At 40.6% G+C, this 60,021-nt stretch overlaps 1 protein-coding gene across 2 annotated transcripts; it reads right to left on the bottom strand.

Moving 5' to 3' along the window:
• Positions 1 to 23,941: 23,941 nt before the first annotated feature.
• Positions 23,942 to 58,818, bottom strand: pwp1 (PWP1 homolog, endonuclein). Of its 2 annotated transcripts, none has more exons than XM_077006499.1 (15): positions 58,731 to 58,818; positions 57,669 to 57,727; positions 56,676 to 56,827; positions 56,427 to 56,512; positions 55,680 to 55,776; positions 55,481 to 55,591; positions 45,247 to 45,368; positions 36,343 to 36,407; positions 36,159 to 36,255; positions 29,354 to 29,415; positions 28,538 to 28,649; positions 26,770 to 26,860; positions 26,133 to 26,254; positions 24,256 to 24,361; positions 23,942 to 24,130 (listed from the first exon to the last, which is right to left on the bottom strand). In XM_077006499.1, the coding sequence occupies exons 3-15, from the start codon at positions 56,800 to 56,802 to the stop codon at positions 24,039 to 24,041; spliced, it is 1,290 nt and encodes a 429-aa protein (XP_076862614.1). In that variant the 5' UTR covers positions 56,803 to 56,827; positions 57,669 to 57,727; positions 58,731 to 58,818; the 3' UTR covers positions 23,942 to 24,038. The 2 variants fall into 2 exon arrangements, with proteins under 2 accessions (XP_076862614.1, XP_076862613.1); XM_077006498.1 differs by lacking the exon at positions 58,731 to 58,818 and adding an exon at positions 57,838 to 58,200.
• Between the last annotated feature and the right edge of the window lie 1,203 nt (positions 58,819 to 60,021).

Below are 60,021 nucleotides of genomic sequence, written 5' to 3'. Positions count from 1 at the left end.
TACATACATATTTAGAGAGGACAGCTTTCATATTACCCACAGTTAACTACAGATTGCATATGGAGCAGACCTGGGCAAACAACGGGCCGCGGGCCACATCCGGCCCGTTGTGCGTCCCTGTCCGGCCCGCGAGAGGCCAATCATAAATGAAACAAATATCTATGCCGTGCGTTAGAGGTCTGCACTCCCGCGGGTCCCGCGGGACCCGACAGAATATCTTGCGGTGCGGGACAGAATTTAATTGTTATTGGCGGGAGTGGGAGTTGAATTAGTCCAGGCGATGCGGGAGTGGGACCACATACACATGTAGAAAAATCCCGCAAATTAATAGTCTAGAAAATTATAATAATAACAACGCAATGATTTCCATGCATAAGGAACAGGACGAAAACAACTAATCATTCAGTAAGTAAGCAATAAACTAATTCAAAATATTGGCTAAGCAACTGATCACGTGAACATGAAGTGTGCGTCATTTTGTCATTTTGATACAGAAATGGCAGAGACTGTAGACCAGGGGTCGGCAACCTTTGAGACATGGAGTGCCAACTTTAACATGTCCAGTCAATGAGTGTGCCACTATGGCGGCGAGTTTAAATTGTTGGCCGAGGAGGGAGGGAGTGTAAATCGACACAAAGTATTATATCGCGATCGATCGCCAAGTTTAAACGCCTCCGCCGTTCGCGCGAGGTGTGCGTGCGGAGTCGCGCGCTATGGTCACTCGCGAAAGTATAATCCATTAATATAATAATTTATATTAAAATATATATTTTTGCTGATGCTGGTCCAGCGTGTCGCGTGCCAGTGACTATGCCTCGGTGTGCCAACGGTGGCACGCGTGCCATAGGTTGCCGACCCCTGCTGTAGACGGTCAACCAGTTTCAGCTGTGGAAAATTCTATTAAAACAGGCGAATACACCACAATTAAGCCAACTACAGGAAAGTCTGATGTATGGAAGTCATATTCCATTGTAATTAATGGAGATGGAAATCGGCTTGTTGTGATACATGTCAGAAAGTGTTGGTGTACATCACCTAAAGGGATGTGTTTGGACTGTGATAAGAAATGGGACAGCGCGATCAATCGCTATATTGCTGTTTTAATAAATACATAAGAAAATTTCAAGTACTAAATCTAATTAATTCAATTCATATTAGGATTGCGGGCGGGGGCGACAGAAATGTGTATGTGGTGGGCGGGTGCGGGATTAAAACAAGCGAATTTTTGGCGGGAGCGGGTCTAAAACGGGCGGGAGCGGGATTAAAAAAGCAGTCCCGCGCAGACCTCTACCGTGCGTGCAATACAACTGTGACGCTTTTATTTTGAAAGCGCTACGTTTGTGTTAATTCCGTGTGGACGTACCTGCATGTGTGTGTGAGCTGTGCGAGAAACACTGTAGGTGATCAGCGACAAGTTAAGGCTGAATTTATACTTTTGGGAGTGAACGTTGCACATCGCACGAACCTCCGCAAACGGCGGAAAATTTACGTGACGAATTTTAATTGTGCATTGTGTTCCAGGTTTGAAAAGTGCTGGAATTTAGGCTGAAGTACTTGAAAATGCTTGAAATTGTAACTGTATTTTGATTCACAACAAATAGCTGACTGAACAGGGGGGTATTCCAGAAAGCGGGTAAGTAAACTCAGAGTTAACGAAAGCTCAGGTTTTCCGTTCCAGAAACCGAGCTTAGAGAGAACCTGAGTCAGCTGGGAAATATTGAAATGGACCTTGAAAGTGCCGTAGAAGTGCTTTAAAGCTAGGTTTAAGCCAGGTTTATAATTGACGCGGCCCGAGGGTCCGAGCGGCGAAAATTATGTAATCGCGGTGGCGGAGGGCCTCACGGGCTGTTGATTCGTAAGGTCGTGCACCTCTCGAATTTTGTAACTTCGCGCGCACGCAGTGCTTCAGCGCAATGAACTAATGGCGCATTTCCACTAGGGCCTGCTTGGCGCGGTACGGTTCGATACGGGTCGCTTCGCAACGGAACGGTACGGTCGCGTTGTGTTTCCATTACAATGGTGAACCACCCCAATGTGGGTGGAGTCGCTGTTGGCGCGCGGGTTGTAGTGTCGTGACATCATTTGTATGCGACCACAACACCGGCACAACACCCCTTAACAAATAGCATAATTGTATCTTATTTATCTTTATCTTCATTATTGTATGTGGTTGCTCTAATTATTGATAATAATTTGGTATTACTCAAACAGGCTGAACACACCCTGCATAAAAAGCATCAGTCATACAATCAAATGAAATCAAACTTTATTATGAAATATAGATATTTAAAGTACAACATATGTAAATAATATAGTTATAGTTTTAAAAAGTGCAAAAAGCAAATATATACGTATAGCTTTATATGAAATAAATATTTATAGTACTACAAGCAACATTTTGTGTGCTTTTACTGGCGTCTGTCTCGTATGGTGTTCACAAGTTCGCCAAGCACCCCGAGGAAAGCCCGGTTGAAGGAAACATTTTCCGCCAAAACTGCGCTCGCCTCGTCAGTGGAAGGGGAATCTTGAACGTAAAAAATAACAAATATTAAACACAAGCATTCCCGTGAAAGCAACAACAATATAGCGTAACTGCACAAAATGTGTAGCACGTCATCGCTGCTATGGCTACAGCTAACTAGCAACTAGCAAGGCTAAGAGCTAGCTATTGTACAGTAGTGACTGTGGTGGTAACATTAACTACAAACACAGCTCTAAATTCCTGCGTTTACAATAGATGCGTTCATATTACGTTCATATTACATCTTTTACGAGCCTAGTAGTAAAACTGTGAAATCACAATACACTCACCATTCTCCGTGGCCTCCAGCACCGACATCGCCGTGTCCAGCACGTTTTCTCTTCTGTTACTGGCTGGCCGGTGACCGTATATGACATCCATTTGCTGGAACCATTTCCAGTCTTTGCGGTTTTGCTCCGCTGCGTCCGTTATGGTCCTTCACCGCCCGGTAATCGCGTTAAGCTTTTTTAGCTTGGACCGACCGGCACTGCTGAACGGACCGCTGGTAGCCATGAGTGGCCATTAGCGCGGAAACCTCGCTAAAAACCTTTACATTTCTAGTGGCCCCGTCCAGTTCGCCCTGGATTTTTTGATCGCTGATTATTAACAGAAAGGTTTGTACCTCGGCATTTGACCAGGGAACAGACTTCGCTCCTTGGGTTTTAAAAATGGCTGAGGAGTCCATAGCATAGCGGAGGAGTCGCTCTCCTGACGCAACCTGTGACGACACTCCCTGGCCAATCAGTGTCATGCTGTTCCTCCACGTCACAGAACTGTACTGCTTCGGAACGGTTAGAACCTCAAGCGAGTCGGTACGAAAAAAGTACCCAAAGGGGCCGGCTAAACGGGTCCTGGTACTAATGGAAACACTCACAAACCGTCGCGAATCGAACCGTACCGTGCCAAGCAGGCCCTAGTGGAAATGCGCCAAAAGTCATGTTTGCAGGGTTCATATACCTTCACAAGGTGGAATTAAAGCATTTATACGTCACTTTCAAGGTCCATTTCAATATTTCCCAGCACGTTAAACTTAATTAAGTTAAATATTTATACATATTCGAAATGATCCAAAATAATTCGCTTTTTTATCACATTAGTTAATTGTTGTTTATTTTCAAAACGCCCAATCTTAACGTCTTCACATTCTCTCATGTTTCATCCTGGAATAACGTAATACAAGAAAACTGTTCATTCAGATGGCTATTTGTTGTGAAACAAAGTAGTTACAATCTCAAACATTATCAAGTATTTAGCCTAAATTCCAGCACTTTTCAAATCTGAAACAAAAAGCAACATTAAAATTGGTCAGGTAAATGTTCCTTCCCCTGTTTTTGAAGGGTGTTTCTTTATACCAACACGCATCGTTTCGGAGAACACTGCACTGAATATGACGCGGCAAGTATAAACGCCTCCGCCGTTCGCGGAAGTTTGCGTGAGGTGGGCGGAGCCACTGTGATGACGTCATTATTGTTTGTGTGGCCCTCTGACACAATTCAGGTTTCTCATGTGGCCCCTTGTAAAAATTAATTGCCCACCCCTGATATGGAGAGTGTATTGATAAATATATTTTTGTTTTTTATATTAGTATGCTATCTAGTACATTGTAATATAAAATTGTAATATCTAGTACATGGTTAGAGTGCATCCATTCAGTTAAAGCTGTCTGATATACTGTATATTTCAATGTTATTTTAGTGTCACATCACTCCATTAGCCAAATATTGCTCACCAGGCTAGGGAATAGAAACTTGTGATACATGGATGTGTTGTTAATTTTATATATGTAGTTTAAAGTCTCCCATATGAGAGCAGCAGTGCGCTCAGTAGGTCTTTGGAAATTTTAAGTAATAATTTACTTTATTTAATTTATATGTTTGTTGCATTTTAAATAACACCAGCAAAAACACCTTGCTGTTAGTGATGGACAATCAGGGGACTGTACAAAAAAAACATGTATTTTTATCTGTATAAAAATTACAGATATCCATGGTATTGATTGTCAATAAAGGTTAGTTGCCAATGCACTGAATACTCTTCTTATGTATGTTAACTACCTGTGGATGCAGCCATTCTGAAGGATATCTCAAATGTAGGATTTGTCCTGTTGAGCACGATGTGGCATTCCACAGTTAGTAGGCAAAAGCAAAATACCATCCATCCATCCATTGTCATCCACTTTATCAGGGGGTTCGGGTCGCGGGGGCAGTAACCCAAGCAGAGAGGCCCAGGTTTCCCTCTCCCCAGCCACATCTTCTAGCTCCTCTGGGAGGATTACGATGTAATCTCTCCAGCGTGTCCTGGGTCTTCCCTGGGGTCTCCTCCCAGTTGGACATGCCTGGAGAACCTCCCTAGGGAGGGCCTCAAGTGGCATCTGGACCAGATGCCCGAACAACCTCAAATGGTTCCTCTCTACGTGGAGGAGCAGCAACTCTACTCCAAGCCTCTCCCGGATGACCGTGCTCTGTACCTTATCTCTAAGGGAGAGCCCAGACACCCTGCAGAGAAACTAATTTCGGCCGCTTGTATTCGCGATCTCATTCTTTCGGTCACTACACAGAGCTGGTGACCATAGGTAAGTCGGAACATAGATTGACCAGTATATCGAAAGCTTTGCCTTTTGGCTCAGCTCTCTCTTCACAACGGTCCGGTACAGTGTCCGCAATACTGCAGCCGCAGCACCGATCCGCCTGTCAATCTCTCGTTCCATCCTCCTCTGACTCATTAACAAAAACTCAAGATGCTTGAACTCCTCCACTTGAGGCAAGGACTCATTCCCGACCCAGATTAAAAAATTGCAAATAATACATTCACACATGTAGTGGCCATAAAATAATGTTAGGATAACACAGGTACTTTATTACATGAGAATGATGAGCAATGGAGATTGATTAGTATCAGTATTAATTGGTATTTGCATACTTCCCAAAATCCTGCAGCCACGTGCCCTTATTCTGATAAAATAGCAAATGGTCAAGACTGAGAAGGGCTAGATAAGCAGCAAGTGTCCATTTTAGGCTATCAGCATTTTTAGATATTTAGGTTAAAGGTGTGTTGAAAAGCTGCATAGAAGTTTGAATTTGTAGCCTCTATGCTGTGGTTCAACATGTTTTAAAAAGCACTCAAACTCAAAGTAAAATTACAGATCTTAAAACTTATAAATGATAAATAAAAACTTTGCAATTTAAGCATGACTACAGTAAGTGTAAAAAAATCTAAAAGTAATATTAGCAAAAGCAGTAGCGAACCGTGACCATTAAAAGTGGGCCTGCTCCCACCCCCCCCCCCCCTTCCTAATTAACTGCAATAAATTAAAAAACTCAGACAACAGTACAGCTTTAGAAAGGCAATAAACAATAATATATGTACTAGATAACTTCTTAAGCAAAATAAGGTTCACAGCTCCGTGTTCCCCGGGAGCGGAATATGTAAACAACGCGCACGAGGGCAACAAAGGACTGAATCGAAACTAGCTAGCGGTGGTATGCTAATGTCAGCTAGCGTCACCACAGCGGGCGGAAATTATCATACAGTTAAGCCCGCCCACTAAGAGGGAAGATATGATTGGTCAATTTTAACTGGTATTGCACTGAATTATCACTGTCAGGCCCTCTGTAAACGAACAGCGGGCATCACAGTGCTGATAGGGGGAGACAAAGGCTCACAGGCTTCCATTTAACCTCTCACCTTCAAACACAGATTGAATAATGACACGGTTGAATAATTTATTTGCTTATATTTCTGTAATTGTTTAGATGTCGATTGTCAAATTGTAAGTAGATTTTAAAAATTGGATAAATTATATACATTTATATTTTAAGAATATTTTAGGCCCTCTGAGAGGGCGTATACCTACATTGAATAAGAGTAAAACGGTGTCAGACATGTTTGTGTTGTATGAATTCATAAAGCAGCTTTGTAGCCAGATACAAATAACCACAATTTGCAACAAATATGTAACTGATTTAACCTTTTCAACTATTTTTGGAAGGCAGATTGGCATTTACTTTTGGTTTTTAAATCCCTGCATGGTTTGGCTCCTTGTTACCTTTCTGGCTTACTCTCTACATACACACCATCACGCTCACTTCGGTCTGCAGATGCTCACCTTCTATCCGTACGCACTGCAAAACTCAACACGTATGGTAGAAGAGCATTTAGTGTTGTTGGTCCTAAGTTATGGAACTCTGTCCCCCTCTATCTCCGCACATGTACATCCCTAACTACTTTTAAGAAGCTCTTAAAAACTTACCTTTTTAGTATTGCCTTCTTGAATATGTAGGTTCACATGTGTCCGTGTTTATGTATATGTGTGTCCCTTTTCTCATCTGCTGCTTCTTTCTAATGTTTTTAGTTATTTAATGATTTATTTTAAATTGTTGTGACTTATTCTAATCCTTCTTAGTTTATTTAATCTCTTGTTGCCTATTCCCTTGTAAAGTGTCCTTGTGTGTCTTGAAAGGCGCTTATAAATAAAATTCTATTATTATTATTATTATTATTTAGGAAGACCAAGTGCCTCAGCTTGTAGGGGTTGATCCGGTTTCTTCCGCTCTACATTTTCACTCTCTTGTTTGCTAGCACTGTGCACGCCCCATCCATCCCCCTCCCCTCCTTGCTTGGTGGTATAACCCTTTGATGATTGGTTCCTCTGCTTGTTGTTGTTCTCTGATTTGTTGAATGACAAGCCTTAGAAAAAAATGGCTCGGTCTTAGAGGGGAACCAGCTCTCGTCGTTCACTTAAAAGAGCCGGCTCTTTGAACCGGTTCATTCGTGATCGACACATCACTAGCACTTGCAAACAGTATCTGAAAACAGGAGGACACACCACAACACAACACAGAATATATGTCCTACTTACCTAACATCCGTTCTGAAGAGTGTAGTAGTTCTCCAAGAGTCACCAGAACACTGGTAGTAGCTGTGTTATCTTATCTTTCATATAAGTTTAATGATTCAATACTAAATAACAAATACTTATTATTTTAATTGTTAAAAACAATACAGAAAAAAATATTCTATTTCATAATACATACGTAATACATTCTATATTAATATACAAAAATACATGAAATACACAAGTTCTACATATTCTTAACAACTATGCACAGAAATATATATATTATATACACATTTAAATATCCTGTTCGTTTGTGTATGGAAATGTGCAGATGTAGTTCTCATTGGTAAGGCTAATGTATATGCATTTACATACTATTTCACTAGGAGCAACTGCAACGCAAGCAATTATTAATGAAGGAGCATACAGAAATGTGTGGCAGAATAAATCTTGAGCTCCCATTCTGCAAAAGGGGTACATCAACAGGACAGATGTCTTAACATTACAATGCATCTCTCTATGGCACCATCAGAAAAGGTTAAAATCTTAGTAACAACTCCAAATGTTTTATCGCTCAGAAGTACAACAGTGTCATTGGACCTCACTGGTCTTATATAATCTGTTGAGTGAATGACCTGACAATTCACAATAAGCCGACTATAAATGCTACATGTCATACCAACAGGCACATTGTGAATCATTTTCCTCAAGGCATCTTCTTCCCCAAGACTGAGTTGAGACAGAACAGCAGTACCAAGTAAACAAACATTACTAATTATGCATGAACTTTTTAGTTTGGCCGGTTCTGTCATGCTTCTACAAAAATCAAGTGTGTTTTCACTAATTGTATCAAGGCTGGCAAACACTGGAAGAGCTTTTAACATAATAAACTTAACTATTTGTAGTGGTGCTCCCTTTGCATTTTTTACAAACTTCACAAGTTTTCCATTGCCGTTTTCAAAGTTAAATGCTGAGTGTGCCCAAAGTGGCCCCCAGTTCTTAACACTCATTGACAAATGATTTAGCAAGTGCACATTAAATGTCATAGTCTTTTCCCCATACAACATCTGGAAACGAAAAACAAATTCAAGAAGTAGTAGGTCTGCTGCATTTACCTCAGCTTTTGAAATGGTGACACCCAGAAATAAATATATAGCTTGTACAAGTAAGGCAAAATTGCAAAGATATTTTGAGGGAAGAATACCTTTCAAACAAGATACTGAATAAAAAAGCAACCAAGCTCGCCATTCAGAAGCCTTCCAGTACTTCCTCTCATTAAGATTCCTGGGGAGCCTAGTGATATATTGAGGAGGCTTTATTTTAGACATTCGTGCATTTATTACATGTAAATTACCTGGAGAACCAATATAAAAATCATAACCAAATTCTTCAAACCACATTTTTGACAACTGTTTCGTCACACCAAGTAAAACACAATGCATATAATCTGGTACAAATCCATAAACAACATCAAAATATGGTAAATTGATAAATGGTGATAAGCCCTTAACTCCTCTAACAGATCTTCAACTTTTCAATGCCTCTTCCATGTCATGGCTCATTTCTGATGCAGTTCTGTCAGCATGTTGGACTTGACTTACAGGGTATCTTATTGCTCCACATATATATGCTCCTGGATGGTAGCAAAATCCACATCCATAATAACCATTAAACTGGGTGGTGTTCTGCATTAAGGGCCTAGCAACAGAGTCCACACAACAGCATAAGCCTACCACTTTACTTTTCATCAGTATATTGTTATTTAGCCATGTAATCCCATCTGTTGCCAATTTTTTTGCTTGCCCTTGCTTGCCCTACAAATGAAATATATTCGTGGCTCCCCTTTGCCATGCCAAAGACCCGCAAGTATCGTGTTTTTTTTACGCTCAGTAGGAGGAATTTCATTTATAGCTAGCTGTATTGGCCAAATTGATGTACTTGAGGCTTTATATAAAGGGCTTCCATCTGAATTGAAAACATATGAAAGGTTATATTTACTATGTAGAATTCCACCTGGCTGTGAGAGCTCTTTGTACATTTCACCATCATAAATGTCACAAAATTCTTTTTCTTGCATTTTTCTTGAAAATCTGTAATTAAGTGCATCTCTGAATTTTGGATTTTCAAGAAGTGATCGAATTTGTAAATCAACAGGAAGAGTTACAAAGCTCTGAGTTTTCAACTCTTGGGTACTTTTTGATTTTGGACACACACTATTTCCTTTGTGTTGTTTATGACACCCTAAATAAGAGTGACAGAATGTACAAAGAAAGTGAAGTTCTGTTCTTTGGTTGAAGTGTGTGAACACCCTATTTAGCATGTGTTTAGTTGGTGGCAATACAGTGGTACAAAAAAATGAAATGAATCAGGAACAAGCAATTTGTATGCTCAATATTGTGTATTTTGTCAAACAACACTCTGTTGAATCATAAAAAGCAGAGCATGACAGATTTTACATCACCACATACTTTAAATCCCCAAAATCAAAACCGTTTTTTGGTTTTTTTTTTTTACTTTTTTCTATATTAGAGGCTCTCATGGAGCCAACTTTATGGAAGTATAAGCCTGGACATGAATCAATATGTTGACCCAACTGTCTACTTCAGTTTGAATCCTGAATTATCATTTTGCTATATTTACACCTTGAGATAACTAGTGTTAAGCAGTGCCATGGTTCATTGTAATTCCCATTGTCACACGAACCAACCAAGGTGTTTCTATAGACAACCACAGGTCACTAATGGGCAAACCCGTTATGGAAATGATGTCTCATGCGGACACCGAAACCGATACCAAAATAGAAATGACAACGTAAAATCTTGTTGAGCACTTTCTGGTTTACCAATGCAGCTTTACGGTGCTTACTCTAGTGGTCACACATCCAAAGACCAACAGACCAATTGCATGCGAGTTTGGCTATACCATGTGATACCCACAAGCCGGTTCCAACCAGCCGGTAAACTTTGAAACAAAGTGAGACCAGATGGAAGTTTGCGATGTTATCCATCGCCATCGCTATAGCTGGATGTCTACGAAGCATTCTTGCTAACAACACGCTATTCATCTCAACGCTGCCGGGTAAAACTATGTAACTATGAGTTACTCTGCCGACCAGTTGATGAATCTCAACCATCTCTCTACACCATCATGCATAAACGTGATTAAACAGTTTGGTTTTCTCCGTCGCCCTCGCTATATCCACAGACAGGGTTGCAACTACATACTTTCTGAGGTGTATGCAAACATACCACCCCCACCCCCCACCAACTCGGCAAGAAAGTTTTTCTACTCCGGGACGAATTCCACTATACCAGCTCTATGGTCAGCTACACGAGCTGTCGCCTCTTGCTCACGTCATCAGAGCAACGTTTCCCACGGGACTAGTAGTTTGGGCGTCTCCATGGAAACACCTCTCCGGGGTCTGGGTGGAAAACGCGGAGTGAATTTAAGCCTGATTCGGCCACTGAAAATAGATTTTCCTTCTCTCAGCAGCAAAATTGAACTTTTAAATGTTCAATCACTTACAAATAAATCCTGCCTCATTCATGATCACATGTTGGATAAATGTCTGGATTATATGTGCATCACAGAGACCTGGCACCAACCAGACACTTTTTCCTCTCTGAATGAGAGCTGTCCTCCAGGATATAGGTACCTCCAGAAAGCCCGCAGTACAGGCCGTGGCGGCGGTCTGGCAGTCATCTACCGCTGTGAACTGGAGTTATCTCTGCAGCCACTACCTGAAATATCTTCATTTGAATGCCTTGCCTTCAAGTCTAAACACCTGTCATCTGTGCTATTCCTCCTCATCTACAGACCACCAAAATCAAACTCAGCTTTTATCCCTGAAATATCAAACCTTCTTACAACTTTCTGCTCATCCTCCACAGATGTTATCATTCTAGGAGACATGAATATTTATGTTGACAACCCCTCCTGCCATTCTGCTACTGAGTGTTATCATTCTAGGAGACTCATCTCCAGAACCATCTAACACACAACAACCTCTATGAAAAATTTCAGTCTGGTTTCCGCCCTGCTCACAGCACAGAGACTGCCCTTGTAAGAGTCACAAATGACCTCCTGATGTCCTCAGACTCTGGTTCCCCCTCCCTCCTCATTCTCCTGGACCTATCTGCTGCATTTGACACTGTCGACCATGACATCTTATTAAACCGGCTCCACTTCACCACTGGACTCACTGACACCGCCCTCAGTTGGTTCCGATCTTATCTCACAAACCGGACAGAATACATTTCCCTGGATTACTCCACATCAAACCCACACCCAGTCACTTGTGGTGTTCCCCAGGGGTCAGTTCTTGGCCCCATTCTCTTTATCCTTTACCTCCCTCCCCTTGGTCAACTCATCAGCCGTCATGGTCTATCATTCCACTGTTATGCCGATGACACGCAGCTCTACATCAACACCAGAGCTGCAGCCCCTCCCTCTCCATTGCCATCACCTCCGTCGCAACTTACCACTTGTCTGGAGGAGATAAAGGCTTGGATGGGGCACAACTTCCTACAACTCAACAACTCTAAGACCGAAGTTATTCTAGTCAGCACTCCTCATCAGATCAAATCATCATCAATAACCAGCATCACCTTCTCTGGCTCCAATATTACTCTTTCTTCAGTAGTCACAAACCTTGGCATAAAAATGGATCCCCAACTCACTTACGAATCCCACATCAACCATCTCTGTAAGACATCTTTCTATCACCTGCGAAACATCTCCAAACTTCGCCCCACTCTCTCTCTCTCAGATGCTGAAAAGCTTGTCCATGCGTTTATCTCCTCCAGACTGGACTACTGCAATTCACTTCTCATAGGGATCACTAGCAAGAGCCTGCAGAGGCTCCAATACATCCAGAACTCTGCAGCTAGGATCCTGATGAGAGTATGCAAACAGGAACACATCACCCCCATCCTCCACTCACTCCACTGGCTTCCTGTCTCCACCAGGACTGAATACAAGGTTTCCCTCCTCACCTTTTCAATGCGTACGTGGACATGCTCCCCCTTATCTCAAAGAACTTCTCATCCCACAAAAGTCAACCCACTCCTCCCGCTCCACTCATCTATACCTCCTCCATCTACCCAGAACCAGACTGAAGACCATGGGAGATAGGGCTTTCTCTGCTGTTGCCCCACGCTTATGGAATGCCCTCCCCGACCCCCTGAGGGCACCACAATCCATTGACTCTTTTAAAAGGGGCCTAAAGACGTTTATTTTTAGCAGAACAGATGGTTCACCCCTTTTTTAAAATATATACATTTAAAACTACTTATTTTTATTACTAATGACATATTTGTTTCTCCCTTTTTTAAGGGAGCCCTTTGAGCCCTGTGATGTAAAGGGCAATATAAATAAAATGTATTATTATTATTAATAACAAATAAGAGGTATTTAGACAAAGTAGACAGAGCTGTTTGTCAATGGTTGTATTGTACTGAAAAGTCACAAATATCTTACCTTTAATTATATAACATAATATTTAAAACAAATAAATAAAAACAGTCGAATACTGGGGAGATCTCTTTTAATGTGATAAAAAGTGAATTATTTTGACCATATGTGTATTTGTATAAATATGTACCTTAATTAAGCTGAAGGTGCTGAAAAATATTGAAATGGACCTTGAAAGTTCTGTACAAGTGCTTGAATTCTACCTTGTAAAGGTGTATGAACCCTGCAAACATAACTTAGCGCAAAACATAGCATGGAGAGTGGAACGCCCAAAGGAACACGACACGACGGCGTACAGGATCACTGCGATTGCATCATTTTTGCCGCGTGGGCCCTAACTTTATGGGTGGTGTAGCAGATTGCTCTTGTTACCACCAGCTGCAACAACTTTTGCTTGACAGCATTTGCAGTAAGTGACTGTTTGGTCCACGTCCGACCTTTAAAACCCTATGTGCTTCCTTACAACAGACACGGCTCCTTTCTTTGGCAAATGTTCCTTTGGGGCATCATCTTTTACTTCAATGTTTGGTAAAATTTCTGGTTCAGAACATCCCTCGTTTTCAGCAAGCTAGATTTGCGCTCTGTTGCATGTATGCTTAGCAGCACAGCAGTGTTAATTTTGACAGCAATTTTTGATTTTTGATCTTAGTGAACTTATTGAACAATATAACCCAGCACATTCATTTCGCTCGCAGGACGCAGGGTTATTAACTGTTCCTAGGATCAAAAAGATCACAGCAGGTGGAAGAGCCTTTTCTTTTAAAGCTCCACAATTGTGGAATAATCTTCCTGCCTCTATTTGGGACTCAGACACAGTCTCAATGTTTAAAACTTGATTAAAGACTCATCTGTTTAGTTTGGCCTTTGATTAATCTGTTACATATTTACTACATCTCGTATCTTTTCTCGGAGGTTCACCTGGAGAGTAACATTGCAGTCGGAGCCTACAATACCAGCATCGCTGCTCCGACACGGAATGAAAGCCTGGCGTTCATCAACAGACATTTACAGTGACAATATCATAACCCAGAACTTTCATTTTTACCTTTACTTAGTCTGATTGTGTGATTTGTGTGTGACTTGTGTATTTGTCTGTATTTTGTGTAATTTGTGTGTTAACAGGCCGCCCAATGGAGGATGGGCGGACGCTGCTTCCTGCCGACGCTGCTTCCTGCCGACGCTGCTTCCTGCCGACGCTGCTTCCTGCCGACGCTGCTTCCTGCCGACGCTGCTTCCTGCCGACGCTGCTTCCTGCCGACGCTGTTGCGGAGCGAATTTTGATTGTTTCTCTAAAGTGTGATAATCTGTTTACGTACTAATCTTTACTTTTTGCCTCCCTAGACAACTATTACAGGTAGTGCTTCCACTATCAAGACAGTTGACTACTCTCTTCAACTGGAAACATCTTCGACATTTCGACATCTTAACCGAAGCTAAGTATTTCATCATGTCTGAGTTGCTTGTTGCTTGTGTTGAGTGTGGCATGTATAGCTACTCTTCTTCCGTCAGTAGTGATAATAATAATTATATTTGTGTGAAGTGTAGGTTAGTTATTAGTATGACGGAGAAGATTTCGCTTTTAGAGGAGCGCATCCGGGCTTTAGAAAGTCCTAGAGAGTTTGTAGCGGCTAGCGCAGCTAGCGTAGCGGCTAGCGCAGCTAGCGTAGCAGGCCCGGGTTGCACAGCTGTAGCTAGCGAGCCCTCAGCTCCGGCATTAGAGCCCTCGCAGCGGGGCGAATGGGTGACGTCTCGGCGGCATAACCGTAGGGCTGAGCACCGTCCTTCTCAGGTTCCCGTGTCAAACAGGTTTGCCCCACTCAGTAATACACCGACTGAGCGACCTGTTAAAAGAGCTCTGGTGATAGGAGATTCACAGCTCAGACACGTGAACGTAGCGACTAGTTTAGAGACACCAGCGGCCATAGTCAAGTGTATCCCGGGGGCTAGAGCGCCTGACATCAGGGCTAATCTTAAGGTGCTGGCTAAACGTAAATATTCTAAGATAGTTATACACGTCGGCACCAATGATGTGGGATTGAGACAGTCTGAGATCACCAAGGATAATGTTAAAGAGGTGTGCGAGTTAGCGGGGACGATGTCAGATGCCGTAATATGCTCTGGTCCCATTCCAGTTCGGCGTGGCGCTGAAACCTACAGCAGGTTATGGGCGTTGCACCGCTGGATGTCTAAATGGTGCTCAGATAACAAAGTGGGTTATATAGATAATTGGACACGTTTTGAGGGCAGGCCTGGCCTTTTGAAGCGAGACGGCATTCACCCCTCTTGGGAGGGTGCTGCTCTCATTTCTCGTAGCATATCTGCTAGGCTTATTAGTGGTAGTGTAGGTGTAGTTAATGGGGATTGACAAACCAGAGCCGAGGCCAGGCAGCAGACAAACAGGCTAAACCGACTGTCTGCGAGCTGCAAAGAGACGTCACCTAGGTCACACCAGATTGAAACTGTGTCTGTTCCTCGAGTACCAAAAAATAATTCTCGTAAAGTTAGTAGACAAAATTTAATCAATGTTAAACTATGCTCCCTCAGAGAGCAGTTTAAATCTGAAACTAGGACTACTAAATATTAGATCCCTGTCATCTAAAGCATTGCTTGTTAATGAAATGATTACCGATCATGATCTATGCATGCTTTGCTTGACGGAAACCTGAACCCGACCAGACGACTATATGGCCCTAAATGAAGCTTCTCCCTCTGGCTATAGATATGTCCATAACCCCCGTCCAAATGGTCGAGGAGGTGGGGTCGCCACAATATATGACTCTGATATAGGCATTTCTCAAAAATTTGGCTTCAAGTTTAATTCTTTTGAACACCTCATCCTCACTGTATCAAATGTTTCAAATTTAACAAGCAACAAAGTGTCACAGTCGTTTATGTTAATTACTATTTACCGCCCCCCTGGTTCATACTCTGAGTTCTTGCAGGAGTTTTCAGACTTCCTGTCTCATGTAGTGCTATCAGCCGATAAGGTGATTATAGTGGGTGATTTTAATATCCATTTTGAAAATCTGTGTGACTCTTTTAGCATTCATTTTCAAGCAATTCTTGATTCAATGGGTATCACTCAGAATGTGGTGGGTCCTACGCATAACTGTAGTCATACTTTAGACTTGGTCTTGTCATTTGGTATTGACATATCCAGTTTAGCAATTCTTCCTCAGAGTGAGGCTGTTTCTGATCACAGCCTCATAATGTATGAGTTGTGTTTAACTGACTGTGTTCATCGGCCACCCCGCTATCAAATTAAACAAGCTATAACACCCAGCACCATAGCCGCGCTCACTGATATTTTACCGGGTCTGACAAACACTGATCCACTTGTAGCTCCGGAAGGACTAGAGCGTTTCACCGAGCACGTCGAGACTTCCCTTCGTACAGCTTTAGACAAAGTTGCACCACTACGATATAAGAGAGCCACGGAGAGAAGAATAGCGCCATGGTACAATGAGCACACGCGTAGCCTCAAACGAGCCGCGCGGATCCTGGAACGTAAATGGCGAAATATGAAGTTAGAAGTGTATAGACTATCATGGAAAAGCAGCCTTATTGAATATAAGCATGCCCTCCATACGGCAAAGTCCTTATACTTATCGGCCTTAATAGAAAAACATAAAAACAATTCAGGACTCCTTTTTAAAACTGTTTCCAGCCTTACGAGGAGTCATGAACAAAACAATTCTCTTATTCCACTAGAGTGTAGCAGTAACAATTTTATGAAATTCTTTAATGATAAGATTGATAAAATTAGGGAAAACAGTAGTGCTATCTCAGAGCCTGTCAACATGCCAATGCACCTTGACAGCTGTCTGGTCAGCTCTGATGCCCTGTTAGAGTCCTTCTCCCCAATTGGTCGTGAGGAGCTTATTTCACTGGTGAAATCTGCTAAACCCTCCACATGCATACTAGATGCTGTACCAACATATCTACTTAAAGAATTACTGCACAGCAATGTAGAACCGTTGCTTACTATAATAAATTATTCTCTGAGCCTGGGCTACGTTCCCAGTTCATTTAAACTTGCAGTCATCAAGCCGCTAATTAAAAAACCTGGTCTTAACCCCCAAGAACTGTCCAACTATAGGCCAATTTCTAATCTATCATTCATATCCAAAATTTTACTTCCTTTTTTTATACTTCCTATAATTCATATCCAAAACTCTCTTCCTTCTTACAGACAGAACATGTCAGAGTTATTTCAGTCTGGATTTAGAGCTCATCACAGCACTGAAACAGCACTAACTAAAGTACTGAATGATCTCTTAATATCCTCTGATAAAGGACACATTTCGTTTCTCATACTGCTAGACCTCAGTGCTGCTTTTGACACCATTGATCATAATATTCTACTTAATAGACTGGAGACACTCATTGGCATAAGAGGTCAAGCACTCTCCTGGTTCAGGTCCTACCTGACAGATCGTTACCAATTTGTGCTAGTAAATAACGAATGCTCTGAGCATTCTAAAGTAAAGTATGGTGTCCCACAAGGATCTGTACTGGGCCCCATATTATTCTCATTATATATGCTACCACTGGGCACTATCATTCGTAGGCATGGTATTAGCTTCCATTGCTACGCAGATGATACTCAGTTGTATATATCTTCTAATCCAGATGATACCACCACAACTCTCAAGATTGAGAACTGCATCCAGGATATTAAAAACTGGATGGCGTCTAATTTTCTTAAACTAAATTCTGACAAGACTGAGGTACTGATTCTTGGGCCTAAAGCTGTTAGAAGCAATTGGGCTGATATTCCCCTTACCCTAGATGGTTTTTCAGTAACACCAAAATCTACTGCAAAAAGTTTAGGTGTCACTATTGATTCTGATCTTTCATTTGACACACATGTATGCAATGTCACTAAGGCTGCCTTTTTCCATTTACGTAATATTGCCAAGCTGAGACACTTACTTTCATTAGCTGATGCAGAGAAGCTAGTTCATGCTTTTGTCTCGTCGAGATTGGACTACTGTAATAGTCTTCTAATTGGATGCTCTAAACAGTCCATAAAGAAGCTACAACTTGTACAAAATGCCGCAGCTAGAGTCCTAACCAAGGCTAGGAAATTCGATCATATTAGTCCCACTCTCGCCGCACTACACTGGCTGCCGATTAAATATCGCATTGAATTTAAAGTTCTCCTGTTAACCTATAAGGCGTTAAATGGTCTTGCCCCACAATATCTGAGTGAACTCATTGATTACTACAACCCATCTCGCCCTTTGCGCTCCCAAAATGCTGGATTTCTCCTAGTTCCAAAAATTAGTAAAACTACAGCCAGGCAGAGCTTTCTCTTTAAAAGCCCCTCAATTATGGAATAGCCTTCCAGCTCCAATCCGAGATTCTGACACAGTTCCAATCTTTAAATCTAGACTTAAGACTCACCTGTTTAGTCAAGCCTTCAGCTAATATTCCCCTTGTAAGGTGTAGGGGCTTGGGGGCCCCCAGACATTGAGATTTCTGGTAATCTGAGATGTTGATGCGGTCATCCAGCTCTAGTTGTGACAATGACTTGACTGGAAAGCAGTGTCTCAGTGAGCCCTCATGCCTGTGGTCACCTCTGAACCCCTCCCTTTAGTTATGCTGCTATAGATTAGCCTGCTGGAGCCACATGCTCATTACTGGCACGTGAGCTATGTACATTTAAATCAATGGTGGTTTAAACTGATGTCCACTCAGTCTGTATTGTCTATCTTTTTGTATGCCTCTTCCCAAGACGATTGGATACAGGCACCTGCAGGCACCTGGGGGATGGTCTTGCTTGCCGGTGGATGTGCTGATGCCGGGGTTGGATGAGCCATTGCCACGAGGGGTTGTGCTGATGCTGGCCCGCCTGAGGCCCACCGCCTGCACCGAGGGTACTGTGGCTGCTTTGTCAGGGAACAGGAGCCTTGACTGTTGCTGTGGAACTTTGGAACCACCCTGCGACCACGGACTTGTACTAACGGGTCGCCCAATGGAGGATGGGTTCCCTTTTAAGTCTTGGTCCTCCTGAGGTTTCTTCCTAATCCCCACCCTATAGGGAGTTTTTTCTCGCCAGTCGCCTTTGGCTTGCTCATTAGGGATCAGGACCAATACGATTGTTAAACTTGTAAATCCTATAAAGCTGTTTCATAGTACATATTCATTGTTAATCAGTGAGGTTTCTGCACATTTCAATGTATTGGTTTAATCTTAACAAATTCAGGTCAGTGTAAAATGGAATACAGTGTATAATCGCAGTTATGGTCAACAAACATACATTAGCATACACTCTATCACAAAAAATAAAATTCTTTGTACCTGAGTATTAATAAGCTTTGCGCTTCTTTGCCAGTGGCGCATTTCTGTACAGCGTTGGGGATGCAGAACATCTCAGTAAGGCGATGGTCTGCCGCGAAATTCCAAAGGTTTGCCTTGTGCTTAAGCGCTTCCTTAATATATTCATCAAATTCCACAATGATGGGGCGTCTGCTGTTTTGCTCTAAAGCAAGGTCTTCTGCAGGAGTGAGGGCTGCTACAGGAGACCCACCACCAGTAGCAGCAGTAGCGGTTTTTTTTCTGGTTGCTAAAATATTTTATACAGTTATTTAATATAGTGTTTTACCTTTTCCTGCACATTAGACTAATCAACTGTACTTACCATTCTGGAGTATAATTTAATATTTCACCTTGACCTGCTGCCACATTTTCTTCACCCCGCTCATGTTACTTTTAAATCAGGAAATTATTAATTCACATTATAAATTTACTTTAATTTACACTTTTAAAATGCCAATGAATGGATTAAATTATATGCTCACGCATTTAATCTGTCTGCAATATTCTGTCAGACAGCTTATCTGGCTTTATAAATACAGGACGTGTTGCCTTTCTTCGTAATAATGTACACTGCTCAAAAAAATAAAGGGAACACCCAAATAACACATCCTAGATCTGAATGAACGAAATATTCTCATTGAATACTTTGTTCTGTACAAAGTTGAATGTGCTGACAATAAAATCACACAAAAATCATCAATGGAAATCAAATGTATTAACCAATGGAGGCCTGGATTTGGAGCCACACACAAAATTAAATTGGAAAAACACACTACAGGCTGATCCAGATCCCAGACCCAGATCACCTTAATGGAAAATTATGTGGGATTGAAAACAGACTGAATGGACCACAAGGAACACATTTCTGAATTTGTTTTTGAGATTTTACCTTTTAGTATCAAATATCTGTAATGTTACAAATATGTCACATCGGGTGTTTGTGGTATATTTATTCCTAGTCTGAAAATACATCAAGTTGATAGTTTTTTCTTAGTAAATCAGATTTTCCCTTTTATTTGCATTTATAACAACACTGCTGGTTAAAAATAACAGTATTCTTTTTCAAATGTATTTGTTAACATATAAAAACTGTGCAAACCATATAAAATTACGTCATATTGTGTGTGTGTGTATGTGTGAGTGACTGTGTGTGTGTGTGACTGTGTGTGTGTGTGACTGTGTGTTTCAGCGTCTGTGTGTGTCAGCGTCTGTGTGTGTGACTGTGTGTGTGTGTCAGCATCTGTGTGTGTCAGCATCTGTGTGTGTGTGACTGTGTGTCTGACTGTGTGTGTGTGTGACTATCATGTTGAAAGAAAATTAGGCATGCTATATACTTCTCTGTCCACCTTAAGAACTATATGACCCTATATTAACCAATGAAAATGCTAAAAATTGGTCACATGCTCTACAGGTGACCATTTTCCTTCCTTTTTCAGCACATACACACAAGTCACATGGCACCATTTCTTTCTCTCAGAAAAGTGTGTTTTTCAGCTATTTTCATCCAATTTTACATCTTTAAAAAATCTAAACATTATTTATTGGTAAGTGAAGATGTATTTTCAAGCATTTTACATTAGATGTAATCAAATATATCTCATAAAAATACAAAAAAGTGCATGTTGCCCTGAGGCAACACTGTACTATAATGAAATCACGTGTGCACAAATTCTAACTCAAAACAGCTGCAACATTTAGTGCAGGAGTGCATGCAATATTTTTACATTATCTATATAAATGTAATGCATTTTCCAGGAAATTGTTTATCTATTACATTTAGAAGGATTTGTAATTCACATAGTATATATTTGTATGGAGGAGATGAATCCACAAATTTTCTATGGCAAGTCTAAAAGATGTAGGCTACAGTACAGGTGGCAATGCCAGTTGACAGTGAGGATGAGGTGTCATATAGTGATGAGGAAGATGAGGTGATAGGTGCAACCCAGCAGTGGGAGAGTGAGAGTAAGGTTGATGATGAGGATGAAAATTACCAACTGAAATTATGCCAAAAGCATCTGCAGCATGGCCAGCAGTGCCAGTGTGTTTTGATCAGACAGGACACTGGCCTGTTTGGGTGGAACACAAAGAGAGATGAAAATACCCAGTTTGCTCAGGAATTATAAAGGTTTACTGCTCAACATGTGCTACCTACCTGTGTGGAGAAGAATTGCTTCCTCAAGTTTTACAAACAGTGAGGTGTCAAACAGAGGATGGTGATGTTTATGTGGGTACTTGTATGTTTATGCGGTAATGTAGCATTGAATCTACATTCTTTTACTATAACCCCCGGCGCAGAGGTAAAGAACTTGGGCGTCACAATAGACCCAGATGTTCTGGTAAATCGATAAACAAACTCCAGCTGGTCCAGAACGCAGCAGCACGAGTTCTAACGAAAACTAAAAGATTTGATCACATTAGTCCCGTACTATCATCATTACACTGGCTGCCAATTAGATTCCGTATTGACTATAAAATAGTTTTATTAACATATAAAACACTGCATGGCCTAGCTCCAGAGTTTCTTAGTGAACTTATTGATCATTACAGCACGTTCACTTCGTTTGCAGGACGCAGGGTTATTAACTGTTCCTAGGATCAAAAAGATCACAGCAGGTGGAAGAGCCTTTTCTTTTAAAGCTCCACAACTGTGGAATAATCTTCCTGCCTCTATTCGGGACTCAGACACAGTCTCAATGTTTAAATCTCGACTAAAGACTTATGTTTACTTTGTCCTTTGAATAATCTGTTACATATTTACCACATCACATATCTTTCTTCTCCGAGGTTCAGCTGGTGAGTAACACTGCAGTCGGAGCCTACAATATCAGTATCATCGCCCCGACATGGAATGAAAACCTGGCGTTCAACACAAGACATTTACATTAACAATATCAATACCCAGAACTTTCATTCTAGTTACCTTATACTTAGTCCGATTGTGTGATTTGTGTGTGACTTGTGTATTCTCCTGTATAGTTTCGTTTTGTGTAATTTGTGTTAACGGGCCACCCAGTGGGGGATGGGTTCCCTTTTGAGTCTTGGTCCTCCCAAGGTTTCTTCCTAATCCCCACCATCATAGGGAGTTTTTCCTTGCCACTGTCACCTCTGGCTTGCTCATTAGGGATTTGGACCCATAGTATTGTTAACCTTGTAAATCCTGTAAAGCTGCTTTGAGACAACATGTGTTGTGAAAAGCGCTATACAAATAAATTTGATTTGATTTGTAAGCATCTTTGGGTTTCAGAAAAGAGCTATAAAAAAATAAAGTTTTATTATTATTACTACACTGGCTTCTGATTAAATATTGAATTGAATAAAAAATTCTTTTGTTGACCTATATGCATGCATTTCTACGTTCAATCCACACAATGGTTGAGGGTCCATGACAACTTTAATAATCTGTATGCCTATACTTTTTCATTATACACTTATGAGTGAAATTTTGGAATTGATATGACCATATGAAATATAGCTTTGATGTATGGACTTATATAATAATACATCTCCATATATTAAAAATAGCTGAATCATTGATGTGACATACTTACAGATTGATCTGCATTATTTTAATCAAATATGTTTTTCCTGGATTTACATGAATGCAGTGAGGCATCCACATAACATATCTGAGTAGTCTGCAATATCAGTTTCTTTGCACACTGCAGCTTTTGGCAAAGGTATTTACAGATTATCTGTATAGCATGGGTCAGTAATGCATCCCATTTAACAAATGATGGTATGCTTTCCACTAGGCTTGTTTCGATCCGATATTTGGATCAGATCGGCCGCCGATATTTGCAAAAAATGCTTATAGGTATCGGATCGGCAGGCACAAGAAAATGCCGATCCAGACTCCCGATCCAAGTCCGATCCATGTTTTCCAGCGCACCCACTTAGATAATCCATTCCAGTTTTTGCTGTGTTTTCGCCAATGAGAGTAAAATCCTGTCTGCATTTTCCAGTACACGAGCATAGCATCTCCCCAATTTAGCTCAGTGGCATCTCCTAACCATTAAGCCGGCCATGTAAATTTGAAGTTATCGCTAAAAATGTCAGTTGTGTGGGATTATTTTACTTTAAAGGACGACAAAGATTAAGAGGTAGAGTGCAACATATGCCACAGTAAAGTCAAGTGTGGTGGTAAAGCTGTAAGAACTTTTTAATACAACCAATCTAATCAAGCATTTAGCGAAATACCATTATAAACAACATTACAGTACTGATGCTGTTAATAGACAATTTTCTACTCAGGTTGTGTGTTTTGCTTTTTTAATACAATTTACAATATTATTTGCACTTATGGCTTTTTAAGCCTTGGTTTACTGATGCCATTTCTGTTTGTTATTTATTATTTTGTCTACTTTGAGATTATTAATTGATAAATAAACAGGTCAGTTTCTCCTTACCAACCATTGTGTATTATTCAAATACACCTAATTCAGCTGGTTACTTGTTATCAAGAGTAAAACGCTTCTGAACATGAGTTTGATAAAGTAAGTTGGATAAATAACTTTAAACTTGAATACATGCCCGGATAGGCCGGTATCGGCCGATATCGGTATCGGATCAGAAGTGCAAATAAATATCGGTATCGGATCGGAAGTTCAAAAAGCTGAATCGGGACATCCCTACTTTCCACCATGCAGCCCTAGTATGTAAAAATTATGTGCAAATGTTTTGGGATTCTGAAATTCGGGACACTCATGAAGCAAAATGTTAATGTTCAACAGTATGGAATTATAACAATCTTCTGGTCAAAAATTCCATTGCTTAAATTTAATACCTCTTGGACACAAATGTTCTTCTTTAATTGTCCTTTATCACTTTGTAAATACACAGATTGGTCATTCCTAACAGTGCTTAAGAAGATCCTGTAATAAGCTAAGAGACTTCCATGCCAGCTACACCTCTGGAGGACATCCCAGGCACTGTGTCAGCAACCAGGCGTTCACGGGTGCCAAAAACCTGTGACACTGGTTATTAAAAATCAAACAAACAAATCATTAATGATCAAAATCAACTGATATATAAAATATAAACTAAGGCTACATGTACTTATGCACCCAGGATCACTAAGAACATCTGAAATTGGTCATACCAGCAGCTACATCATTGATGTCCCAAACACGCAATCCATCCTTTTGTCCTCCAAATGCATATACGAATGGCAGGTCAGGACAGCAGGCTGCACAGAACATCACACCCTAGTGCACAGAAGGATACAGTTTACTGTAAAAGCTACACCCTCAAATGTATGACTTTTTTCCTTCGGGGTTAAGGTTAATTTAAAAAATATACATCACAATGCCATGAAAATATCTTTCAACCACCGGCACCGGTGGTGATGGTACAAATGAGACAAAAGGAACAGTTTGACTAAAATGTTAATGTGGTTAACAATTAGCAACAATCCATTCACTCACCTGAATCTCACACTCACACACCCCTTTAAATTTAGCAGCTATATATTCTACCAGATCACAAATTCTGTGTGTTGCAGCAGACATTCATAGCAGATACCTTTTTCTGCCTTTAGAGATACAGTATTCGTGTGGCTGTGTGCACTGAAGCCTCAGATTCTTGTTTTTGGCTGTCAAGAAACTTCATATGGTTTTGTTGCTCAAGTCCAGTGCTGCTCAAGTACTACATTATCTATCTACAAGAACTATTATCTACGTTCCCAGACGTCTTGCTCCTCACCATAGAGAGGTAATTAAAATTTCTATGGCCTTTCCATTAACTTTAACCAGTCTTGAATGAACGAATGTTCAATTTATATTGCGTCTTTCAAGGAACCCACAACTATTCATCACGCACTGGCAAGAAGCAGCATACAAGTGTGTTTTCTTCACTCATCCAATCTTGCAATTCCCCTCAAAATCCTTGCATCAGGATGTTTCTTCCCATAGAACTGAAACTCGATGAGTTTATAAGTAAACTGTATAGTGGATATTACTAGTTTGTGAAATAACTAAAGCATCCCATCTAGGACTAACAGCTACACTGGAGTTGTAATCATTCAAGTCACAGTTTATTCTGATACTTGAATATTAACTGAAACTCTGAATGGTTTTACTCATTGTGATAATGCCACATTATTGGTGGATTGGATAATTACAGGAATGTGTAATCTAGTGTTTCTAGTTCCTGTCTGACCCTTCCAGTGGGTGGTCATATTTTCTCCTCACACTCAGGTTTTCTACCAGGGGCCTGTGATTTGAAGGTTATTCAACAGCATTTGTAGGTCTGTTCCTAGTATTCTGGACTTGTTTCTGGTATCTGCTGGAGCTCCTCCAGCCTAGGGCTCAAAGCCTCAAGAAATCATTTTCACAGGGACAACCTTAGTGTTAAACATTCACATTCATTCTATTCCCTGGCATTCTTATAACTTCTAGACTCTGGAGACTCCCTGGTATTTCTCCAGCTTTTCATATTCCTTACTATGCTATTTTTCTTCACGTGGGTTTGTCACACCTATTACTACAGCTGTCTGCCTCTTGTCTTCTTCTATCTCCACGTCTTTGCTAAAATTAACTAGTTTGGATCTGGTAGTCCCACAGGAGTATAACTTCATTGCTCCACCTCTCTCTGGATCCTCCCATTTGAATTTACAGTATGAGTGTCAGGCTTAGATGCCTTGCATCTTCTGCTGACAGAATGGTGTTCTTGAACACCATTCTTCCCACTTGGTTGGTCTCAGTGTATGCTTTCCCACCAGCATTTTTACACACTGCTACTAGGGGCAGGATTGTCCAAGGGCTAAATTGCACCCTGGGTTTCAAGCAGTGTTACACACCCTTCCTTCAAATGACTTAGTGTAGTATATAGAGTATTCATTCTTTTTCTCTAGATGTCATGTGTACTACTCTACAATTATTACTACATTTACATGCTACTACAGTACACGCAGTACATTATTAATAACAGTGACATTGATCTGATATGACTAAAATAGAAGTAGCCGTCCTGACGTACCATTTTCATATCTCTGGTGTGAACTAGTTGGGGTTTGTTGCCCAAAATGTCCCAGATCTTCACATGTCTGTCAGCAGAGGATGTAACTAGACAGCCATTCACTTGTTTACTTAGGTCCATTCCTACAAGATGAGATAGGAGACATAACTTTGAAAATGTGACCGGCTCACCATAGGACAAAACAGATTAAAGAAACCAAAACTCAGCTGTAGCATACAGCTGGCAACAGATAACTAGAGCCAAAACTAGAGTCAAATGTATGTATGAAAGGTGCTATACAAATAAAGATTATTATTATTATAAATGAAATAATAAAGTATCTATCTTAAGCCTAGGCCACACAAAATGTCTTAAAGTTAAGCTTGTTACGTTCACTGCCCAAATGATCTTAAGTCATTTTAAACACTGCCCAGCCAGGCTGCGTAAAAGTAAATCACAATTTTGTGCTGTACTGAAACTGCTCTTTGAGGAAACAGCAATATAAGTTCTTATGGATAAAAGTAAACATGCTGCAGGAAGTAGGTCTGTTGGTACCTTTGCAGAATATACCAAACTGGTAGCTTTACCATACCAGTGACTATTCCTTTATGTTTAGGCTTTAACAAAATTAAGCTCCTCTCTTCCTACAGTATCCTACCTGATACCTCTCCATCATGTGCCTTTAGTGTGAACACCAACTTGTCTGACCGGGCATCCAAACAGTAAATGAAGCCATCCTCTGTACTTGCCTGAAAGGTACAAACTGGATTCAGTGGTATATACTAGAGGTCTGCACTCCCGCGGTAATCCCGCGGGTCCCACGGGACCCGACAGAATATCTTGTGGCGCGGGACAGAATTTAATTGTTATTGGCGGGAGCGGGAGTTGAATTAGTCCAGGCGATGCGGGAGCGGGACCACATATACATGTAGAAAAATCCCGCAAATTAATAGTCTAGAAAATTATAATAATAACAACGCAATGATTTCCATGCATAAGGAACAGGACGAAAACAACTAATCATTCAGTAAGTAAGCAATAAACTAATTCAAAATATTGGCTAAGCAACTGATCACGTGAACATGAAGTGTGCGTCATTTTGTCATTTTGATACAGAAATGGCAGAGACTGTAGACCAGGGGTCGGCAATCTTTGAGACATGGAGTGCCAACTTTAACATGTCCAGTCAATGAGTGTGCCACTATGGCGGCGAGTTTAAATTGTTGACCGAGGAGGGGGGGAGGTGTAAATCGACACAAAAAGTATTATATCGCGATCGATCGCCAAGTTTAAACGCCTCCGCCGTTCGTGCGAGGTGTGCGTGTGGAGTCGCGCGCTACGGTCACTCGTGAAAGTATAATCCATTAATATAATAATTTATATTAAAATATATATTTTTGCTGATGCTGGTCCAGCGTGTCGCGTGCCATTGACTATGCCTCAGTGTGCCAATGGTGGCACGCGTGCCATAGGTTGCCGACCCCTGCTGTAGACGGTCAACCAGTTTCAGCTGTGGAAAATTCTATTAAAACAGGCGAATACACCACAATTAAGCCAACTACAGGAAAGTCTGATGTATGGAAGTCATATTCCATTGTAATTAATGGAGATGGAAATCGGCTTGTTGTGATACATGTCAGAAAGTGTTGGTGTACGTCACCTAACGGGATGTGTTTGGACTGTGGTAAGAAATGGGACAGCGCGATCAATCGCTATATTGCTGTTTTAATAAATACATAAGAAAATTTAAAGTACTAAATCTAATTAATTCAATTCATATTAGGATTGCGAGTGGGGGCGACAGAAATGTGTATGTGGTGGGCGGGTGCGGGATTAAAACAAGCGATTTTTTGGCCGGTGCGGGCGGGAGCGGGATTAAAACAAGCAGGTGCGGGCGGGAGCGGGATTAAAACAAGCGATTTTTTGGCGGGAGCGGGTCTAAAACAAGCGGGAGCGGGATTAAAAAAGCAGTCCCGCGCAGACCTCTAGTATATCATACTTTAGTATAACAATCATTCGTTTCACCGGACACAAATATTGTTGACATATTTTTCCCCACCAAACAGTTCAGAGTATGTTCTGTAAACATTCTAAACGGATTTCTACATAAGCATGAAACAAAAGGAGAAAAAATAAAATTAATTATTAATAGGAATTAGGGTACTATCGAGAGTGACAATATACTCAGATATGGTCAGTGGATATGGATTAAATATGAATTTTATAAATGGACCCATTGTAACAATTGCACACATGTAATAGAGACCAAGTCTTTTATGGACTATATGCCTCTGAAGTTGTTCACCATTAATCTTCTTGTTAACTGAAAAACCGGTTGTTATCTACAGACTGTAATTATGTATGGAATAAGATTTAGCACTACGGCTAGCCATAATGTATTGGAAATATCTGCTAAAAAGCCTTACAAGGAAGTTGCACGGGGAGAAGTGATTCCACACTACCCGCTCCACCTGACCACTGAATCGCCAGACACGATGGCTAGATTCTGGACTCCGGCAGTCATACAGAATAGCAGATCTAATAAGGACAGACAGCAAGTGGGATTACTAAATTCACAGGAAAAATTGGTTATTTCCAATTTCTCAAATTACATATTTTTGAAGACAAAGCATTTACTAAATACCATTTACTACATTAGCTAGAATACTTAGCTAGGTAACTTAGCCTCACCAGGCTAGCCTGCCATGCTATGTTTATTGGTCTACTATGGCTGGGTGGTAAGCAGTGAACATCAGGAGACAGCGTTAAGCTTCATTTTCTCTCATGGAGAGAAATACATATCCATGTTTGACTGGGCTAACATTAGTTTAGTAAGATACTGGAACCTCAAACAACTTCTAAAATCTAACAATTTAATTCCAACAAAAGGTTGCATCAAAACCAGGAATTTCAGTGTTTATATTTAAATACACATTATGAAAAGAGATGAAAAAAACTTGGCAGGTCAAAAATGCATGTTACATCAGTTTCCCACATTACCCAGGTGCAATGCTGTCATTTGACTAAATTTCATAACAACAGAACAAAGCTGTTCAGGTAAGATATATATCCAATAAACGCTTCTTTTTTTCCCCCCTCATTTAATTAAAAATCTGAAAAAGTTTCATTCCTACAAGACATTCTGTCCATGACATTCTTAGCTGTCAATTTAGTAGGGCCCTACTAATAGGACAAACAGAATGAAAAGAAGAGAGTTTTTAGAAAATCTTTGGTTTGCATACTTGTCATAAGAGCCAGTGATGAGTGTCTGTGCTTCAAATGGATGGAACTTCAGGGTCTGGACCTAAAAAAAAACAGATTATTTGTATTACTGTAAATTCTGATGCAGAATGGCTTACCATATTGAACCATCAAAATATTCTCATGGTTTGGTGGTTTAGTGCCAGTGCAACATTAAAAGCGAACACAGATACTGACTTGCAGCCGATAAATAGACTAGCATATATGACAACGCATCACACTTAATTGTTCAGTCATTGTAGAGCTTTAACCAAGATGATATTTACAAGATATATCGGTGCACAAATACTGTACAGTCTATAATATAAAGAGAAATATATATTTATGATTATATTTTCATTGGTTATGTCACTTTTTTATTTACCCACTGAAATGGTCACCTTGGATGTTATCACAACAATTGCCCCCCCTGAGATATTTGTCAGAGACCGCCCCTGTAGATAACAAAAACGCTCCTGCAAACCACAGCAATCTCTGACTGCTATGGTCTTATTCGAGGTATATATTAACCTGAATACTCAGCGTCATACTCGACTCTGACCAATCATTTGATAAATACATAGATAATACCACTAGGATAGCGTTTCTACATCTCCGGAACATTGCCAAGCTAAGAGATGCATTATCACAGCATTGCCAAGCTAAGAGATGCATTATCACAGCATTATCACAGCCATTATCACAATATTCCTATTTAGAGAAGAAGCAGGCAGCTGGTGTTTTATCGCAGTCACCAGATCTCAACCCCATTGAGCTGTTGTGGGAGCAGCTTGACCGTATGGTACGAAAAAAGTGCCCATCAACCCAATCAAACTTGTGGGAGCGGCTTCTGGAAGCATGGGGTGAAATTTCTCCAGATTACCTCATCAAATTAACAGCTAGAATGCCAAAGGTCTGCAATGCTGTAATTGCTGCTAAGGGAGCATTCTTTGACGAAAGCAAAGTTTAAAGTAGAAAATTATATATTAAAAAAAAAAAAAAACATTATTTCTACCTCGTCAATGTCTGGACTATATTTCTATTCATTTTGCAACTCATTTGATAAATAAAAGTATGAGATTTCAGGGAAAACACAAAATTGTCTAGGTCAGTGGTTCCCAAAGTGGGGGGCGCGCCCCCTAGGTGGGGCGCGGAGCTATTGCAGGGGAGGCGCGGAGCTTGTAAGTGTCACCCTTGGCTTGCTCACTGGGGGCTAGGACTCAGCACTTGTAAAGCTGCTTTGTGACAACAACTGTTGTAAAAAGCGCTATATAAATAAAAATTGATTGATTGATTGATTGAAGTAAAACGTGCACATGTGTCAATATTAAGAGGAGAGGTGAATCACTGACTCGTACTTGCGCTGGTGCTATTCCACTTAGTCCGTTTATTTGCTGGTTGACCAAAATTAACCTGGGCTCCAGCACTACTTGACTGTTCATACATGAACTGGTGAGTTGTCCAAAGCTCATTGAATGCGTTACTTACAGAAATAAAATAAAGATAAAATAAAGAGCAGTGGTCTCAGTTGGTCTACGGCAGAAAGCTAAAAAAACAACAATATTCCATACGCGTGCTCAACTCGCTCCCTTAAAGAGACAGTACACATATTTCTGGCCGTTACATGCTTTGTGCTCTGCGTGATGTCTGCGCTAGCAAACTAGCCGCATATGTATTGCTGTTTCTCTTATTTCATCTCCTTATTTATTTTTAATTATATTTAGAATTCTTGAACCATTTAAAAGGTTTCTTGCAGTTTATTTTTTTCATGTTTGACCAAAGTTGTGAACCTATTGTTTTTGTAAGTTTCAGGTTCTTTGGTATTATTTATTTTACATTCAATGTTATATTCATAATTGCACTGACTGAACAAATGCAAGTTGTGTTGTTTTTACATATTTATATGTGTGTTTAAGTGTGCTATACTGGTGCAGAGTTTTCAATAAACTTGTAATTCAGTATGTCTGTGTTTAAAAAAAAATGTTTTAAGTCGATTCAGCACAGTTTAACTCTATCAGATCGGTATCGGCTGATACTAAGCCTCAGATATCTGAATCGGTATCGCAAGTGAAAAACGTGAATCGGTGCATCCCTAGTCAATATGGGGGGGGGGGGGGGGGGGGGGCGCAAAAATATTCTCATCTACTAAAGGGGGGCACGGTAGAAAAAGTTTGGGAACCACTGGTCTAGGTGACCCCAAATTTTTGAACGGTAGTGTATATTAAAAGGTTACAGGGTGGATGGTGGGGTGGGTGGTGGTGCATGATTTAATGTGGAAAGCAGTGATTGCAGATGGAGTCTCTAGCCGGGTTTCTATACAAACCTTTCGAAAAAATAATGCGCAATTTCCAAGTTTCGGCAGAAAAAAATGCAAATTAAGCCTTGTTTCCATTCATTACAGTTATGCGAATAAACTTTAGATCACGTGAGAGGACGCCAAACAATAGTGATTTTACGTCCATCTGGAAGTTACGCATTTTTGCACTTTGAGGTTTTGAAACATTTTTTTCTTTTCTATACATGGAGAAGTTAAATTCAATTTTTGCTCTCTCCAGAACTGTTATTGTATGTATTTGCCATCTTTACATCGCGATCATGTTTGCTCTTCGGCATGATACATCATCGTTTATGCGAAAAACCCTTTTCCATCCAGTTTTTCCTAATCTTTTTGCGATATTTGGGGCTTTTTTCAAATTTTGGACTTTTTCCATCCAGCTTTTTTCATGCGCATTTTTAAAATGCGCAAAAACTCGGTGGATGGAAAACCTGTCTCTGACAACTCCACCATCTCTGTTGTCACCCACAAGCATGTAAGGTTCCTCATCTGTGGGCATGTCTGAGATGGTAGGCTGTCGCTCTTCCTGGATAGTTGCAATGTTGTGTAATACCACATATGCCATTATTATGTGGCACGCCCTATCAGGGGTTACTCTGAGTCCTTCTGGCACTGGAACATGGCCTCGAGGATTCCTACTGTCATTTAAATTCTTGCCCTGGTTTTGCTGTGGGCCTGATTGTAGCAGGACTGTGGTCCAGGTGCAGGATCTGAATAGGGAGTCATAAGGTAGGCTATAGGACAGGCAGGGATACCCTCTGTCTCCATGAAGGAGGCAGTCATAGTGTCCTATAATTGCACTAGGGTTTGCAATGTTTTAACTATTACACTGCATGTGAATAACTAGCATAACTACCACAGGCCTACTCTGTTCAGATTTGTTGTACAGTGTGGAATCATACACAGATCCTGGCCATCTGGCTTCAACATTTGTGATGAGGTGGGAAGCATCACATATGATCTTGATGGGGAGGTCAGTTACAATAGCTACGTTATTTTTGTTACCATTAAAGATAAGTCCATTATTCATTAAGGATTATAAAGGTTAGTACCTGTACATTAATGCTACGGATGGATTTTCTATTTATGTAATCGCCTTCATTTTCTAATGGTGCTGGCTGGAATAGGTAGCATATGTAGGTTCCATCAATGCAGCCTATCACTCTAGGAAATCCTTAAAATGTAAATTGAATGACATATACTGCTTCTCCTTTGCTTAATTTCTTTATTGTCCGTGTGAATTAAAGACAAACCAACGATGGTCTGGAATTCCTCTTTGATGTCCATAAGGAAACACCACAAAACTGGGCACTAGTCATTTTAATGCCAGACATAGTTTTCGGACAGACCGACATACAGTAGCTTTGCTGACAGATTCTGCATCTCCTACACTTTAAAGAAAACTTCCACTAGCAAAAAACAAAGAGCGATGTATAACAATCTGGAGAGAATTAAGGGCTGATCCGCGATGTGTAATATTTGAAATGTGACGCTTAATGTTATTGATGTAAGTAATAGATTGTGCTGAAAAACGATAACGTTCATTAAAAAATAATCCGAAAATGATAGTAGGCCTAAGTCTATTCGGGGTATTATAAGGCGTTCCTGACGAAGAGCTCGGCGAATAAACTGAGCTTCAATATCCACATGATCCCAGAGGAAAGGACACGTCATGATGACGTGTTTGTAATTCATGTTTAGGTTCCAGTTAACCTGCCAGCGAGCAGGTTAGCTTCAGAGCATAAGTTGCTATAGTAACTGACTCAGGTTCTCTTTAAGCTTGGTTTCTGGAACGGAAAACCTTGAGGTTCAGTGAGTTCTGAGTTAACTTAACCGGTTTTCTCGCTTAACCCGCTTCTTGGAATACCCCCCAGTAGGGGTGCACGATATGACGATATAAAATCGTGAATGGCGATAACGAGTGGAGAATCGCAGGCGATCTACCAAATTAGAGAAATCGTATAGATCGCCTTTGCCAATCAGCGCAATTACTTTTTTATGCTGGTTCCCACCGATGCGTCAGACGTAGGACTGACCAATCACAGCGAACTGTGCGTCTTCCACCCCTCCATGTTGTGTGTGTAAAAACTAAAAGTGGACAACGATGGCTGAAAGCCAAACCGAGGAGCTGGTAAAGAAGAGGAAATCCACCTCTATAATCTGAAATTGATTCGGATTTTCTTCCACTGACCAAGACCAAACTACAGCGATATGTAAAGTGTGCAAAGAACACGTGAAAACATCCGATGCCAGTACAACAAATTTATTCAATCACTTGAGACGTAGACATCCCAAGTAATATGCCGAAAGTGAAACAATGCGGGCAGCCGTCTCACAAGTGACCATAGCGCGCAACTCCGCCACACCTCGCGCGAACGATATGTGGTAGTATAAAGAAACACCTCTCAAAAACGGGAAGGAACATTTACTTGACGAATTTTAATGTTGCTTTGTGTTTCAGGTTTGAAAAGTGCTGGAATTTAGGCTAAGTAGCCTACTTGAAAATGCTTGAAATTGTAACTACTTCGTTTCACAACAAATATCTGTCTGACTGATCAGTTCTCTTTACGTTAACAAATACGAGCCTCTTGTAATTCCAGGACGAAACATGAGAGAACGTGAAGACGTTAAGATTGGGCGTTTTGAAAATAAACCACCATTAAATAATGTGAATAAAAAAGCGAATTATATCGAATCATTTCGACTATATGTATAAATATTTAACTTTTAAGTTTAAAGTTCTGGGAAATATTTAGTGCAATAGTGCACTTTAACAGTGTAAGGAACTGCGTGACACAGAGCAGGGAGGCGGACACAAACGCTGAGGAGAGCAAGATTTATTGAATGGAACTCCAAAGGTAGTGTCGTAATACCGGGCAGGGGTCATAACGGGTAGGCAGTCCGAACATGAAATATAAACGGGCATGGTGGCACAAAGAACAAAACAAGGCACGAACATGAAATATAAACGGGCATGGTGGCACAAAGAACAAAAGGCAGGGGAAACAAAGACTAGGCTGAACGTACTTACGATGAAGACGAAACAGAAACAGTTAAATCCACTAGAGCACGAACGAGGCAATAGAATAAACAGGTAAGTAGCACAAAATAACCGATACCGACATGGGAGACACGGGGACTATAAATACATTGAACTAGACTAGAAACAGGCAGGGGTTGCCAGGTCCTACAAAAATTACCCGCACAAAATCAGTGTAAAACCCGCCCTTCAGCAGCATAAACTAGCCCAAAGTGTTTAAAATGGAGACAAATTAAGTATTATATCGCGATCGATTCTTTGTCTTGACTTGTAACCCCCGTGGTGGCCCAACCGCACCCCGCGACCCCAGAATTTTTACCCGCGGCAGGATTTTCAAACAAGCCCAATTTGGCGTGAAAACCGCAAACCTGGCAACTATGGAAACAGGTGAAGACAATAACGTAGCCCTACGTGACAGTGTCACGTGTGTTGTTTACAATGTTTGCACATGGAAAATTGCAATATCATTCATTTAAATCTGCTTAAAAAGAAAGCTTTGTAGCCCCATTTTTTTGTGTGTTTTTGGATGGAAGATCGTGATAAAAAATCGAAATCGTGATTTTATGAAAAAAATCGTGATACTATTTTTTTCCCATATCGCCCACCCCTACCCCCCAGTTCTCTTGTATTATGTTAACAAATACCAGGCTACCAGGCTTAACTCGCTAGATAGCCAAAGAGATGCTGCCGTTAAATACGGTCGAAAGAAAACATTCATAAACATGCTGCAAAGATTTGACAACCAGTATGAACTGCCAAAGAAAACGTACATCTCCCAAACCTTATATAATGAAGTGAAATATGGCATTCTGAAGGAGATTAAAGACATCTCATTTTACTCTGCCACTAAAGATATGTAGTCAAACTCAAATATGACTCCATACATGAGCTTTACAATACATTACATTACTGCAAACTGATGTAACTATTATTATGCTACTATATTATTATTGTGTCACATTGTCTTAAAACTCCTTTGGGGAGCCCAGAAGCAAGAAAAAATTATATGTCACTTTAAAATGACAATATTATCATTTATCGCAATAATTTCTGGGACAATATATCGTTCTGAAAATTTTGTTATCGTGACAGGCCTACTTATAATCTAACTCCAACTGTTTACATTAAGCTTTTGTCTTTCAACTGAATGTTCTCTGTAATAGATATTAGTACTCAAGCCTACAAACCATTAATAATAATAATTATAAACACAGATCAAAGAAATTCCCCATGTGTTTAATGGACTTTCCCCTAAAATGCTAAGAAAAAGAGACAAGCAACTTTTTTCCACCAGAAGCCCTTGAATATAGCGTAACAGTTGATGATGAACTAAAGTTAGTTTCTTTTTCCCTCCTGTAACTTTAACAGAAAATAAATAAATAAATAGATAAATGTTTAATGGCAAGAGGTCTATATGGCTGTGTATACAAACCTTATCTGTGTGCAGTCTTAGTGTTGTTGCTGGCTTGACATGCTCCAAATCCCAAAGAATTACAGTCTCATCTGCCGAAGCACTGCCCAAAACATTCCTAAAGGGAAACAAATACAGTTAATGGAATCATCATGGGGAGTATTAGAAACTGCTCATGTTTAGAAAAGGCCCAAAAATGACTCACCTGACCAGCTTATTCCATGATAGATCCAAAACAGCATCAGTATGACCCTCTGTAGGCTCTGCAGCCTAACAAATAATGGACATAATTACCGTATTTTCCGGACGACAGTCATGGCCAAAAGTTTTGAGAATGATACAAATATAAATTTTTACAAAGTCTACTGCTTCAATTTTTTTAATGGCAATTTGCATATACTCCAGAATGTTAGAGAGTGATTAGCTTAACAGCAGTTAATTGCAAAGTCAATATTTGCCTAGAAAATGAACTTTATCTCCCAAAACACATTTCAACTTCATTGCAACCCTGCCTTAAAAGGACCAGCTAACATTGTTTCAGTGATTGCTCCATTAACACAGGTGTGGGTGTTGATGAGGACAGGGCTGGAGATCAATCCGTCATGATTAAGTAAGAATGACACCACTGGACACTTTAAAAGGAGGCTGGTGCTTGGCATCATTGTTTCTCTTCTGTTAACCATGGTTATCTCTAAAGAAACACATGAAGTCATCATTGCACTGCACGAAAATGGCCTAACAGGGAAGAGTATCGCAGCTAGAAAGATTGCACCTCAGTCAACAATCTATCACATCATCAAGAACTTCAAGGAGAGAGGTTCCATTGTTGCAAAAAAAAGCTCCAGGGCGCCAAAGAAAGACCAGCAAGCGCCAGGACCATACTGCAGAAGCACCCGGGCCCAGCTCACAAATCGCATTATTAAACATATTAAACATTGCGATAAATTCAAAATTTCCTATCCCATCTACATGCCTACCGAGTTTTAGCCGTCTACATGCAGCCGATCAAGAGATATCCGGCTCACCAATGAGCCGACTGAGACCAGCTGGTGCCTTAGAAGTGATTGATAGCTGTTCTAACCAATAGTTTACTTCAAGCTGAAACGAACCAGCCCTCACTTGCCATGATTGGTGAAGTTTCTTTGAAATCCCAGCTCCGGAACTGTGGCTAATGATTTCCGTTGTGGTTTTGTTAACCTACTAGCCTAAGCTAACCTAAGCTAAGCTCCCCAGAACACACGCAAATGACTCTGTTCAGCGAAACTGTAATAGTCGTAGATTATTTTGTTAGTTGGTATTTTGATCGCGGATACTTTTGAACATCACAGAAAATAAAAGGATTACTTTTGATGGAATATATGTCCAGTTTTCGGGTACCGCACCGAACCAGGAAGTAAGCCTAAACCACCGCTACGACGCAATACGACGGACTCGTGAGTAAAAATGAACAATTTTCGTACTAAATATATAATCTAATACTAAACTAGGCCTGTGTTGAAAAAATCGATTTTCCGATTCTGAATCGATTCGCATATGATGATCTGATTATCGATTCGTACGTCCAAAGATCGATTTTTTTAGTGAACTTTTACCCCGTCCACTAGAGGGCAGAACGTAGAAAGGGCTTCGGTATTTTAACGATGCAAACATGGCAACACTCGAGGAGATTAGCCTTTGGGTAATTTTACGGTCACGGCAGAAAAAACGACGACAGCGATCCCTTCGTAGGTGGTATGTAAGGCCGTTAAATCAAAGACGTTGTGAGAATGGCGAGTTTGTGTCGTTGCATATCGTTGTGTCCATCTTGATGCTGGTTAGCGGCTACACTGCCCCTAGCGGTTTTGTGTGTATTGCACCTCGCATACGCGTCGTGTTAACTTTTGGAGGACGTGCAAGACCTACGCGCCAAACCGACGCAGGATACGCGAAGCAGCCATGATGCGTACGCGAACGCGTAGTTAACAGCAAGTATGTTTCCAGCTTTAGTGTCCCAGTAGGAGCCCACTGTTGCAGATATAGACACCTCAAAGATGTCCTCTGTTTATTGTCCTGGATTACCTTTCTTGAAGGTAGATTTATGATGACCCTTTTCACCAGTCTTCCAGCCATCAGTAACTACCAACTACCAGTAACTATTTGCTGATTAATATCAATATAATACTAGTTTTAACATGTTGCTTCTGTACACAGTCAGGAAACAGTTCAAATACATTTTTAATAACACTAAACCCCGAATTGGATCGAATCGATTAAATCGGATTAAATCGAAAAAAATCGATTCTTAATCTTCAGAATCGGATCGATTCTTGGAATTTGAATCAATACCCAGCCCTATACTAAACATTAGATTATAAACAGTATTAGAGCATTTAAGTACTGTAGTACTCAGTATCGTGTAGGATGCTAGCGTAGTTGGCTACGTTAGCTTAGCTTAGCCTGTCGGACTATCTTGGACATAAATATCATAACATTTATAATATAACAAAATTACTTCGTTGGAATATTCTGGTCTTTCTGTAAGACGTCCAACGTTGTTGTTTGTAGTAGCTCCTCAGTTTCGTGTAAGGAATTAGTTAGCATGTTAGCTTAGTTGGCTAAGGGTGTGTACCGGGTGTGTCATATTTGGACATGGGTGTGGTGAGCTTGACATACCTTGGAACAAAGCTGAATAACTTTTCAATACTTGCATGGAATTGCTCTATTTTTTCTATGTTATCAGACAAGACCCTAGCGAATTATATTTTATATTCTAGAACCTGGATTGAATAACTGAATATACATACTGGTAAAGTTCAAGTTCTTTTTTTTTGTTCTTCTGTAAATGAAGCTCTCAAATAAAACCAAAATTATGGAAATATAATTTCCTCACTATAATTATAATCCACTTCATTTTATTCTCTTAAATCTAATCTGTTTTTGTTGTTTTGTTGAGACTCAACTCATACCAATTAATATTGTTATATTAAAATTGATAAACTTTCCTTTGATAATAATGGTGCCTCAATTTATTTTAAATTGCTAGTTTATATGTGCTATATTGCCAAAAGTATTCGCTCACCCATTCAAATGATCGGAAACAGGTGTTCCAATTACTTCCATGGCCACAGGGGTGTACAATTAAGCACCAAGGTATGCAGATGGTCTTTTTTACAAACATTTGTGAAAAACTGGTCACTCTCAGGAGATCAGTGAATTCCAGCGTGGAACTGTGGTAGGATGCCACCTGTGCAACAAATCCAGTCATGAAATTTAAATGTAAATGTGTTATTTTTTGTCAATTGTGATTTTTCACCGCAATCGCTACACTGTAAAAAATCTTTGTTTGCTTATGTTCTGTGAATATAAAAATTGATGTGGGCAAAGCATGAAACATAAAAATAGTTACTCCAAAAACAAAAAACGAGTTGTGCCATCAACTGCTGCATTTTTACCATTCAACTTAATATTTTGTGTTCAGTGAATGAGCATTATGGTTCTCAGTCAACATGTCAAGTCCAAAGTAAAAAACTGTGTTGGGCGAGCAATAGTGGTAGTGGTGAAACTAATGCGAATGCTCAAGAGAGACGATTTTCTTGGCGCCTTCTGCACCAAAACTAAAATGAAGACCCAGCGTTTCACCATTTATCTAGAGGACTTCAAACGTTCACTGAGTGAAGTTAATGTGGATCTTTACTAAGCTAACACAGCTAACTTGGTGGTGTTTGTTGAGTTTGAATTTTGAACTAGGTCGTATTTTAACATATTTTCCAAACGTATAGTTATCAAAACTAGAGCTAAGCCAACAAGTTGTTTTTCAGTGTTTAACTTTGCTATGAGTTTAGTAATGTTAGTGTTAATACTGTTGTGGTTGGCAAGAACAAGCTACCGATTAACGGTTAATTAACCGGCACGCGTTAACTACCTCACGTCGGCAAACTGTTAGCATGTGGACTAACGTTAGCTACCTAGCTAGCTAGAACTGCGTAGTAATTAAGCATTTGCTGAAGCCCAATCGATTTCTAATTAAGTACTTTTTTAGAAACTTTTTCCAACCACATACAGCTCCGCGGTCAGTTCTCCCGTTTCCCTGGATGTGTGTTGTATGCGTGTTAGTGTCCCCCCTCCCTTAGAACCAGTGTGTTTTTGCCGTTAGCGTATTGCTAATAAATTAGCATTGAGCTAACGTTAGTGTCATGGCTCATTCTTGTCCTCCTGACTCGACGTTTCATTTTTTATTACATTTATAAAGCAGCTCTCATATGCCTGTTTAGTAATATTTTGTTTACTTTTGACATGCAAATAAAATGCACAATTACTTAATTATATTCTGTATATTTTTAATTTACTTCATAAAGCATAAAATGTATAGTTCAGACAACTTGGATACTAATGAATAATTACCTGAACTAAACAATTGTAGCTGGAACAACATAAAACATTTTGTTGGACTCACTAGGTGTATTTGGTTAATATATAACATTTTGTTGGCTCAACTTATTTTCTTTAATTAGACTGAATTCTGTAGTTGTCAGCAGAACTTAAAATTTGCAATTTGCAGAGCTTAAATTAGACCAACTAAACAAATTAGGTGCAACGGGTCACTAAGATTTTTTTAGTTGGTGAGACTTGAAATTTTTTACAGTGTAACCCTAACCGCTTTTTACCTATCTGTGCAGAACACACACACACACACACACACACACACACACACACACACACTAGTGGTAACTAGGGGGCTGTGGATCACACGTGCCCAGAGCGGTGGGCAGCCCTAGCCCGGCGCCCGGGGAGCAGTTGGGATTAGGTGCCTTGCTCAAGGGCACCTCAGTCATGGCCTCAGGTCTGGGAATCGAACCCACGATCCTCCGGTCACAAGACCAGTTCCCTACCACCAGGCCATGACTGCACCTTTCTTCGCTCCTGAATATTCCTCAGTCAAATGTCAGTGGTATTATAAGAAAATGGAAGTGTTTGGGAACAACAGCAACTCAGCCACGACATGGTAGGCCACAAAAACTGACAGAGCGGGGTCAGCGGATGCTGGAGTGCAAAGAGGTCAACAACTTTCTGCAGTCAATCACTACAGACACCCAAACTTCATGTGACCTTCAGATTAGCTCAAGAACAGTGCGCAGAGAGCTTCATTCAATGGATTTCCGTGGTCGAACTGCTGCATCCAAGCAATACATTAACAAGTGCAATGCAAAGCATTGCATGCAGTGGTGTAAAGCACACCACCACTGGACTCTAGAGCAGTAGAGGCGTGTTCTCTGGAGTGACAAATCACACTTCTCCATCTGGCAATTTGATGAACGAGTCTGGGTTAGGGGGTTGCCAGGAGAACAGTACTTGTCTGACTGCATTGTGCCAAGTGTAAAGTTTTGTGGAGGGGGGATTATGGTGTGAGGTTGTTTTTCAGGAGCTGGGGTTAGCCCCTTAGTTCCAGTGAAAGGAACTCCGAATGCTTCAGCATAACAAGACATTTTGGTATTCCATGGTCCCAACTTTGTGAAGAGTTTGTAACTGGCCCCTTGCTCGTCCACCATGACTGTGCGCCAAGTACACAAAGCAAGGTCCATAAAGACATGGATGGCCTAGTCTGGTGTGGATGAACTTGACTGGCCCCTGCACAGAGTCCTGACCTCAACCTGATAGAACACTTTTGGGATGAATGAGAGCAGAGACTGAGAGCCAGGCCTTTTCATCCAACATCAGTATGTGACCTCACAAATGCTTCTGGAAGAATAGTCAAAAATCTCCATAAACACACTCCTAAACCTTGAGACAACCTTCCCATAAGAGTTGAAGTTGCTCTAGTGGACCAACGTCATACTGAACCTTATGGATTAGGAATGGGATGTCACTTAAGCTCATATGTCAGTCAAGGAAGGTAAGCAAATACTTTTAACAATATTGTGTAGATGCCCATACTGCTACAACTTTTATGATTTAGATGAAGAATGCATTGCATTTTAAAACTGTCTGTCATTATATTTTAAAATGAGATTATTTCAGTGTTAGGACAATATACACTGCTCAAAAAAATAAAGGGAACACTTAAACAACACAATATAACTCCAAGTCAACCACACTTCTGTGAAACCAACCTGTTCAGTTAGGAAGCAACACGGATTGTGAATCAATTTCACCTGCTGTTGTGCAAATGGAATAGACAACAGGTAGAAATGAGAGGCAATTAGCAAGACCCCCCCTATAAAGGAGTGGTTCTGCAGGTGGGGACCACAGACCACTTCTCAGTACCTAGGCTTTCTGGCTGATGTTTTGGTCACTTTTGAATGTTGGTGGTCCTTTCACACTCATGGTAGCATGAGACGGACTCTATAACCCACACAAGTGGCTCAGGTAGTGCAGCTAATCCAGGATGGCACATCAATGCGAGCTGTGGCAAGAAAGTTTGCTGTGTCTGACAGCGTAGTGTCCAGAGGCTGGAGGCGCTACCAGGAGACAGGCCAGTACACCAGGAGACGTGGAGGAGGCCATAGGAGGGCAACAACTAAGCAGCAGGACCGCTATCTCCGCCTTTGTGCAAGAAGGAACTGAAGGAGCACTGCCAGAGCCCTACAAAATGACCTCCAGCAGGGCACAAATGTGCATGTGTCTGCACAAACGGTTAGAAACCAACTCCATGAGGATGGTATGAGGGCACGACGTCCACAGATGGGGGTTGTGCTCACAGCCCAACACCGTGCAGGACGCTTGGAATTTGCCAGAGAACACCAGGATTGGCAAATTCACCACTGGCGCCTTGTGCTCTTCACAGATGAAAGCAGGTTCACACTGAGCACATGTGACAGACATGACAGAGTCTGGAGACGCCGTGGAGAGCAATCTGCTGCCTGCAACATCCTACAGCATGACCGGTTTGGCAGTGGGTCAGTAATGGTGTGGGGTGGCATTTCTTTGGAGGGCCGCACAGCCCTCCATGTGCTCACCAGAGGTAGCCTGACTGCCATTAGGTACTGAGATGAAATCCTCAGACCCCTTGAGACCATATGCCGGTGCGGTTGGCCCTGGGTTCCCAGGCATGAAAATGGGTCAGGGGTTAAAAAGGTGAGAAGACTGGGGGGCGGGGCATGTGACGTCATGGGGATACGGCGACGGGGCGTTGACATGTGACGTCATGGGTATACTGCGACGGGGGGGGGGGGGGGTTGGGGGTGGCTGCTGGTGTACGGATACAGCGACAGGTGATGCCAAATATTACGGAGCTCGTAAGGTGACGTCATGTAAAAAATATAATAACGCGTGGCCACGACTTACTAACGCATGCGAACGACTTACTAACGCGTGCGAACAAGATAATTAAGTATTACTTTATATAAAGCCAGGTTTACCTTCCTTGGGCAGTCAGTTAGCGAAAATCCCTGGGATCTGCTTGCTTTGCTGTGAAAAAATAAACTTTGTTGCCGCGTGTGAAAGGCGACGTTAGTATCTCGTTCCCACGCGTTAATAAGTCGTGGCCACGCGTTATTTATTTATTTTTTACATGATGTCACCTTACGGGCTCCGTAAAATATAGTAAAATCCATTAAAAAAAATTTTTGACCGTCATGTCAATGGATTCAATGTAAACGCAATCCGTAAACGCAAGAAGCCGCTTTCGCCATTCCGGATGGCTCAGTCAAAACCATTACGTCTTAATGAATCAATACATACATCAGCGGCGAAAATTATTGTAAAAATACCAGGTTTACGTGTTTTTATTTTCTAACATGAGCTAAAGCACAGGGTAGACTCAAACGACAAGAGTTTACAACTTCATCTTCAACCTTTTCAGCCCTGGTGCGAATGTGATCCTCACACGTCCCTGGATTCACCAGTTACAACTACAGACACACTAGAAAAAAATCTTGTTTCTTATTTTATGTCACCGTTAACTACACGGGGTTGACGCGAACTTAAATAGGTAGATAGATGGGCCTATTATCACAAGAGCTTGGGTTAGATCTGACCGTGTTCAACGCTGTAGCGAACGGCAGTAACTTTGTTTTACCGCAAAATATGAAAACGATTGAAACCATTAATAACCCAATTAAATCCACCCAATTAAAAATGTACGATCTGGTAAATGTAGTGGTAAATGTACGATCTGGTAAATGTTGTGGTAAATGTACGATCTGGTAAATGTAGTGGTAAATGTACGATCTGGTAAATGTAGTGGTAAATGTACGCTCTTCTGACTTGTCCCCGGTGTAGCACTAGGTCCTGCTTCTCGTCCCGCTTAGCAGTAAATGAATAACATGAATGAAGAACGTTGGTAAGATTGAAACGCTATTTGGCCTCTATGAAGGTTCTGGGCGGAAACTGCTGGCCACTGTCATTGAAATAGCCAATTTCGGAAGTTCTCTGTTTGCTAATTAAGTCAATATGATAATTAAAATATAATCTCCCGACCCCCCCCCCACAAAAAACTCATCGGATATACACGATTCACGTTGGTCACCCTTTTCAACTTCAAAACGGCGAATTTCGCCGAAAGGTGACAGATTTTCATGCCTGGTTCCTCCTAATGCAGGACAATGCTAGACCTCATGTGGCTGGAGTGTGTCAGTAGTTCCTGCAAGATGAAGGCATTGAAGCTATGGACTGGCCCGCCCCTTCCCCAGACCTGAATCCGATTGAGCACATTTGGGACATCATGTGTCGCTCCATCCACCAACGTCACGTTGCACCACATACTGTCCAGGAGTTGGCGGATGCTTTAGTCCAGGTCTGGGAGGAGATCCCTCAGGAGACCATCCGCCACCTCATCAGGAGCATGCCCAGGCGTTGTAGGGAGGTCATACAGGCACGTAGAGGCCACACACAATACTGAGCCTCATTTTGACTTGTTTTAAGGACATTACATCAAAGTTGGATCAGCCTGTAGTGTGTTTTTCCACTTTAATTTTGTGTGTGGCTCCAAATTCAGGCCTCCATTGGTTAATAAATTTGATTGCCATTGATGATTTTTGTGTGTCAGCACATTCAACTTTGTACCGAACAAAGTATTCAATGAAAATATTTCATTCATTCAGATCTAGGATGTGTTATTTGAGTGTTATTTTTTTGAGCAGTGTAAATTAAACCATAAGCAAATGAGAGACACAAACGCAAACTTGGACCATACCTTGCGTTTTTTCTTCTTGGCTTTCTTGCAGCCAAGTGAGAAAACAGGCTCTAGGCAGTCCACTATGTCCAGGTCCCAAACATCAATGACCGGAGTCATGTTTCCTATTGCTGCACAATTCCCTGTGAGAAAGAACATAGTGGCAAAACGTAGTAATCCCTTGTCTATTAAATTTGAATACCTCCAATGTACACTAATGTAAAAAAAAATGAACTTGCCCACCACAGAGCTTAAAATACAGAGGAAAAAAACATGAAAATATGTTCATTAACAGTTTTTATAATATTGCACTAGAAAATTCAATCAGTGTTGCATAAAGAGCATTAAAGGTAACATGAAACATAATAAACATGACAATGTACACTGATGGCAAACACAAATGGATGTTATGGGATATTAACCACATGTGGCATTATACAAGCACTGTATTTTAAACAATTTTGAGAGAGGACAATAGAACAATCCTCAATAGAACAACCCTCAATAGAACGTAATTAATTTCTAAAATAAAAATGAGACACAGCCCCTGGTTTTGTCACAAACTAGCCGAGCTTCTACATAAAAAAAATGCCGCTTGGCGCAAGGCACGCATATCCAAGGCTCCTGCTGACTACTTAGCTTTTAAAAGACTCAGGAATAAGGCTACACAAGAAGTTTGCAAAGCTAAAATTGATTATTTTAAAGAAGAGTTCTCCCCCAGTGGCCGTGATCCAAAAAAATTCTGGAAACAGTACGTGCCCTCGAAAACAAGCAACCTGTCCAGCTTCCTCAGTCACTCAGTGTAAATGGTCTCATTATTTCTGACAAAGTGCGAATGGTTAACAGTATAAACCAACATTTTATAAATCCTGGTCTTTTCTCTGATGCTGCCAAGTTTTCTTGCAGCCTAAGTACAGGTGCTGGTCAACGAATTAGAATAATCTGAAATAGTGCAAACGTGAAATTCTTTGAATGCATTTTTTGTGCAGAAAGCAAATCAGGTGTTCACCGCACCTGTCCTACTCGTTAGACTAATCACAGAACTCGTTACCTGTAAAAAAATTTGCTCAGCTGAGCTTTCCAAAAGGCCCATTTAGGCCATTTAACTGTGACACTGTTGTTTTATTGAATTAGAATAATGGAGAAACCGTTTCATTGAATTAGAATAATTTTTATTATAATTACAATCATCACTTTCTCAGTATTTTGTGGCTGCCCCCTTGGCTTGTATGACTGCCTGAAGTCTCCTCGGCATCAATTTGACCAGCTTGTCGCAAGTTTCCGCACTCACAGCTTCCCAGGCAGTGGCGATGTTCTGCTTCAGTTGGTCCAGCGTAGTAGGCTTTCTGTCGCAAATTTTCCGCTTGACGATGGCCCAAAGGTTTTCAATGACATTGAGGTCAGGCGAGTTGGCCGGCCATGCCAAAACTTCAAGCTGTTTTTTAGTGAACCAATCTTTGGTCGACTTTGCCGCATGAGCCGGTGCAAGATCCTGTTGAAATATGAAGTCTTCTTCGCCGAACTGTTCCTCAACAGTCGGAATCAGGAACGTTTCCAGAACATCTTGATATACGGCAGCATTTAATTCCATCTTGTTAAGGTGTATGAACCCTGCAAACATGACTTGGTTAATTGCGCTGAAGCGCGGTGCGCGCGAAGTTTTTACAAATTTCGAGAGGTGTACGACAGCGCGCGAGCCGCTCGTCAGCCGCTGCGTCGAAAATGACGTAATCGCGGTGGTTTCGCCCATGCGCGAGCGGCTTGCAATTAACCAAGTCATGTTTGCAGGGTTCATACACCGTAACAAGATGGAATTAAATCATTTGTACGCCACTTTCAAGGTCCATTTCTATATATCCCAGCACATTAAACTTAAATAAGTAAAATATTTATACATATACTCGAAATGATTCGAAATAATTCGCTTTTTTATCACATAATTTAATGGTTGTTTATTTTCAAAACGCCCAATCTTAACGTCTTCACGTTCTCTCATGTTTCGTCCTGGAATTACAAGAGGCTCGTATTTGTTAACGTAAAGAGAACTGTTCAGTCAGACAGATATTTGTTGTGAAATGAAGCAGTTACAATTTCAAGCATTTTCAAGTACTTTAGCCTAAATTTCAGCACTTGTCAAACTTGGAACACAAAGTAACATTAAATTGGTCAGGTAAATGTTCCTTCCCCTGTTTTTGAGGAGTGTTTCTTTATACCAGTGTTTCTCAACCTTTTTTCAGTTGTGGCACTCTTTATATGCATGCAAAATTTTAAGGCACCCCAGTTTACAATGCGTTAAAAACACAGGCTTTGGGGGGTGGGGGGGTGGAGACGTAAGTTGTTGACGGGGGGGGGGGGGGGGGGGGGGTGAACGTAAAATGGACACAAATTAAGTATTATATCGCAATCTATCGATCGCGGGTGGTTGGCGCCAAAGCGAACTAGTAACTCATTGAATCATAGATATGGATCAGATAAATAAACAAGATTTTTTTTTCGGATGTGAGATATCGGAAGTGTGCCGTGAGAGCGTGTGAAAACGGTCAAATGCGTGTGTCTCATGCTCAATGCGTGAGCGTTGGCAACCCTGAAAACATACTCTCTGCAACCATCTCCCGGTCAACATAACACAAAAAAGTGATTATTAAGACAGAGAGCAGATAAATGTGACTTACAGTCGGAAACCTGCGTAATCACGTGCTGACCTTGGTCATATGCAGGTCATATGCACGCTCGGAGCGTGAGACTCACGCATATTTAGCGATTTCACACTCTCTCACGCCACACATGGAATTTCTCACGCTTGAATATTATTATTATTAATTTATTTTTTAAATAATCTAATCGCCGCACACCGCAGCATATTCAGCCAATCCATCGGTTGTATATTATAACAGGTTGAACCAATCAGAATATAGATTGCGCTGTTTCTTGGTAGACTATAGCCAGCCCGCTCCCCAACCACACACACACACACACACTCACACACACACACACACACACACACACACACACAGCCGCTACACTAACCATCGCGACAGATTCCAATCCCCCCCGCCTGAAAAAAAAAAAGCTCACGCCCACCAAACTTGAGAGATCTGGTCATATGAAATACATTTTAATGATTTTTAAAGCGTATAATAACTTCAATTTTTAAAACTATAGTTTTTTATTTCACATCAGAATATTTTGACGGCACCCCCGATGAAGACAGACGGCACCCCAGGGTGCCGCGGCACCCCGGTTGAGAAACGCTGCTTTATACTAACACATATATCGTTTCGGACAATACTGCAACGGTCCCGCCGTTCGCGGAGGTTCACGCGCTACGGTCACTCGCGAAAGTATAAACCAGAATTGAAGGCGGCATCAGGGAACATGGTTTTAAACAATGAGTCAATTCCTTCGTTGGATCTGTATGACTGGTGACTCTTAACTGTTTTTAGCGCCCATATTACCTAAGCCTTCAAAGTATTGGTAGAGCCGCATAGCCTACAGCGTGAATGCGACGTTGAGCAGAGCTCGACTGAATGGTTCTCTTGTTGGGCAAAACGTAGATATTGCAGGCTGCTGCTGACGAGCCTCGCTGGTATCTGTGACAGCTCTGAGCCACCAAGAATATGTCGGGTCTTCCAACCATTTCTGGCTAAGTTTGCCTTTCCCCATGTCTCCGAACAGACGTACATACAGCCCGCATGAAATTATGATCCCGCCAGTCCAACAACTACCGGTGCTCGTTAAGCCCGGAATACTTGCGAGCAATATTTAAGTTCAACACACCGCTAACGGAATTATTCATCCCTAAATTTAGCTCCGCAAATTTAAGACATTGTGGTTGAAAATTTAAGACAAAATAAGACTTTTCAAGGCCTTATTTGACAAAAATGAAATTTAATACCATTTAAGACTTTTTAAGGACCCGCGGCCACCCTGCGGTTCTTTACGCAATAGGTCTATCTCCAGAGACCGTAACCCAGTGGTTCCCAAAGTGGGGGGCGCGGCCCCCTAGGTGGGGCGCGGAGCTATTGCAGGGGGGGGCGCAGAGCTTGAAAGTAAAACGTGCACATGTGTCAATATTAGGGATGCACCGATTCAGATATTAATATCTGAAAAAATTCTAGATTGGGTATCGGGGACAATGTGACTGATCCATAAAAACAGATCTATTCAGTCGAATTCTATGCTTGTATTGCTTGCTTTTCGGAGTTAGTTCAACCTTAATACTCGCGCTGGTGGTATTCCACTTAGTCCATTTATTTGCTGGTTGACCAAAATAAACCTAGGCAAAAATATTCTCATCTACTAAAGGGGGGCACGGCAGAAAAAGTTTGGGAACCACTGCCGTAACCAATACACTACAAAAAAGCTTTTTTAGTATACAACAGTTTTTTTTCTACAGTTACAGATTAACATAAATAAAACCAAGTTCATGTGGTTTAGTAAGAAGCAATCTGCTTCTCTACCAGGCCTAAACATAACTTGTGAGGGCACGAAAATATGCCAGGTCACGGAATATAAATACCTAGGCATTTGGTTAGATAGCACTCTATCATTTGCCACACATTAGGTCTAAAATTGGTCTCCTTTACAGAATGCGTTCTTGTTTAACCCGCTCAGCCAAAGTGACATTAGAGCAAATGACTATCCTGCCCATGTTTGATTATGGTGATATCATATACAAATCTACTATCAAAAATCTTCTTCAAAAACTAGATGTTCTTTATCACTCTGCTATTCGATTTGCCATAAATGCACCTTTTAAAACTCATCATTGTTCCCTTTATACATCTTTAAATTGGCCATCATTACACATCCATCGTACCACTCACTGGTATAAGTTTATTTATAAGACCCTCCTTGGTGTGTCACCTGCCTATCTATGTAACTTATTAAAATTGTCATCCACTACTTATAATACTCGTTTGGCTCAACTCATTACACTGGAAATCCCTAAAACAAACACAGTATTTGGTTCATCGTCATTTCAGTCTGCGGCTGCCAGAGACTGAAACTCCCTGCAAAAAACGTTACAGATTACTACTTTTATATCCATGTCCACTTTTATTAAGGTTGTTGCGAATGTTCTTACTGAATGTTGTAACTGTAGTGTCTAGATATCTTATAATGTTTTATAGTGTTGTCTGTGTTGTAAGTTCTTCAAGAGGCTGTGCCTCTTGCCAGGCTGCCATTGCAAATAAGAAGTTGTTCCTAATGATTTGCCTGGTTAAATAAAGGTAAAAAAAATAAAAAATAAAAATTAATTTTTCAGACATTTCCTTTGCCATCTACATCATTGTTATTTGCCTCACTTGTTGCTCAAACTTTGGAAAATGTGTTATCATATTTTATGTATTTTACTCTATTCTTAGACCAGTTTTTTATGCAGGAAATGCCAAGTTTAATTCTTTAAAGTGGATCATTTGCTATGCTTAGGCTTCATGACAACACAAATGTTTTAGGAATGGTCTACAAATATATACCTAAATTCGCTGACTGAATGAAATGGCTGTTGAAAAGTCAATAGTTTTTACACTGGACTAACATGCTCAAGATCCAGTATCCACTTAAACGACATTTCATCTTCATAGTACTGCTCATCTTCATCCCATGCTCAAACATGCAGAAACTCACCCAGTTTAATCACTGGAATTCCCTCTTTACTGATCTCCCTTCAAAGTCAACTCCCTTCAACATCCATTATTTAATTGACTTTACCTCAAAAATTTGTTTTTGGTAGTCTGGTGTTGTCCATACATACTTTAAAGTTTATTGCTGACCACTTATTACCGTGTGGACATTTTTTAACTGTACACCAACCTTGAGCTCTGGTAAGTTCCTTTATAATGATACATTATTATTTTTACTAGTACTACTACTACAATTACTACAACAAATCAATTAACCTGAATTTAGGGGGGTACGATATATATCGTCTACGATAATATCTTAATTGCCGCATTATCGATGTGCAAGATGGCGTTATCGAGTATGCTACAGACCGGGGGGGCGGCGCCTCGGCTGCTGCGCGTGCGCATTGAGAGTGTCCATACTGTGCGCTAGCATAAATGCCTAATGCTAAACATGAGTGAAGACACTGCGCCAGCCTCGTAATCTACCACCTTAGATTTAATTCCTAGGCGAGGATCATCTTCATTCGCGTGGAGATGGTTTGGATTTGAAAAGACTGACATTGGTCAAAAGACACCAATTTGCAAACTTTGTAAGAAAGCGGTTGCTGTAAAAGAAAGCTCGACAACTAAACGGTTCCATCATCTCCGAACAAACCACCGCAAAGATTATGAGGAATATGAAAAGCTGCAGGAGCCCGCTGTCATAGACAAACCTAAAACAAAATAATGTGTCTGGTAAAACACACACACAGCAATCATTAACAGAGGCATTTAATAAAAAAGTGCCTTACAACAAAAAAGGCAGCCGGTGGCAAGAGATAACAGACGCGGTCACATATTATATCGCAAAAGACATGGTGCCTATTCAAGTAGTAGATGGCTTTAAACAACTTTTAAACACTATAGATTCAAGATATAAACTGCCTGGCCGAAAATATTTCAGTCAAACCGCTTTGCCCAAACTGTATGAGCTCCGAACGGTGGTCGGAGCTTTTTCCAACAGCTGGAAAAAAAAGAAAAAACTTGCTGATGCACAAGAGCAGCTGAAGCTCCCTGAGCATAAACTCATCACAGAATCACCAACAAGATGGGGCTCAAGACAGCGCATGATAGAGAGATTCCTTGAACAGGAAAAGGCCATTCGTCATGTGTTGGCTGAAGACAAAAAGCACAGACACCTTGTCCCAACATGGCAGGATGTGGAGGTGCTGGAAGCGGTCAGCAAAGCACTTGGGCCTGTTCTAGAGTTCACAGATGCTCTTTCAGGTGAGAAACTTGTAACAGTTTCCTACCTAAAACCTGTGCTGGCTTTGTTTAACACTGAAGTCCTGAATATAAAATCTGATGACACAGACCTAACCAAAAAAAATCAAACAAACTATCCTTGAGTACCTTAACACAAAATACACAGAGGACTGTGTGGACGAACTGTTGAGTCTGGCATCAACACTTGACCCCCGGTTCAAAAATCGCTACAATGATGATGACACAATCAAAGTCATTGTGACAACAGCTACAGCAGAACTACAGGCTATAGCAACAGAGGAAGACAGCCCTACCCAAGGTCTCTCAACTGCTTCAGCTCAGGCATCAGCAGCAAAAGTTGGAGGAGATGATGACACAGGAGAGCCAGCAAAGAAGACCCAAAAGTGTGTGTATATATATATATATATATATATATATATATATATATATATATATATATATATATATATATATATAAAGGCTTTAAACAAATTTTTAAATAATGCAAAATATCGTCTATTATCGTTATCCACAAAATTACAGAAAATATCGAGATATCATTTTCTGGCAATATCGCACACCCCTACCTGAATTCAATTAAAATTCTCCAAACCTGAATGTGCTTTACTATCTCTGGCTAACCATTTTTTTTGTCTGTGCATCAGTGTTTCTCCAGGCACAAAGGCAGATATTTAAAACATTTTAAGTAGGGATGCACCGAAAATTCGGCCACCGAAAATTTTCGAAATACTTTCATCACCGAAACAACACGGCCGAAACGATGTGTTGTGATGACGCAAGCAAAAATCGCCACCTGCACGTGCTTATTTGGATTTTTAAAAAGTTTCAAAAGCAAAAAAGTTTCAGTGATGCAGAAAGCAAAAAAGTTTCAGTGATGGCGCCAAGGCAAAGGACATTACACCAAAAATTATGGAACTCGTTGCCTTAGACGATCAGCCGTTCTCTGTCGTAGAGGATGTGGGATTTCGTAGGCTAATAGAGCACATTGAGCCCCGTTACGTTTTGCCGAGCAGACGACATTTCTCAGAAGCGTGTTTACCTGAGCTGTTTAATGTTGTTGCAACTCACGTCACGTTTTTATGAGAGAATTTATATTTATCTTTCAGGCCAGTCAGTTATAATAAAATTTTACTCGTATAAAATACATATATTTATCCTCTCAGATAAAAACGGTCTGCAAACGAGTTAAATTTAATTAGTGGTCGTCCGTTGTCAGCGTTATCGCCGTTAACGGCCCACCACTAATTTTATTTTATGTCAGTGCTAAATAAATATTTTCAAATCAAATTTTGTAGTTGATTTTTTCTTTGAATAGCAATGCCTTGATTTTAGTGAGGTTAGCCATAAATCCAATGTTACTAATAATTGGCATAATGTATTTCGGTGTTTCGGTTTTCGGCCTTGGTTTCCTCATTTTCGGTTTTTGGTTTCGGCTAAGAATTTTCATTTCGGTGCATCCCTAATTTTAAGGGTCATTCCAGGATTTTGGTACATTTCAGGGGTGGTAACTTCTGAAAATTTGATCTTCAATTTGATCATTTTAAATCATATATTTATAATCTACAGGTTACAAACTATCAAAAAGTTTGATTCGTCAATTTCAGATATGGAAGAAGTTTTTTCTTTATTAGATTGGTGTGCAGTAAATTGGTATGCAGTAACAGGGTTGCGACTAACAGGGTTGCAAATTTAGGCTAAGTTGTGGTCTACCCCAGGAACAAATGCTCACTGTAAAATTTAGCTATGTATACAAGATCAAGGACAAATATGGTTATATAAGTATATAAAGTAAATTTTGACTCTACTCAATATTAGTCTTACAATATGAGGAACAGGGTTGCATTCACTGAGTGACACACACAACTTGGACAAACATATTTGGAAAAAAAACTTGAAAATTGTTAGAGCACATACCATTTTCTTGCCATGTGGGCAGGAAATGTCCTTGTGATGCAAATTCCTTTGTGCTAGTACACAAATATTTTTAACCCTTTCTCTGCCAGATAAAATTCCTTATGGTAACAGGGTTGCGCGCATGTTGTGGGACACAACTTAATAGTGTAAAAACTTTGACATGCAATACAATGTAGACCAAATAAGTTGTTTTCATAAGTAAAGGAGATGCATTTCAACAATATACAAGAGGAAGTAATTTATTTAGAGCTTATTTTAATTGTTAAATTTGGCAAAGGAGTTGGTCACCCAATGTGTGGGACAAGAGAAAATGGCCATTTTTTGAGGTGGTTCAAAGGTATTCTGTCTTTTGAATAATATCTAAGGCGCTTATTTTTCCACCAAATTTTACAGTTTGTCTTATAACAAGTACAATGTTTAAAAAAAATAGTCATTTAGATATTTTGGATATGTACATTTGAAATTTAAGTGGTGGGACAGGAAATGTACCAAAATCCTGGAATGACCCTTAAACAAGTTAAGAAAGGTGATAGGGCGATTACCTAGGGAAGGAACTTGGTTAAGGTAATATTTGGACAAAATTTTTAACTCTCCCTACATCGGAAATTATATCACACTGAAATGGATTGTTCATATCCAGAGACTGTTTTCAGACAAAATTTCAAATTATGATTCATCACTGCTACTGCAATTTAGTCCAAGACTAAAACTTAATCCATCTCCAAGATATCTGGCACTAACTTTTGATACACACAGATTATCAAATCAAAATTTATTTATACAGTGAGTCCCTGCTTAACGATGGGGTTAGAGACTGAAAAGTCCGTCGTAAAGCAGTTTTCGTCGTTAAACGTGACCCTACATTTAGATACGATTTGATCGTAAATACAGTATAGAAAAAAGAAACAATGTTCTCGTGCGTGCGTACAGTGTGAGAAAGAGCGATCGCGTGCCGAGATGGGCTGCGGTGGAGGCTGCGCTGCCTCAACTTATTGTACACAACACTCCACAACACTCTACTGTGCTGCCACTGCTCCTCCGCGCACCACGCAAAATAAAATAAAAAAGTCGGTCGTAACTCCGGTCCGTCGTTAACCAGACCCGTTGTTAAGCAGGGACTCACTGTATAGCGCTTTTTACAAGAGTTGTCACAAAGCAGCTTTACAAGTGTGAGTCCACGCCCCCAGTGAGCAACCCAAGGGCAACAGTGGCAAAACAGTGGAAAAACTCCCTAAGAGCATGAGGAAGAAACCTTGAGAGGAACCAAGACTCAGGGGGAGAACCCATCCTCCTCTGGCCGATGCCGGCCACCATAACAACAATTACTGAGATTATCCATTATCCAAGTTCAATTTATGCTCTGGAATTAACCAATTGGGGACAAAATTAATAAAATGTATTGCCTAACATGGGCAATCTACCATTTATAAAAAGGTTTGACAGTGTACCTGCTCTTTCATCAGGGTTGGGATCGAAGTTCAGCCACTCAACACTCAGAGGATAAGCAGGAAGTAGGATGTCATGGTGAACATACAGAGAGTCTTCCTCAGAGTTGTAAACTAAGTACAGAGACACAATTGAAGTCAGAAAGCAAGTATTGGAAGACAATGGATTTCCCATTAAATATGAACTGTACAAGTGTCTGACCATAAATCTCCAGGTTGCAGCAGTCTTTGTCAGCCTTCCCAGCCAGAATGAGATTGTCAGTGGGCTTAATCTGGAAATCCCCTCTCTCATACTGATCCTAAAATTAGGTTCAAAGCACACTGGTTAGCTAACACAGCACTAAATGAATCCACTTAGCTTTTAAGGCTGAAAATCTGTTGGGATGGAAAGGATTTGCCACAACGGATTCTGGATCACAAAATAACAGATTGAAAATATTGTCCTTTTGGAGCCTTTTAACCAGTTTTTCATCTCAGTGTTATTTAAACCCCAGTAAATCATAGGTATAAATAACAGATTAACAAAATCTAAATAGCTAAGCATCTAAATTGGATTACAACAAATTCTGAAAACTTTAATAAAAACTACATGTAGTATAAACCAAACAAGGAAGTGTTTAATTTGCACTTAGGATCATCTACAGCACTTGCATTTCTATTATTCCTTAGAATAATGCCTGATATTTAAAACATAACCAATGTGGAAACAATGACATTGTAGTTTGTGCTTACCCAAATCACATTTACATCAGTCTAATCTAAATTTTACATTCACAATGCATACAACAATGCCTTTGACAGTAACCAAATTCCACTACTTTCAATTATCAACATTAAAAATGGTTGCTCACATACAGTTCAAGATGACAACTTCACTATGAATTTCAAATGCATTGTCTCGTCTCACTACATCTATGAATGCAAACCTGCATGTATATGTTAGGCTTACTGTGTCTTTAATGGTAATGTAAGGATCTTCATCATTACTGCCAAATACAGACAGGCCTGCCAAACTGTCCCCAAGGTTAGATGTCCCTAAGAAAAAAAGTGAACAGAGTATACTATCTGATGTAGCATGAGCACATACTGTAGAATAAAGTATTGCCAAATTTCTTAATTGTTTTATACATTGCATTACAACATTGCATTTTTAAAAGATTTTATACAACTGCATTACAAAATAACTGCAATAACTTACCTGTGTCCTGCTCATCATATTTGTCGAGGTCATACTCAGCAAGTTCATCATCTTCATGATTTGCTTCATTGTCACAGTTAATTTCTGAAGACAGTAAAGTTTCTGTCTCTTCATGCTCATTAAACATGCTCTCATCCTCCTCATTACTTTGGCTGCACAACACAGACACAATTTGAGTCATGATTTAAGCCCAGATTTCCTGATAGCACCAATGGAATTCCAAATGATCTTATTAAATGACTAATAAATGTACATTTTGCAAATACAAAGTGTTTGGTTTATCTTTAGTAAGGATGCTTCATCAAGATTTTGCACTAAACATGGCAACATTCACCTTATTCACACAGTTCAATTCAGATTTTTGATCAGATATGAATGACCACATTATTGCAAGTGACATTGACCCGTATCTTACTAATGTCAACATAACTGTGCAAAACAGCACATATGTATACATTGATACCCTGCACAAGTTTTCTGCAGCAACACCAACCGAAACTGTTATATTTGATGACTAAAAGCATTAAAATGGTCAAACAGCATAGCTAATATAGGGACAACATAGCAAATATATGCATTGCATTTTGTTCTGGAGGATGGCAAACAGTTTGTCAGCTGTAGCCTACATGATCTGATCTAGAAGGTGGGGAAAAGCCAGCCCAACTTTGCAGCTACTGTAAACAAAATTCCAATTTGCCCATTTTTATTCAAGCGGCAACTTCCGTGAGCAGAAAGTGATCCCTGGTGTAGATAGATCTAGAGGACGGCAAATTGGTATATAACCATGAATTGTACACTTGTGTGTATACTTACAAGGCAGATGTTTATAAAAGCAGATACTCTTACTAGGTAATGCACTTTTATCCATTACCATTGCTTGTAATTCTGAGACATCGTGTTTTGGCTTTGACAAACATAGCTAGCTAGGTAGCTAACTAGGTAACAAATGTTAACAGCAACAGTGCGACAGAGTCAAAATAAACCCCTATTTACCCTATTTCCTCCTTCGCCTCGGCTATAATACGCTGGAGCTCCTCTTTGCTCAATTCCACCTGAGGAACAAAAAATGAGCAACATAACCTATAATGACCAAACATCAAACGGACTAAGTCTAAGAATAAATGCAAATGATCTAACCTATATAGCTTAAGTAGCTACATACTTTATCCGGTATTTCCTTTGAAACCCCCCTCTTGACCCATCCAACACAAGTAATTTGAGAGCTCATTATCACAAACTAATATACTTGTTTAGTATTATTATGCTGAAGTAAGTATTATTCCTGTTTGTAGTCCGTCAAAACAATTTCAAATCATTGACAATGTTGCGTGGGTAATAATATGTCTAGCTTCTAAAAAACATGCGGATTGTCAGAGGTCCTTCGAGAGTTTGTCTCGATATGATGACGTATCCATGATGCCAAAAGAAAATTCGTGGCTACGCCAAATGAGTACGTGATAGTATTTTCGGATATACAGTATGCATTAAACAGTAAGCGAAAAGTACCCGGGTGGCTTACTGAATCGCACGCTATTGTTAAGTATGCGATTGCGGCACACTGGCCTATCCCATAATTCAACTGGAGCAGAGAAAAAATGGCAGAAGGTAGTGAGTCAGCTGTTTACAAATATAAGCTACAACAGGGTATATGTAGAAATACTGAAGTTCATTTCAATACCTTTGTAAGACTTTTTTTTTTGTCCTCTTTGGAGGACAACTTTGTTTTTATGTACAGTTCAAATGACAATTATAACAATTATAACAATATGCAAAGTGATAATTATTGGGGTTAGGTGGACCAAGAAAAGAGGGGGAGAGAAAGAATAAAAAGGGAAAAGACAGAAGGGCAGGGGGAAAAAAAATAAAAATAATAATAATTATTATTATTATATATAAAGAAAAAGAAAAAAACCCAACCAGCTCGAATGACCACAGCAAAGTAAAGCAGAAAGTGTACCAAAGACATTTAGCACAAATGATGTGATGTATGTGTGTGTGTGTGTTTATGTGTAACCTAGTTGTGCAACATAGGATAAGTGTACGGAATGTACTTACCAGCAAGGGTAGAAAGCTGCGACAACATTCCCCCAGAGGCTAGAGGTAGGCAGAGAAAGACCCGGGAATCCCACCCGCCCTCTGCCCCCCCAGGAGCGGTGGAGTCCCAGGGCAGCACTTCCCAGTGACCCTCGCATGCCCGCCCCCACAGGCGGGAGAGTGAGAACCCCGGACAGCGCCCCCATAGCCAAGGAGTGCAGGTCCAGGGGAACCAGAGGAAACAGAGCCCCCCCCGGAAAACCACCCACCACCCGGCATGGCCCCCCTCCCACCGAGGAGCCCCGAGCCGCCCCGGACCACAACCGCCCAGGGGAGCGGACCAACCGCCCCCACGCCGGAGCACCAGGCCGGGCCCCCGGAACCCCAAGGCGCCCCCCTCCGGAGCGGAGCAGTAACCACAGGGGAGCAGCCGGGAGCGGACCGGGCCCGACCAGCCCCCGACCCAGAACCAGCCGTCCTCGCTCATACACTCAAACTCTTATATGCATTTGCCCCAATACACCAACACAACCCCTTATATACACCCCTACCATGCACACACCCACACCCATCCCCATACACATACACATACACATACACACACGCGCCCCCAAACTCACCTTCACATGTAGACCCTCACACATATACACCTACACGCACATGCACATTCATCCCAACATGACTTCCTCCACACATCTGACCACACCCATATACACTCTTGTGCACATGGGCCTATCCCCAAATGTGCCCATGCTATATGTGTGATGTGTTTGCATCTATAGCCAATTCACTGACGTCTCCTAGGATGCACAGTCTGGGGGAAGTTGGGATATAGCATTTAAGCCACATGGACAAGTCTACACATATTTTCCGCCAGAATTCCTGGACAGGCCTACAGTCCCATATAGCATGCATATAGTGATCAATTACATTGCCTGTAGAGTGGGTGCATATGTTTGACTGTGCTAGGCCCATTTGGAACATCCTTTGTCCTGTATAATGTGTTCTATGAAGGACTTTGTATTGTATAAGTTGTAAGTTGGGGCTTTTACTTATTTTGAAAATATTTGTACATATGTCTGTCCAAAAATGTTGATCTGGATTAATAGATAGATCTCGTTCCCATTTGGCTATTGGAAGGGAGATTGAATCATCAAATTTTAACAATAATTTATACAGTTTTGATAATAATTTAGGAGTATCTAGATTAAAAAATTCAGTTACCCATGCTGATATTTCTAAATTCAGTTGATTGCGGTTAAATCTCTGTTGAATGATGGATTTTAATTGTTGATATTCAAGAAATCTACTG

Source organism: Brachyhypopomus gauderio, chromosome 5 (assembly GCF_052324685.1).
Source record: "Brachyhypopomus gauderio isolate BG-103 chromosome 5, BGAUD_0.2, whole genome shotgun sequence".
In the NCBI taxonomy this organism is placed as follows: Eukaryota; Metazoa; Chordata; class Actinopteri; order Gymnotiformes; family Hypopomidae; genus Brachyhypopomus; species Brachyhypopomus gauderio.
Note: the sequence above shows the minus strand (reverse complement) of the source record. Positions and strands in the feature narration are given on the sequence as shown.

Bases quoted from the DNA above. Each gene is read 5' to 3' on its own strand.
- pwp1 (XM_077006498.1), bottom strand. From the start codon at position 57,903: ATGAGCTCTCAAATTACTTGTGTTGGATGGGTCAAGAGGGGGGTTTCA. The intron at 56,513-56,675 runs GTAAGTTATTGC...TTTTTTTCTTAG, and splicing joins ATATGATGAGCAGGACACAG to GGACATCTAACCTTGGGGAC. The intron at 24,131-24,255 runs GTATGACCAATT...TTTAATAACCAG, and splicing joins CATCAATGATGTAGCTGCTG to TGTCACAGGTTTTTGGCACC.